The sequence below is a fragment of the Trichosurus vulpecula genome, chromosome 1, assembly GCF_011100635.1.
Source record: "Trichosurus vulpecula isolate mTriVul1 chromosome 1, mTriVul1.pri, whole genome shotgun sequence".
Lineage (NCBI taxonomy): Eukaryota > Metazoa > Chordata > Mammalia > Diprotodontia > Phalangeridae > Trichosurus > Trichosurus vulpecula.
The window spans coordinates 560,227,635-560,299,723 of record NC_050573.1 but is presented as its reverse complement, the minus strand read 5'-3'; positions in this window follow the sequence as shown (position 1 = coordinate 560,299,723).

Genomic DNA, 72,089 nt, shown 5'->3' with positions numbered 1-72,089 from the left:
CTACAAATTTGTCAATTGTAGTTCTAAAAGACTTGAGAACTTATGAAATAACCAAACACAATTTCAGAAATCTTATGATGAACCATGCTTCTCATCTCTTGGCAGAGAAGTGATAGACTGTAGTTAGAGAATGAAACGTACAATTTTAGCCAGAAATTTGAATGACTCTGCTTATTTATAGAAAGAAGTATTTTTATTGGGGGAAGTTTGTAGGATATGGTAGTAAGGAGATATGGTAGTAAGAGTGATACCAAAAAAAAAGACAGAAAGAAAAAGAAAAGAATGTAACACAATATTTTAACACACATAAGAGAATTGAAAGAAATTCATAAAGGGATGTGTGTATGTGTGTGTGGTGTGTGTATCTGTACATATATACATAAATATATATATATAATGTGTGTTTATGTGTGTGTGTGTATAGTTTATGTCTATATGTGTATACACACACACATTGTAATTTATTTTTTGTTTTAAACATTCTTTTTTTAAAAAAAATTGAGTTGAAATTCTTTCTATCCAAACACCTTCCCACAATAACTTAGAGGGAAAGCAATGTGATATCAATTACGCATGTGAAAGTATGTAAAACATTTTCATATTAGCCATATTTCTGGCAAAAAATAAAAAAAGAAATTATTCTCCAGAATGTTTAGGTTCATTCACTACTCCACCAGTAGTTCATTAGAATACCTATTTTTCCTGCTTCTCCAGAATTTGACATTTCTGATATGTGTAAGGTAGTACCTAAAAGACATTTTATTCAATAGTGATTTAGATAATTTCCTCATATGACTATTGTTAGCTTTGATATCTGCTTTTGAAAATTTCATGTTTATAACCTTTGACAATTTACCAATTGGAGAATTGCTGTTTTTTTTTTTTTATAAATTTGACTTAGTTCAATACTCAGTATGTATTTGAGCAATAGAATCATAATCGAAGAAACACAGCAAATTTTTCGATGCTACTTCATTTTCTATAGCACCTTTTATCACAATAAATTTTCCCTGATTGTATCTTTTAATTAGGTCTATTTTTGTTTTGCTTTCTCTAAGATCATTATTACTACCTCCTGCCTGTTGAACTTTAACTTAAGCATATTATATTCTGCTATAGTCCTTTATTTTAACTTTGTGTGTAGTCCAGGTGGAGCAAAAATGGCAGAGTAATGCAGAAATTCACCTGACTTTCCCAAATTCATCTCCAAATAACCATAAAAAAACACCTCAAAATTAATTCAGGCATGACAGAACTAAAAAAAGGATGGGGAAAAAACTTTTTTCCAGCCCCAAATTTGGCACAATCCTAGAGCAAAATCCATACCTCCACTGTAAGAAATGTGGGACAGTGTCCCCTTATTCCAGGAGCAGAAACCAAATTTAACTTAGATCAAATTATGAAATATACTTGGAAATGAACAAAATAAAAAGAACCTGATTATCCAAATTTTCTGTGGTGACAGGAAAGATCCAAACACATACATGGAAGAGAAAAACAATTTGAAAATGTCTTCATGCAAAGCAACAAAGAAAAGTGTGAATTGGTCTAAGGCGCAAAATACAGGAAGACCCCAAAAAGAATTTTGAAAAATCAAATAAGAGAAGTAGAAGACAAATTGAGAAAATAAATTAGATTGATTCAAGAGAATCATGAAAAAGGGTCAACAGCTTGGTAAAGGAAGCACAAAAATGGAGAAAGATGTACAAAAATTCTCAGAAGAAAAGAACTCCTTAAAAAACAGAATTAGGAAAACTAGAAGCTAGTGTCTACATGAGACATCAAGAAAAAATAAATCAAACAAATTAAAAAAATAGAAGAAAATGTGAAATATCTCATTGAAAAAAAACAACTAACCTGAACAACAGATTGAGGAAAGATAATTTTAAAATTATTCAATGACCTGAAAAACATTATCTCAAAAAAGGGCCTAGGCATCATATTTCATGAAATTATTAAGAAAAACTGCCCTGATATCCTAGAACCATATGGTAAAAATAGAAATTAAAAGAATCAACTGATCACCTCCTGAAAAAGAAGTCAAAATAAATATGTCACAGAAATATTATAACCAAATTCCAGGGCTCCCAGGTCAAAGAGAAAATACTGCAAGTAGCCACAAAGACACAATACAAATATTGTGGAGTCACATCCAGGATTACACAGGGTTTAGCACCTTTTATACTAAAGGATGTGAAGGCTTACAATATGATATTCTGGAAAGCAAAGGAGGTAGGATCAAGGTCATCACTTAGTGAAATAGTATGATCCTTCAAGGGAAAAAATGATATTGAATGGAATGGAGGATTTTCAAGCATTTCTTATTAAAAGACCAGAGCAACTTTTTGAGATGGCTATGAATTAGAAATCAAAGGGATGCCCATCAATTGGGGAATGGCTGAACAAGTTGTGGTATATGGCTGTGATGGAATATTATTGTGCTATGGATAGTTATAGAAAAATCTGAAAAGGTTTATATGAACCGATGCCAAGTGAAGTAAACAGAACCAGAAGAACATTGTACACAGCAACAGTAATATTGTTCAATAAAGAATGGTGAAAGATTTACTATTCTTGGCAGTACAATAATCTAAGAAAATCCCAAAGGACTAAAGATGATGCATGCTATCCAGCTCCAGAGAAAGAATTGATATTGTTTGAATAAATTAAAGCATGCTATTTTTCACTTTCTTCCTTTCATCATGTTTTTAGTCTTCTTGAACAAAATGACTATTGCAGAAATGTTTTACATGATCACACACGTATAACCCTATATCTGATTGTTTACCATCTCAGGGAGAAGGGAGCAGAAGGATAGAATTTGGAATTCTAAATATTTTTAATGTTAAAATTGTTTTACCATGTAATTGGGTGAAAATTACACCTCACACCTATCAGCTTGACTAAGGTGAAGAATATTAATGAAATCAATAAAAAATATGAAGGACTGTGGCCTAGTTGGAATAGACCTCAAACTGTAATATAATACAGTAATCATTAAAACAATCTTGTACTAGCTAAGAAATAATGTGGTGGATCAATGGAATTGATTAGGTTCAAAATACACAGTATTAAATGACCACAACAATCTAGTATTTGATATGCCCATAGCCTCAAGCCTTTGGGAGAAGAACTCACTATTTAACAAAAATGACTGATAGAACTGGAAAACAGTATGAAAGAAACTAAGTATCAACCAACATCTTTAACCTGTACCAGGATAAAGTAAAAATGAGTACATGATTTAAATATAAATGGTGATACCATAAACAAATTAGGAACACAGGGAATATTTAAACTGTCAGATCTATGGAAAAGGGAAGAATTTATGACCAGAAAATAGAGAGCATTACAGGAAATAGAATGGATAATTTTGATTGTATTAAATTTAAAAAGGTTTTGCAGGAAAAAATAGTATAGTCTACAAGGAAAACAGAAATATGGCAAACAATTTCATACCAATGTATATTATAAAGGCCTCATTTCTCAAAAAATATAGAGAAGTGAGGTAAATTGATAAAAATACAAGTAATTTTCCAATTGATAAATGGTCAAAAGATATGAATGGGCAGTTTTTTTTTGACAAAGTGAAGGGTGTCTATAGTCATATAAAAATATTCTAAATTAAAACAACTCACACCTATCAAATTAGAATAAAATGATAAATATTGGAGGGCATGTGGGAAAATTTGGACCCTAATGGACTGTTGTGGTAATTATGAACTGATCCAACGATTCTGGAGAACAATTTGGAACTATGCCCAAAATACAACCAAACTGAGCATACCATTTGATCTAGCAATATCTCTGCTATTCTAAGGAGATACAAAAGGAAAAAAAAGACCTATTTGTACAAAAATATTTATAACAGCTCTTTTTTGTGGTGTCAAAGAATTATAAGTCAAGGGGTGTTTGTTGAACAAGTTGTGGTATATAATTGTAATGGAACACCATTTTGACATAAGAATTGGGGAGTAGCATGATCTCAGAAAAACATAGACTTAAATGAACTGATGCAAAGTAGTGTGAGCAGAGCCAGGAGAACATTGGACACAGTAACAAAAATATTGTACTATGATCAACTATGAATGACAGCTATGATTGAAGAAATGACCCAAGACAGTTACTAAGGTCTCATGGTTAAAACTACTATCTGCCAGAGGGCAGAGCGAAGATGGCAGATGGAAAGCAGGGGCTAGCATGAGATCCCTGCCAAGTCCCTCCAAACCCATATGAAAAAAGGCTCTCAACCAATTCTAAAACTGCAGAACTCACAAAATAGCAGAGGGAAGCAGGGCTCCAGTCCAGGACAGCCTGGATGGTTGCTGGGTGAGGTCTTTAGCGCACGGAGCTGGGAGGAGAGCAGAGCCCAGTATGGGCTGTGTGGACCAACCAGACCAGGAGGCAAGCGGAGCAGTGAGCTGTGGCAGTTGCCAGACTTCTCAACCCACAAACAACAAAGACAACAGAGAAGAACTGCAGAACCCACAAAATAGTGGAGGGAAGCAGGGCTCTAGCCCAGGACAGTCTGGATGGTCTCTGGGTAAGGTGTATCCCGCATGGAGCTAGGAGAGGAGGGGAGAAGAGCAGAGCCAAGCATGGGCAGTGCAGACCAACCAGACCAGGAGCTGGGCGGAGTGTGCCCTAGCGCCTTGAGTCAGTGAGCTGTAGCAGTTACCAGACTTCTCAACCCACAAACACCAAAGACAACAGAGAAGGTTAGTGGGAAAAGCTGCTGGGGACAGGGGGACAGAGTTCCTGGTTCAGCCACCGCCCTGGGGGCAGCAGAGGGGGGGCAGCTACAGAACTACAGCTGCAGTTGCTTCTGGCCCCAGGCCCACCTTGTGGGAGGAATTAAGTGACAGATCAGAGCAGGAGTGCAGAGCCTGCTGAAGATCTAAGTCCAGTCCAGGTTGGGGGTTCTTGGGGAAGGAGGAGTGCTGGCGTGGCAGAGCTGGCTGTAATAGCTCTGAAATCAACAGCACATCCCCCCAAGCTTGGAACATAGTACTCTTTACTCTACAAGCAGTCATACCCTGCTGAAAAACTCAAGAGTCAATTAAGCTGGCTGGGAACATGGCCAAGCAGTGAAAAGGCACCCAGATTCAGTCTCAGACTTTGGAATCTTTCTCTGGTGACAAAGAAGACCAAAACATACAGCCAGAAGAAGTCAACAAAGTCAAAGAGCCTACAACAAAAGCCTCCAAGAAAAACATGAACTGGTCCCAGGCCATGGAAGAGCTCAAAAAGGATTTGGAAAAGCAAGTTAGAGAAGTAGAGAAACAATTGGGAAGAGAAATGAGAAGGATGAGAGAAAACCATGAAAAACAAGTCAATGACTTGCTAAAGGAGACCCAAAAAAGTACTGAAAAATACACTGAAGAAAACACCTTAAAAATAGACTAACTCAAATGGCAAAAGAGCTCCAAAAAGCCAATGAGGAGAAGAATGCCTTGAAAGGCAGAATTAGCCAAATGGAAAAGGAGGTCCAAAAGACCACTGAAGAAAATAGTACATTAAAAATTCGATTGGAGCAAGTGGAAGCTAGTGACTTGATGAGAAATCAAGATATTATAAAACAGAACCAAGAAATGAAAAAATGGAAGACCATGTGAAAGATCTCATTGCAAAAACCACTGACCTGGAAAATAGATCCAGGAGACATAATTTAAAAATTATTGGACTACCTGAAAGCCATGATCAAAATAAGAGCCTAAATATCATCTTTCAAGAAATTATCAAGGAGAACTGCCCTGATATTCTAGAGCCAGAGGGTAAAATTGAAATTGGAAGAATCCACCAATCATCTCCTCAAATAGATCCCAAAAAGAAAACTCCTAGGAACGCTGTTGAAAAAATTCCAGAGCTCCAAGATCAAGGAGAAAATGCTGCAAGCAGCCAGAAAGAAACAATTTGAATATTGTGGAAAAACAATCTGGATAACACAGTATCTAGCAGCTCCTACATTAAGGGATTGAAGGGCTTGGAATACGATATTCCAGAGGTCAATGGAGCTAGGATTAAAACCAAGAATCACCTGCCCAGCAAAACTCAGTATCATGCTGTAGCCAGAATGGACTTTGTTTTCTTTGAATGACTCAGCTCGCCTCGTTGAGCTTTCCTGGACGCTGGGGCTTGCTCTTCCGGGGCAGGACCAGAGCTTCCTGTGTGATGAGTCGTGGCGCTGGCTGAGGGGAGGTGTGTTAACGTGGTCTACGCTGGGGGAGGGGCCAAGTCAAGAACCAATCGGCCCTGGTCATTCAGGCGGCGCTTGATGATGTCAAAAACTCTATAAGAGGGGAGAGGACAGCTTGAAGATCCTCCTTTCCTTTTCTGGTTGGAGCCAGAGACACCTACAGCCGAAGCTGAGCTGCCGGTAGCAGAGCTGACTAGAGGCTAGTGGGTAATCTTCTTACCGTAGAGGGGAAGCATGTATACGATTTTGCCTTATACCATCTAGCTTCTCTGTGGCCTTCTGATTACCCTTGTAAGGCAGACTTATTGGGCCTGGAAGCTTTTGATGAAAATATCAAAATGGGGACGCTGGTTTGTGGGCTTGTTATTGTGGAGTGTAAATACATGCTTTAGTACTCCTGCCTTCTGCCTAGAGAATTCCTTATATCCTGCGGTTCCGGACCTTTTAGGCACATATGAGATTCTCTTTGAAATCATAAATTCTGCCTTCCTAATATACATGCTCCAAGACAAAATATAGATTTTTAATAAAATAGAGGACTTTCAAGGTTTCTCAGTGAAAAGACCAGAGCTGAATAGAAAATGTGACTTTCAAACACAAGAATCAAGAGAAGCATGAAAAGGTAAACAAGAAAGAGAAATCATAAGGGACTTACTAAAGTTGAAGTGTTTTGTTTACATTCCTACATGGAAAGATGACGTGTATTATTCATGAGACCTCAGTGTTAGGGTAGCTGAAGGGAATATGCATATATATATATATGTATATGTGTGTGTGTGTGTGTGTGTGTGTGTATGTGTGTGTGTGTGTATGTATGTATATATATATATATATGTATATGCATGTGTGTGTATATGTATGTGTACATATATATATATATATATATATATATATATATATAGAGAGAGAGAGAGAGAGAGAGAGAGAGAGAGAGAGAGAGAGAGAGAAAGAGAGAGAGAGAGGGCACAGGGTGAGTTGAAGATGAAGGGATGATATCTAAAAGAAATAAAATCAAATTAAAGGATGAAAGAGGAATATATTGAGAGAGAGAAAGGGAGAGATAGAATGCGGTAAATTATCTCGCATAAAAGTGGCAAGAAAAAGCAGTTCTGTAGGAAGAGAAGAGAAGGCAGGTGAGGGGGAATGAGTGAATCTTGCTCTCATTAGATTTGACCTGAGGAGGGAATACCATACACACTCAACTGGCTATTTTACTCCACAGGAAAGAGGGAGGAAGAAGATAAAAAGGGGGGATGATAGAAGGGAGGGCAGACAGGGGAAGAGGTAATCAACAACAAACACTTTCAAAAAGGAACAGGGTCAGGGGAGAAAATTATATAAAGGGGAACAGGTTAGGAAGGAGCAAAATATAGTTAGTCTTTCACAACATGAGTATTGTGGAAGGTTTTTACATAATGATACACATGTTGCCTATGTTGAATTGCTTGACTTCTTAGGGAGGGTCAGTGGGAAGGGAAGAGTGGAGAGAATTTGGAACTCAAAGTTTTAAAAACTGATGTTCGGAAACAAAAAAAAAGTTTTTGCATGCAACTAGGAAATAAGATGCACAGGCAATGGGGCATAGAAATTTATCTTTCACTACAAGAAAGGAAGGGAAAAGGGGATGGGAGGGGAGTGGTGTGAAAGAAGGAAGGGCTGACTGGGGAACAGGGCAACCAGAATACATGCCATCTTGAAGTGGGGGGCAGGGTAGAAATGGGGAGAAAATTTGTAATTCAAACTCTTGTGAAAATCAATGCTAAAATCTAAATATGTTAAATAAATTAAATTTTAAAAAAAACTGCTATCCACCTACAGAGAAAGAACTGGTAGAGTGTGAATGGATAGCAAAGCTTACTATTTCCCACTTTCTTCATTTTTGCATGATTTTTTCCTGTTTTCTTTCACAACATGACTGTTTGGTATGATCACACATGTATAACATATCAAATCACTTACTGTTTTCAGAAGTGAAGAAGAAATAGAAGGAGGAAGAGGATTTGGAACTCATTTTTTTAAGTATTGCTAAATGTTTTCTTCTGTGTAATAAGGAAAAAATAAAATACTATTTAAAAATACTCCTGTGTGTTTAAGCTTCATGTGTCTCTCTTGTAAACAATTTATAGTTGGATTCTGGTTTATAAAACCTTATGCTATCTGATTCTATTTTGTAGGTGTTTATCACATTCACATTCAGTTATAATCACTAACTATTTCCCTTCATCCTATTTTCTTGAGTATTTTTATGTCCTTTATATCCTGTTCCTCCTGAGAAGTTTACTTTTCTTCTAATCTCTCCCTCTATTGATTAGCCCAGTCTTTTATCCACTGCCCTTTCTATTGTAACCCTTTCTTTTCTTGTTTCTATATTAGCTAGGTTACATTTCTATATGGAACTGAGTGTGCATGTGTTCTTCCTCTCTGAACCAGTTCTGATGAGAGTAAGGTCCAAGCATTGCCTGCTACCACTACCACCATTTTCCTTACATTTTAAATGCTCTTCTTTCCACACTTTAAATGAGAAAATGTTCCCCCTTCTAACTTTCCCTTCCCTCTTCTTCCAGGGCATCTCTCTTTCTAACCCATTCATTATTTTTTGGAAACTATTTCAAAAAATTGACTCACACCTATGCCATCTATCTTTGTTAACTCCTTTAAACTTCCCTAATAACGACAAAACTCTAAGGAGTTACATGTATCATTTTCCCATATATGAATGCAAACAATTTAACTTTACTGAGTCACTGGAAATTATTTTTTCATGTTTTCCTTTTTTTGCTTTTTCTTGAATCTTGTATTTGAAAGTCAATTTTTATTAAGTTCTGTTTTTTTTTTTCATTAGGAATTCTTGACAGTCCTCTATTTCATTAATTACCAATTTTACCCCTAAAGGATTACACATAGTTTTGCTTGATAGGAGGTCCCATCCCTGACTGGTCAGATTTATTTTAAATAGTCATTAATGATGCCAAGTCATTATTAAACATAATGATTTAACAGAAAGCCTGGAACTGAAATGTTTTTCAATTATTTTCAATTACCCTGTGCATAACACTAATCTCCACCATAAAATGAAGCAAACAATAACCAAATGTAGTAAAATTTCATAAACACTTTACTTGCCTACCATAAGACATAAGAGACACACATCCTCTAGTCCCTTCATAGTAGCATGTCCATTGGGAAATGCCATTTTTTTGGAGGGGGAGAGATTAAAATTTCAAAATTTCTTTGGAATTTCAGTTGTATTTAGTTTTCTCAGCTACATGATCCCTGTCTATGTGAGCAGGTGATCCTTGGTTGTAATACTAGCTCCTTTGCCTTCTGGAATATCATATTTCAATTCTTCCTCTAACACAGAAGTCACTAAATCTCCTGTGATCCTGAGTGTGGCTCCATGATATTGATTTTTTTATTGCTGCTTGAAGCATTTTCTCTTTTATCTGTGAGTTCTGGAATTTGGCTATAAAATTCCCTGGAGTTTTCATTTTTGGATATCTTTTAGCAGTTGATCAATGGATTCTTACTATTTCTATTTTGCCCTCTGGATCTTACATATCATGACAGCTTTCCTACACAAGTTTTTGAAATATGATGTCTGGGTTCTAATTTTGATCAAGGCTTTCAGGTAGTCCATTCATTTTTAAATCATCTCCCTTTTATCTCTTTCTGGGTCATTTTTTCCATTGAGGTATTTTACATTTTCTTCTATTTCTTTTCATTCTTTTGATTGTTTTATTGTTCCTTCATATCTCATGGAATAATTTGCTTCCACTTGCACAATTCTGATTTTTAAGAAATTAGTTTCTTCAGTGAGCTTTTGTACTTTTTTGTCCATTTAGGCAATTCTACTTTTAAAGAAATTCTTCTCTTCAGTAAATTTTCAGTGTCTCCTTTACCATTACTCCAATTTTGTTTTTTTAAGTTATTTTTTCTTCAATAGTTTTTGTGCCCTTTTCACTAAGGTGTTAATTTTTTTTTCATAATTTTCTTCCAGAACTCTCATTTTCCAATTTTTTTTCTCTACCACTACTACTTCTTTAACTCTTCTAGGATTTTATATTCCATTTTGTTTAATAAGCATTTTTTCTTTGAGGGTTTTATTATAGGTCCTTACACAATGCTGTCATCTTCTGAATTTATTTCTTGATCTTCCCTATCACTGTAGTAATTTTTCATAGTCAATTCACTTTTTGTTGTTTGCTCATTTTCCCTCCCATTCCTTGAATTTTACTTTATGTTAAAGTTGGGCTCTGCTCACATTGGGGTCCGGGGACACTGTCCTAAGCTTCAGTTTTTTTTTTTTTTTTTTCCTGATGCTGTTTTCACAGATCTGGATCTCTGCAAGTTTTTGGTGCTTCCAAGGTGGTGTGATCCTTTGGAAAGGTATGGTTACTGCTCTCCTGGTCTGCACTTTGGTCTTTACCCAGGAAGGGCCTTTAGTTCCATACAGCCACAAGCAGTAGTTCTCTCTTGGCCTTGGAACAGTGACCAGGGCCCCTCTCCCCTTTTGACAGACCACGAGTTCTCCTCCCTGACTGAGAACTGCAACCCAGAAATGTTTATGGGCTATAGAGGTCAATCAGTGCCAAATGTACCTATTGCCAGAAAAGTTTATCCTGTAATCTCTTTCTGATCAGTTTTCATTTTTTTTATTTAAATTTATTTATTTAACATATTTGGTTTTCGGCATTGATTTTCACAACAGTTTGAATTACAATTTTTCTCCCCATTTCTACCCTCCCCCCCACTCCAAGATGGCATATATTCTGGTTGCCCTGTTCCCCAGTTAACCGTCCCCTGTATCACTACCCTCCCCTCTCATCCCCTTTTCCCTTCCTTTCTTGTAGGGCAAGATAAATTTCTACGCCCCATTGCCTGTGTATCTTATTTTTTAGTTGCATGCAAAAACTTTTTTTTTGTTGTTTTTGAACATCTGTTTTTAAAACTTTGAGTTCCAAATTCTCTTCCCTCTTCCCTTCCCACCCACCCTCCCTAAGAAGTCAAGCAATTAAACCTAGGCCACACATGTATCATTATGCATAACCCTTCCACAATACTCGTGTTGTGAAAGACTAACTACATTTTGCTCCATCCCAACCCATCCCGCTTTATTGAATTTTCTCCCTTGACCCTGTCCCCTTTCCAAAGTGTTTTTTTAATTACCTCCACCCCCATCTGTCCTCTCCTCCATCATCCCCCCCCCCTTTTATTTTATTTTTTTATCTTCCTCCCTCTTCTTTCCTGTGGGGTAAGATTCCCAACTGAGTATGTATGGTATTCCTTCCTCAGGCCAAATCTCATGAGAGCAAAGTTCACTCATTCCCCCCTCACCTGCCCTCTCCCCTCCTCCCACAGAACTTCTTCCTCTTGCCACCTTTATGCTAGGTAATCCACCCCATTCTATCTCTCCCTATCTCCCTCTCTCAGTATGTTGCTCTTTCATCCCTTAATTTCATTTTATTTTTTTAGATATCTTCCCTTCATCTTCAACTCACCCTGTGTCTGCTCTCTCTTTTACATATATGTACACACACACACACATATATATATATACATACATACACATACATACATATACACATAGATATATACATACATACACATTCACTTCTATATATACATATATATATATATATATATATATATATATATGCGCATATTCCCTTCATCTACCCTAATACTGAGGTCTCATGAATCATACACATCATCTTTCCATGTAGGAATGTAAACAAAACAGTTCAACTTTAGTAAGTCCCTTGCAATTTCTGTTTCTTGATTACCTTTTCAGGCTTCTCTTGATTCTTGTGTTTGAAAGTAAAATTTTCTATTCAGTTCTGGTCTTTTCATTGAGAAAGCTTGAAAGTCCTCTATTTTATTGAAAATCCATATTTTGCCTTGGAACATGATACTCAGTTTTGCTGGGTAGGTGATTCTAGGTTTTAATCCTAGCTCCATTGACCTCAGGAATATCGCATTCCAAGCCCTTTGATCTCTTAATGTAGAAGCTGCAAGATCTTGGGTTATTCTGATTGGGTTTTCACAATACTCACATTGTTTCTTTCTGGCTGCTTGCAGTATTTTCTCCTTGATCTGGGAGCTCTGGAATTTGGCGACAATATTCCTAGGAGATTTCTTTTTGGGATCTATTTCAGGAGGCGATCTGTGGATTCTTTCAATTTCTATTTTGTCCTGTGGCTCTGGAATATCAGGGCAGTTCTCCTTGATCATTTCTTGAAAGATGGTATCTAGACTATTTTTTTAATCATGGCTTTCAGGTAGTCCAATAATTTTTAAATTTTCTCTCCTGGATCTATTTTCCAGGTCAGTGGTTTTTCCAAGGAGATATTTGACATTGTCTTCCATTTTTTCATTCCTTTGGTTCTGTTTTATAATATCCTGATTTCTCATAAAGTCACTAGCTTCCACTTGCTCCAATCTAATTTTTAAAGTAATATTTTCTTCAGTGGTCTTTTGGACCTCCTTTTCCATTTGGCTAATTCTGCCTTTCAAGGCATTCTTCTCCTCATTGGCTTTTTGGAGCTCTTTTGCCATTTGAGTTAATCTATTTTTTAAGGTGTTGTTTTCTTCAGTGTATTTTTCAGTATTTTTTTGGGTCTCCTTTAGCAAGTCATTGACTTGTTTTTCATGGTTTTCTCGCATCCTTCTCATTTCTCTTCCCAATTTTTCCTCTACTTCTCTAACTTGCTTTTCCAAATCCTTTTTGAGCTCTTCCATGGCCTGGGACCAGTTCATGTTTTTCTTGGAGGCTTTTGTTGTAGGCTCTATGACTTTGTTGTCTTCTTTAGGCTGTATGTTTTGGTCTTCTTTGTCACCAAAGAAAGAATCCAAAGTCTGAGACTGAATCTGGGTGTGCTTTCACTGCCTGGCCATATTCCCAACCAACTAACTTGACCCTTGAGTTTTTCAGTGGGGTATGACTGCTTGTAGACTAACGAGTTCTAGGTTCCACGTTTGGGGGGGAGGTGCCAGCTCTGTCACCCTAGCACTCCTCCTTCCCCAAGAACCCCCAGCCCGAACTGGGCTTAGATCTTCAGCAGGCTCTTCACTCCTGCTCTGATCCACCACTTAATTCCTCCCACCAGGTGGGCCTGGAGCCAGAAGTAACAACAGTTGTAGCTGTCCCACCTCTGCTGCCCCCGGGGCTGGAAGCCAAACCACGAACTCCTTCCACTCCCGCAGCTTTGCCCACTAACCTTCTCCGCAGTCTTTGGTGTTTGTGGGTCGAGGGGTCTGGTAAGTGCCGCAGCTCACATATTCAGGACACTAGGCGTCCCATCCGCCCGACTCCAAGTTTGGTTGTTCCACACCGCTCAACCTGGGCTCTGCTCCACTCCGTTCCCAGCTCCCAGCTCCATGTGAAATAGACCTCACCCAGAGACTATCCAGGCTGTCCTGGGCTGGAGCGCTGCTTCGCTCTGCTGTTCTGTGGGTTCTGCCATTCTAGAATTGGTTCAGAGCTATTTTTTATAGGTTTTTGGAGGGGCTCGGTACGGAGCTCATTCTGGTCCCTGCTTACCAGCCGCCATCTTGGTTCGGCCCCTGACCAGTTTAATGACCCCCTTACTATCTCTGGATTTAGATTTCCTGAAGCTGCTTCTGCAGCTGCTGCTGTCTTTTATACCACTGCTGACATCACTATGTGTGGGCTCTAGACAGGTCTCCACATCAGTTTCACAGACTTCTCTTAAGCATTTTTTATGCTTTCTTAGACTAGGAAAAATGTCTCACTCTGCTCCTACATTCTTTCTTCTGCTTTAAAATTTGATTTCAGGCATTATTTTATAGTTATTTAGAGGGAAATTTTGAGAGACTTTAACTGGGTGGCTGCCTGTAATGCTCCATCTTGGCTATACTTCAAAATACACTTTTTAAAAAAAAATAGTATTTTATTTCCCCCCAGTTACATGTCAAGAAAAAAATTTCACATACATTTTTACAAGAATTTGAATTTCAAATTTTTCTACCTCTCTCTATCCTCTACCCTCTACCCTCTTCTAAAATGGTAGACAGTTTGATACAGGTTACATATGTGCTATCATGTAAAATGCATTTCCATATTGGTCACAGTTGCGAAAGAAGGCACAGATCAAAGGGAAAAAACACAAAAAAGAATAAAGTAAGTGAAAAATATGCTTTCATTTGCATTCATAGTCCAAAAGTTATTTATCTTGATGTGGATAACATTTTCCTTCATGAGTCCTTTGGACTTGTCTTTGATCATTGTGTTGCTGAGAAGACCTGAGTCATTCATATTTGGTCATCACACAATGTTGCTGATACTGTGTACATTGTTTTCTTGGTTCTGCTCATTTCACTCTGCATTGTACCTTTCCAGGTTTTTCTGAAATCTACTTGCTCATTATTCTTATTGCATAATATTATTCCATTACATTCATATACCACAGCTTGCTTGACCATTCCTCAATTGATGGGCATCCCCTCAGTTTCCAATATTTGACACCACCTGTAGGTCCTTTTCCATTTTTTATAACCTCCTTGGGATACAGACCTAGCAGTGGTATTACTGGATCAAAGGGTATGCACAATTTGGTTGTCCTTTTGGCATAGTTGCAAATTGCTCTCCCAAATTGTTGGATCTATTCACAACTACACCAACAGTGCATTTGTGTACCAATTTTCTCACATCTTCTCTGGAATTTATCACTTTCCTTCTCTCTTATATTTGCCAATCTGATATAAGGTAGTACCTCAGAGTTGTTTCAATTCTTCTCTTTTACAAATTCAGGTACTATACGACTTGTTTATTTCCTTCTTAAAGCTGGAATCCTGATCCAAAACACCTTGAAGCTCAAAGAAGACTTGAAGATTGAAGAGGCCCAAATAAGAATAATGAATCCTAAAGATCTCCCTCTCTTGACCCACTCCTCAGGGTAGGGTATTCATTTCCACTAAGAGTAAATAGTACCAACAATTGGCTTTGGGATAGTTACATAAAAAATAATAAAATTATTAAAAGAAAGAGTATGTCCTTCAGTAATGAGATAGAGTTTATTCAGCTATATGGCAAAGAACCCTTTCTAGTAAATAACCTTCTATTGCGTGTGGATCGCTATCAGAATACATGTGACCAAATACCTACTTTCTGAGTTTCAATTTACTCACTTCCCAATCCATCTTGCTTAGGCTTTGTAAATGAAAACATGGCTTGCTATGCCACAGCCAACATCAACATTTACGGAAATTTCTTTAGGGTAGTGGTACACATATAATATGGAATTGTATATACTCTAAGCTTCTGTTACTAGTACTTTCATGGTCCCTATTTGTTGCAATATTGCCTCTGTAGGCCAGGAAAATCTGTGAGACTAAGAGAATGGGGTTAGGATACTTCATCTCAAGAATATAAACCAATACTTTTGAAAAGTACTTAGGTTAGTGCCTGACATAGTACATCTTAATAAATTTTATAGACTTGATAAGATTAATACATTTATGCTTATGGAATATTGCGCAAATGAAATGGAGTTTTGCAATATAATTCATACAGCAGAATACATTTTAACTGTGGTAACCTGCTTGAGTTCAGCAAAGTTGCAGAGAATATATTGTTAATTTTCATCTTAATGCATAGTGAGTTGTTCTTTGTTTAAGATCTGGTAGACATCTTTCTTCATTCTTTCTGATATTACAATACTTGGACTCATTGACAGACACTATATTACATCAGAAAGTATGATACATGATATTCTCCCACCCCTATTTTCTGTTCCATCAAAGCCAAATTTCAGGTCAATTTCCAGAGATTATAGGGATCACCAGGTGCCACCAATAAACCCTGGATCATTCCATCTGTCCACCTTGCCTTTATTCCTCTGCTCTTTGGAGACAGTGATTGAAATAAATGTATCATTCCAGAAGCTTTTGCCATTAATGTCATTGCCATTGTGCACCATTCTGATTTGTGAGAGATATGGCAATCACTCAGATCAGCTTATACCTGTCTTTCTTCCTTTTTAGCAACACAACTCTAATGGGAGAGCGGGTAAAAGGATGCAGCTCTGTAGGTCTTCTATGCATGACTGTTCCTGCCAGCACATCTTCCTTGATTCTAAATAAAATATTTCAAGATGCTCTGTTATGATTGCATTGTACTTTCTTCAGGTGTTTTATAGGCAGAAGGGGGGATTACTTTCTCCCCCTCCCATTAGCTAAGGTAGTCAAAGAAATAGAAAATAAATAACTATAATGTCAACAAGATGCTTGCACTTCTTAAAGGTATCTTCAGGTATTAACAAAACACATTAACACCTCATTACTTCTGTTACCTATGTTTTGTATTCTGTAGCTACATCGTCTATGGTGTAAGAGTAGACTGAATTCCTTCTCTACATGGGTACTAACTGTTCTGCTTTAAAGTCCATTTGGACACTATAAGAAAACCAATACAACATTAATAGGCATTCAAACAATTAATTTGTTTGCCTTTAAAATTTTTTCAGGGTGTCAAAATAGTAGATATTTACTGGAGAACTGAATGATTTCTACCCTCCACAAGAAATCTATGAAAGGCCTTGGCATCAGAAAGACATAAGTCTAAGTCTTCCCTTTGGCACAACCCAGTTCTGTGGTTATGGGCAAATCACTCAGCATCTCACAGCCCCCAGGCAATGCTGTAAGACAATGACTTACAAAGGATCTGCATCCTTGGTGGGAATGTCCTCACTGGGAATTGCACAAACCAATGAAATCACAGGTATGGGGGCCTCCAGCCACCCCATTCCCAAAGAGTAATCTTTACATCTCTAATATGTAAATGAATGACTTATGCCAATGTCTCAAAATACTGAATCAGTAAGCTCTTTTATTTGCAAGTTTACACAGAGAAAGAGGTTTCAATCCATAGGTGCCTGCTCAGTTGCTGAAAATTTTGGTTTCAAGAACTTTATTTTCTAATCCTTCAATAGATGTGGCTGTAATACTTGCAGGAGTAGTTGCCAGTCTTTGTTTTCAAAGGGGTTGCTTCCTAAAATAATGGCTATGGATTTTGCACTGGAAACAGTGCTATTCTAAAGGACCTTGAGTTCAGGTTCATGAGATGACTAAAAGTGGAGTGGGGGGGGGTGGGAAATGATAGTCAAAGTAATTGTGGTTGTTTGACTTACCTGGCACATATTACCACCACCCCTCCAGGTGTCATGCTACTTCAGGTAGCCTACTTCCTATCCTTCATGATTGGCAGTTATTTGACAACTGGTAGACATGATTAGTCCAGACTCAATGAAAGTTACTTCCTTAAATGATGACAGCTGTGAAGATTGGGCTAGAAAATGAACTGGTGTTCTGAATTCTTCCCTTCCCAATGTTCTTGTGCCTATCTGCCTGTTGATGGCAACTGGTCATCAGACACCACTGGCAGTAATGAAAAGGTGGGCTCCTCCATTATTATTTATTATCTCAATGATGGCTACAGGAACTAGGCTGGAAAAATATTTGGTGGTTTTGGGGACACTGCTATTCTCAAGACTCTTGGCTTTAGGGGTGTGGACTTTCTCTATTAGAGTCCAAGGGGAGATGGCAACCAAGGGGGTGATAGTGCCTGGTACATGCTGCTTCTTGTTACTCCCTTAGGGTACCCAGCTATTTCAGCTAGAATAGATTGCCAAATGAACATTGTGATCAGGTACTTGGTCTTTTCCTGTGTATGTGGTCAGGCCACAATCCCTTGAGAGATTTCATATCTCTTCCAGGAAACATTTCAGAGCTTCGAGGTTTGATATAATCAATGCAGTGTCTTCCACAATTAGGATCATCTGGAGGACAAGAGAGAATACCTCTTGAACTTGGATTCCAAGCTAGATATCTTCCATCATGGTGTGAGCAAAACTGACAAGTATACTACTTGTTATCTTATGTCTCATCGATGTTTATGACTAGAGGGTATTTGAAAAGAGTAATTTTCCCTGTTACATATTTTGGGTAATTTTCAATGTTTTCATTTATGAATTGAATGTACCTTCTAAGAAAAATGCCTTAAGGAAATGTTTTGCTCTACCAAACCTTTTTTTTTTTGTTTCTTCATAACCAACAAACAAGTCCAATGGGATCTTACATTCTCTCTATTTTTCATTTAGTCATGGTAAAGATCTGATCTATTATTGTATATGACTTGTGAAAGCCTATTTATTTCCAAATAATAGACACATCAAGGATGATCTGTATTGATAACTGATATTATTTTATATATGTGTGAAAATTGGCATATAGGTGAATATTCATTAATCTGCTCTCAGATAGCTTTTTATTATGAACAAAGTCCAATTTCTGAACACTTTTGAAATCTTCCCTTTCTTCAGGTACCTTCTATACCATGCATTAATGATCTCACAATTCTGTCACTTCCAGCAAGAGTCTCCTCTATATACATTTAGACAACAGAAAGATATCAATATATGATTATAATAATTTTATATGAATGTTTAATCAATATGAATTAATTAGAAGACAACCACAGGAATTATCTTAGTCAATGTTTCAATTGCTTGCCAAATAGAGAGAAATGTCTGCCAAGGCTATATTACAATATTATCTCATTTGTAAAAATCTTATGAGGAAAGATGATGGACAATTATTATTAATATCTTTTAATAATACAAAGTGAAATAGAAAAACCTAAAATTAGTTTAAAAGAAACCTGGAAAGACATCCAACTAAGGAAAGTTATCCCAAGTCCAATTAAGGATGAATGTTTAAATATATAAACAAAGGGAAGAAAAATATGGAAAGGATTCATAATAGTCATTAAAACATTTTTTGTCCATCAAGAAATGTGGAAACATCTCACTTTTAACACAACATCACAGTCCTGGATTTCCACATGGGGAATGTAAAAATGATGCTAGAGAAAACAAAAGTAAAACAAGCAAATACATTGAACTTAAAATTACAAATTTAAAATCTAATATAATGAAATAATAAGCATACCAATTAAATCAGACTCACAATGTATTTTAAAGTGGTAAATTTTGGAGATTAAATGAGCAATTGATAATATTTAAGACATGAAGAAAAAAAGGATCTATTAACCACACTGGGATATTTAGCACCTAGACTTAGAGCAAAGGGGAATCTTAGGAATTCATTTAATCCAACTCCCACCTTTTATAGGTGAGAAAACTGGGACCTCAAGAGGTGAAGTGATTTGTCTAGCATCGCATAGGAAGTGAGTTCTATAGGCACAAACCGATTTTGGTTTCTTTGACTCTAAATCCATTACTTTGTTGCATGAAGCTGCATTCAAATGAAGATATCTAAGCTGGCTGTAGAGAATATTACACAGAAACTAAAATAAACATGAAACAAAATTTTTCTTAGAAAAGGAATTTTGGGGAAGAATATCAAGAATTATTAGGGCTATTTGAGACCCTTGGGAGAGCAAAATGTAAATTTCTCATGGACACAGATAGTAAATTTTATTATAGTTTAATGATAGAGTAAGTTACTAATAAACATAGTGCTTTAAGATTCACAAGAGCCTGCATGGCATAGTGAGACCTGGACTAGGAGCCAGAAAAAAGTGGCTTCAAGCACTGTTCCTGACATATTGGTGACAGTGGGCAAGTTATGCAACTTTTCTATGCCCTAAGAATTTTTTTTTCTCATCAGAGTAATGAAAACCTAACCTGGAAAATACATCAAACAAAGAAAATTTAAGAATATTGGACTACCTAAAATCATGTGCAAAATAAAAAGCCTAGATATCATATTTCAAGAAATTATTAAGGAAAATGGTCCCAAAATCTTAGTTACAGAAGGTAAAACAGAAATTGAAAGAATACATTGACAACTTCCTGAAAGAGATCCCCAAAAGAAATCTTCCTGGAATATTACATAGGCAAATTCCAGAGCTCCAGGTACAAGGAGAAAATATTGCAAGCAGCCAAAAAGAAACCAATTAAATATTGTGGAGCCACAGTCTGGATCACATGAGGTAGCATCTTCTACTCTAAATGATAAGGAATAGGGGGCTTGAAATATGATATTCCAGAAGGTGAAGGAGCTAGGATTATAACAAAGAATAATTCACCCAGGAAAACAGAGTATAATCCTTCAAGGGGAAAATTGATAGTTAATGAAACAGAGGATTTTCAAGCATTCTTAATGAAAAGAACAGAGCAGAATAGAAAATTTGATATTCGTTCAAAAATAAGACTCAGGAGAACTATAAAAAGTTAAATATGAAAGAGTATTCATAAGATATTCAAAAAGTTAAACTGTCTATATTCCTATATGTGAAGATGATATATGTAACTCCTAAGAACTTCATTACTAAGATTACTATCATTACTAAGGCAGTTAGAAGGAATATACATAGATAGAGGGCATGAATAAGTCATTTATGTTGAGATGACCTCCAAATAAAAATTAAAATGAGGCAGTGAGAAAGACAGATGCACTGGGAGAAGGGGGATGAGAAAAGGAAATTTTTTTTCATGTAAAAAAGTGGATAGGGGAGAGCTTTTTTAGTGGAGGAGGAAATGGTGGGATGGTGTCAATGCTTAAATTGCACTCTATATCATTAAGGCAAGATTCATGACCTCAAGGATGACTATGAACGTGCCTGAATGGTTTAGAATCACAAAGTATGGAAAACTCTCTATGTAGAAGGCAGAGGAAGTACAACATTTATTTAGACTACAGAGGAACAAATGTAAGAACCAATACACCTAATTCGATATAGTAGCAGTTATATTCCAAAACCAGTAAGCCTACCTCAATGTAGTTAACAAGGAAATTAAAACACAGTATTATAGCAAGGAGCCAAGTCATCCTGTAACCTTTCCCCCTGCTAGGGCTTTCTGGTAAATAATCACTCACAAGTCCTAACTCTCTGCTCAGCACTCTTCTGCAGCTCTGCCAACTCTTGTTCTCTCAATATCTGCTCTTCAATGTCCTCTTGATGTCTTCTGCCTCAGTGTCTTCCTCTCAGTTCTGCTGCTCTCAGTTCTGCTTCTCCTTCAATTCTTGTTCTCTTTAATTCTGCTCTTCTTTTTATACAGTCCTAGCTGGCCTCTGATTGGCTATAATTCAGGTCTCTGATTGGCTGAATTCATGATTGACTAGAACTCAGTGCACATACCATTGGCTCTGGACTTAGCAACTCCCCTCAGGGTCCTGAGGGCTTCACACCTACATCAGCTTTGCACCTACTAAGTAGGGGCTTTAGACCTACTTACAAAGATATAATCAAGCTTTTCCACCTAGGCCCACCTGAGGCCTGTTGAATGGGTAGGAAAGATCTTTGATCATATTAATACTACACACTCTTGTTGTATATATATCCACACTTAGTTGGGTATAGAAATCTAATAATGAATTTTTATTTGATTAATATTTTATTTGATATCTTGGATTGTGTGATGACTTCATTAGAATTTAGGTCTTTTATGTATGTGTGTATACATATAGATGTATACATACTTATATAGGATTTTTATATGTGTATAGATGTATAGATGTACATATATATATGTATATATATGTATATATATATATATATATATATATATATATATATATATATATATATATATAAAAGTCTTATGTATGTCTATCTTATTAATGCTGAGAAGGTAAGGGGAGAGTTCAGTGATGGAGACTTAGGGAGCATAGGGAAGGTTTGGAACAGCCTATCTAGTGAGAATGTTAAAGAAGTAATCAAGGATATTTAAAAGAATTGTCTCATACATAAGGTGCAGTTGAGATTAGATAATATAAAATTTATAGTCAACCAGGTTAGCACAGTGACTTCCCCCAATATTATTCTGCAGGATAGATAGATGGATAGATAGATAGATAGATAGATAGATAGATAGAGAAGAGGCAGGGGAAGGGGATAATGCAGGTTTGGGATTTGGCGAGACAAGCAGCAGTAGGACAAGGTGGCAAGGAATTCGAAATTATTAATTGAACTGATTAACGATAGGGGCAAGATTAAGAGAGGGAGGACAGTAAAGCTAGAGTGGTGCCAATGGCTCAATAAAATGCTGAGGAGTAGGGATAGGTAAAGTTATTGTGAGGAAGACTGGATTTAGGAGAAGTGAGGCATTGGAAAAGATACAATGAAAAAAGGCTATCAACTAAACCTATTCTTTGTGCTGGGGACAGGGATAATTTTGTGCCACTGGAAAATACTTAGGCACTCTAATAGTTTTGTAGCACTACAGTGTGAAAATGGGGTTCTTAATACTGCTATAAAGAACTCCTAAGATATAGGCAACTTTTAATTGAATACACTTTGCTTTAGAAAGCATACATTCTGAACTGACTATTTTTCTGGAAAAGGTTCTTACATTTGTGATATAAACACTGACTTTACAACTTGAGCTAGGGAAATCAAAATTGAGGAATCATCAAAAATATGGAGTAGTTGACACGTTCATTGATTACTCATCCAGACAACTTTTAGATTTTTTTCACTAAAATTTTGTGCAGAAACCAAAATAAAAAGGAAGAAAGAAAGAATCATAACGATTATTTGCTAAAAAAAATTTGGGTTAAATATGGTTATTACGTAAGCACTTTGGTCTTTATTATGCTTATTAATATTGTATGACCAGTTTAATAATAGTTTATCATTGGCCTACAATTAATAATCAACTGACTGATTATTTTAGCATTAACATCAAGTTCTGGGCTACTTAGTCTTCTAGCAAAGCCCTTTGGCAGTCTTCAAGTTTTTCGCTCATTACCACCGGTTAAGGAGGCTTTTTGTTTATTTTACTTAGAGAAACTGGAGAGAACTGACACCATATATTGCCATGGTAACTGCAAACAATAAGTATTATCATTTTGGCAAATGAAGTCCTAACAATGAAATTAACTCACCTGTTTGGTTCTCTACTCTTATTCAGTCTCTGTAGGAATCATAGAGATTTCCAATCATCAAAGCAGTGTTTATATTCCTTTATCATAACTATACAATATCTGCAGGATTTGAACTGCTGAGAATGTTTCAATCACTTTCAAGGGGTCAGAATTCGAAGCTCGCATTTTCTGAATAATATTTATTAAAAATAAAAAGATGGCTGTTAATAAACAGTATAAAGAAGACAAAACTATTTCAGTCATAATTTTGTGGCAGGCAAGTAAACGGGCTCCATTTATTCCAGTTTTCACATGTCATTTATGCTTACTATATGTTATTTAATTATTTATATGGGAAGCATCAGAAAGATAGTGCAACACAGTAGATATAGAGTCAACCTTGGAGCTAAGAAGACATGAGGTCTATTACTCCCTCTGTGCTAGCTTTGTGATCATGGGTATCTCATCACCTTTTAATGGCCCCAAGAAACTCTAAAAATATGTTACTTGTGTATATGCCTTACACAGGGAATTTTCACATCAGGATTTCCCTACACTGACATAACCACAGGCTAACCACAGGCAGGAGAAAGTCAGACAGACAGACTCAGAGACAAAGAGATAGAGGCAGAGAGAAATTGAGAGAGATAGCATCAGAAGACTTGGGTTCTAATCATGGCTCTAAGATTTAAGCTCTACACTACAGTTTGTTCAAGTATAAAGTAGGGTTAATCATAACTGACATTATTAGCTATCTCAGAGGATTTTTGTAAAGAAAGTACTTTATAATCCTGAAAGAGCTATAGAAATTATCATTATCCTAGGTACTGTGCTTTGATTACCACTGAAAATGATGAATGATTCACTTCTGTTTGCCAAACACAATATCATATGCGCAACTTTCCTTAAATTGATTGAAACTTTAAACTATTAAATTATGACTACCTTTTAAAGCTTGAAATTTGTTGAAAATGTGTTCACTGTTTAAGTTGTGACATGGGCAAAAGATGTTCCTTGTGATGTCACCATGATCCATAAAGACTGTAAGAATAAAAGGCTCTCCTAAGTAAAACTCTTCCTTGTTATGTCTGTTTCCTGGAGTGCTGGTCATCTTCTGAATCACAAACAGAGTGTCAGGCTAATAATCAGGATTAATCACAACACATTGATTCTACTGTTGCTTAGAGGAACAGCTGCTCTGATTGTGAGCAAGGCTTTGAATCACTGCAGATGTGAAGTGATGATAAACTTGTCACCATAACCAGTGTCTTTTGATGCATTGCAGGAGACTGATCCCAATGAACTGTATAAGTATTCACCTGGAAAGTTGAATGAATTCCAATATCCAGATTCACAATGAGGAAAATCCTAGAAATATTAGAAGCTAAAGACTTCATTTTTTGAAAGAGCCAGTGGTATCTCTAAGAAGAATTTTAACTCTTTCCCTACAATATCCACCTGCTTTTGGTATCATGCTGATAGAAGCCATTGCCTCTTTAGGAGAATAAGCTGTAACAGATAACATTTGTATTATCTAGTTAGATAAATTTAAAAAGGTAAGAGAGTAGTCTTCTCTGTACATTGATGCTCACATCCACTGGCTACGGATCTGATAATAGTCCAGAAAAGAGAACTTGAACCAGCTTACACACACACACACACACACACACACACACACACACACACACAGGCGCGCACACATGTGCACGTAGACATGCACAGACACACATGCACACACACAATTTTTGACTTCTTGATTATATGGTAAGCATTCACATTACATATGCATTTCTATAACTATCCTTTATTAGCTTCTTATCTCTTATAAACCAACCAATAAACTCAACTTCTTTTTCCTGCCATAATTCTCTGCTTCTATTCATCCTTTATACCACTGCCTTAATAACAGAACAGTATGCCCCAATCTGACCATGACACAAACTACTCTAGAGGCAAAGGGTGCCACAGGGCATACAGTGCTGGGCTTGCAGTCAAGAAGTTGTAAGATCAATTTAGCCTTAGACATTTACTAGCTACGTGTCTTTGGTCAAGATGTTTAACCTCAGTTTCCTCAGTTGTAAAATGGAGATGATAATAGCACCAGATATGCAGAGTTGTTGTGAGGATAAAATGAGATGATGCTTATAAAAGTGCTTAGCACAGTGGCTGGCACTATAAATGCCTATTCTATCTCTCTCCTCTACTAAAGACTTTTGAATGGTCTCCAATTCCTTTTGAAATAAAGTATACACTCCTAATGCTGGAATTTAAGATCTTCAATAAGCAGGTTCCAACCTACCTTTCCAGTCTTATCTTATCCTATTTCTTTTCACATACTCTGCATTTAACCAAATGGGTCCATGCTTTATTTGCCATTCTTGATCTGCCCTCTCCTCTCTCCATGGTTTGCTGACACTTTCGTATGTCTGAAATGGGAATGACTTCGAACTGGCTATCTGTTAAGGTATCTTCCTTCCTGAAAGATCCAGCTTAGGTGCCACTTCTTTCACGAAGATTTGCTTGAGTACTTCACCCCCAATGAACACTCAGAATTAATGTCTTTTTCCTTGTTTTTTTTTCATATAATTTTTTTTCCTGGGCTTTGTCTTTGCAATTACTTTTCTCCCCCTTTTATCATAGTTATTTATGTATAAGTGTCATGCATAGTGACTAAAACACATTGATAGAAAAACATATTTGCAAACAAGTAATAAAATCCATATATGTAGATGTAAATTGATTTCAATATTTATAGTAATTTATAGGAAATCTACAAGTGATTTCAGTGAAACTTTGCATATTAATTATAACAGCTAGCATTTAATACAGTATAATGCTGTAATGTTTACAAAGTTCTTCACATGTATTATTTCATTTAATCAATCAACCAATAAATCAACATTTATTAAGAATTTATTCTTTGCCAGCCACTGTGAAAAATTCTAGGGATACAAAGAAAAAGGAAATTTGTAAGCCTCTGACCTCACAGACTGTACATTCCAATGAAGAAGACAACATATATAAATCATCATATACATGATAAATGCAAAGAAAATGGATAATTGCCTTAGAAATGATGGCACTAGCAGCTAAGGGTCAAAAAAGGGAGCCATGAAGCAGTCCATGAAGGACATTAAGGAGATACCTAGGCCAAAAGCATCAAAAGCACAGATAAGAAATGGAATATCATGTGTAAATAACAGTAAGTAAGCTATTGTGGATCTTCCAAAGTATGCTGGGCTAAATGATAAGAAGAGGCCAGGTTTGAAGAGCCTTAAATGTCAAATGATGGCATTTATATTTGATGAGTATTAGGGAATCATTAGAGTTTATTGAGAATGTTAGTGAGATGGTTGGACGTGAGCCATAGGAGAAACACTTGGACAGTATTGTGGTAAACAGATTAGACAGTGGAGAGACTTGAGGCAAAGAATCCAATTAGAAGATTGTAGCAAATCTCTAGGTGAAGGGTGATGGGCCCATGAACTAGGGTGGGGACCAGGTGAATGGAGAGAAACAGGTAAATAGGAGAGGTTGTATAGAAAGAAATTATAAGATTTTACAACTGAATGGAAATGTGGGGCAAGTAAAAGGAAGGAGTATGGGATGATATTAATATTATGAACCTTAGTGACTGCACAAGCAGTAGTTCTCTTGACAGTAATAGGGAAGTTGGGTGAAATTTAATTTGTGGGGAGAGACAATTAGTTGTGTTTTGAATGTGGTGAGTTTGTTATGCCTATAGAACATTTTCTTGAAATGTCTAGTAGGCAGTGGGGATATAGATCAGGAGCTCAGGAAAGAGACTAAGGAAAATAGATCTGGGAATCATCTGCACAAAGATGATAATCAAACCCATGAGAACTGATAATGTGAACTATAATCTCTATGCAAGTGATTATTGCATACACGTGTTTAGTTCTCACATTTTATTATAAAAGATGAAAGCCTTTCACTTTGAAAATATTTATTTTACTGTTGCTTTATTCAGAAAATAAGCTGATGACATTGGTGGGGGTGGTATCTTCCTAAAACAGATATTCCCTCTTTTGGTCTTAGACAAGATGAATGCCTGACATCCACAATGACTCTGAGTCTTTTTCCCCTGCACTCTGCACACGGGGGACTCTTGTAGGAATGGCACAATACACTATTTTGTGAGGATTACACTTTTGAATTAGTCATTTGTTCTCAGCAGCAGGATCTAGGAAAATTTCAGAGCTATTAACGTGGGCTCCTAGAAAAGGGAGTATTAGCAGCTGCACAAACACCTCTGCCCTGGAGAGAATATGCTTTGAAAAGCTATGGGCTCTCTTCACAAGCCCCACTGAAAATGTAACCAACCACATTGTGGAAGAATAGGAGTATGAACAATGGTAACACCACACAACATATGATTAGAAAACCAAATAGCATGTTCTGTTTGGGCTGAGATCCTTTAATAGAATTTCATCAGGTTAATGCTTTCCCAATTTGATGTTGAATATTTTACTTGATGTTGCTTTAAATACCCAGTGTTTCTAATGGTCATTAGGCTAAACAACCATGGTATTTTGTGTTTGACACTTTCTTAAGCAAAATAAGCATTCACAATCTTTGGTAGTATAGTGTAGTAGAAACACTGATAGACTTAAAGTTGGTGATCCTGATTAAAATTCAAACTCCAGTACTTAATAGCTGATGGAAAACAAACAAACAACTGGTTCAATAAAATTAAAGAACAAATTATAAAAGTCTGAAATTATATGAAATGTTGTAAGCCCATAGCCCTTCACCTGCAAAGAAGTGGGGGATTGTGCCTTCTTATATCACTTCTTTTGGGGCCAAGTTTGGTCATTGTAACATTGTTGTTTAATTTACCTTGCAGTAGTTCTATATATTACTTTTGGGTTTCTGCTTACTTTCATGTCCAGACATTCATGTAAGATTTATTATGTTCTTGGATTCATTAAATCCATAATTTTGGATAGCATGGAAATACCCATTACATTCACATGCCAAATATGTTTAGTCATTTCCCAATGGATAGCATTTGCTAAAATAAGAAATGCTGCTATTAATATTTTGATGTTATTTATCTCCTAGATGTATTTATCAGCTGGCTCATGATTCCATGTGTGGATGATGTGGTGCTTGAAATAAGACTCAAGGATCAGGAGAAAAAGAAAGGCAAATGGATTTTAGTAATTTGATATATGACAATGTAGTACAGGGATGTCAAACTCAAATAGAAATAAGGGCCATTAAACCATGCATAAGGTTCCCTGTAGGAATATATTTACTTAGGATACCACATTATAATAATATTATCTATGTCATATTACATTTTTTATTTATTTAAATAATTTCTAATAATGTTTTAATCTGTTCAGTATGCACTCACAGGTGTTGCAGGTCACGTAGTTGACACTTTTGACATAGGGCTAATATTTACTCTTGTCTGAAATGGACATATATATGTACATAGACAAATAGTCTTGTATGGAAATCTATCATATTCAACAGGAGAATAAGTAAGGTTGGAAGGGCAGTACAGGTGAAAGAACAGGAACATGGAAAACAATCATTCTGATGCTGAATGGGGAACTTAAAGAAGTAGAATGTAAGGTAGAACTTACAAACTGGAAAATGCCTAAACAAAATATGGTGAATTAAGTTTATGAAATATTGTATTGTTAAAACACTATTTTAAAGAATCATGGATAATATAGATTGATGGAGAATGAAAGCAAAACCAGGAGAATAATTGACTAAAAGAAAATGACAACTCTGAAAGACTTAAAAATTCTGATCAATGCAGTCACTAATCATGTTAACAGAAAAACTCTGATGAAGTATACTATCTTCTTTGTGATAGAGTGATGATGAACTCAAGGAACAGAAAAGACAGACGTTTCTGGACAGGCCACTTTGGTTATTTTTCTTTGTTTGGCTTTGATTATTTGTTATGTTGTTTTTAATTAGGATTATGTTGGAGGGGGATGTTAATAATAAAGGACATTTAAAACATTTTTTTTTCAAAATGCACAGGAAGAACCAGAAGAAACTTCAGAATGAGACTCCAATAAGCTGCATAGTTTTGAAAGTAACATGTAGAAATACCATATGCTTTTTAAAAGTAAGTTTTATAAAATGGTTGTTTACAATTCCAGAGGAAGAGAGAGAGAGAGAGAGAGAGAGAGAGAGAGAGAGAGAGAGAGCGAGGGTGAGAGAAAGGGAGAGAGAGAGAGAGAAAGAGAGTCACACAGAGAGAAATAGAGAGACAGAGAGAGAGAGAGAAAGAGAGAGAGAGACTCTAATTTTTGAGATGTTTTCCCTAGCTGGACACTCAGGTTGTATAACGACAGTATGCCAGAAGCTTCTCTCCATCAGCCTCATCTCCTTCACGATACTGTCTCCAGTGCCCTGATACACATATAGATTATAGGAAGAGATATTGCAGACATAGCAGATGCAAACCAAAACATTATCTTATTCAGTGTGTTATTCATAGTCTGGCTGTCTTTAATATGTCATGTACAGCACCTTGTCAATTATTTTCTCAAAGTTTTCACGGTATGTAAATATACTGAGGTGTCTGTGAAGGCTAGAATTCTCTGACTTCTCTTCAGCAGGGAGGTGATACATTAAACAGAGATCTAGATTTGAAGATAGGAATAACTGTGTTCAAATTCTACCTGGGACACTTAGTAGCTGTGTGACCATGGGAAGTTACTGCCCTTTCACTTCTTCCACATATTCCCCCTACTGATTCATCTAAGATAGTAAACCTTTGTGATGTCTGATTTCTGATCAATGTCACACACACACACACACACACTCACACACACACAAACACAAACACAAACATCACTCCAATCAATAAACTCTCAGTGGCTCCAGAATCAAACATAAAACACTGTTTTGGCATTCAAAGACCTTTATTATCTAGTCCCCTCCTACCTTTCCAGTTTGCTTCCGCCTCATTCCCTACCATGTACTCTTTCACCCAGTGAAACTAGCCTCCTAGTACACCAAAAAAGACACTCTATCTCTTGACTTCAGATATTTTTTCTGGCACTCCAGAATGCCTGGAATATTCTCCCTCTTCATGTTTACCTATTGATTTCCCTGGCTTCCTTTAAGTCCCAAACTAAAGGTCCATCTTCTACAGGAACCCTTCCCCAACTTAAAAAAAAATGGCACTTTCCTCATCTTATTTCCTATTAATTCACATATAGTTTGCATGTATTTATTTGTTTGTTGTATCCCTCATTAGATGGTTAACTCCTGGAGATGAGGGACTGTCTTTTGCTTCTTTATATCCTCAGTGTTTAGCACAGTGTTTTGTACATAGTACGCATTTATTTAATAAATATTTGTTGATGGAATGATTGACAAATGAACTGGTGAACACCTGAATCAGGACATAAACTTAAGGAGCATTTCATTTTTTGTGCACCTGTCCTATCACTTTTTTGGCTACTGTTTAACCTGAAAATTTGGTTGAAGGAAACAACAGAGCTAGGTGATAGAAAAATTCATGTTGTTTATTATTTTCCCTTAAAGCATAGTGAAGCTAGCTTACTTGTACGTACAAGGAGTCAGAGTATAAACTCTGGCTGCCTGAACAAAGCAATGAGAAAACTTATATACGTTATTTTAGCAGAGCTAGCAAGCCTGTATTACCTCATTTTTTATGACCTCCATGTATGTTTAACCATGATACAAGAAGAGGATTTTCCTTAATGGAATAGATTTGTGAAGGATGTTGACAAAAGTCAGTTGAAACTACAGCCCAGTGTCTCTGTGTCTCATTACATTCCATAACATAGTATATACCTGTAGAATATTAAGCAAGGTAGTCTCTCTTGGGGTTAGGGTAATGTCCTTAATGATCTGGCCTTGTTGACAGAGGTAAGGGTATTGCCTGAGGAAACTTTTAGAGAGAACAAAGAAGCCCAGGTCCTGGATCTTCATCCAGTTACTCATTAATTCAGGCTCTGGGTCTGGTTGAAATTAGAAAATGATATAAAATAGGATAATATTTTTCACATTTCCTCCTTTTGGTCAAAGGTAAGCTGAAAGCTTCGCCTGAAGACCAATTAAGGTATGGAAAAACCTCTACCTTAAAAGTTCTAAAAATCCTTATCTAGGTGGATTCAGGTTTTTTTTTCTTTCTGTGTTTGGACATCCCCAGAGATGGACAGTAATTATAAACTACTTGTAAACAAGGAGGGGGAGTAAGTTGCAAGGAGGATCAGTAGGGAGCACAATGGGGAAACTAGAGCACCTAAGTAAAATAAGCTAAAGATACCAAAGGTACAAGTAAACAGTCTTGGGAATGCAAGGGACTCAGAAAGGGAAAGAACAGTTCTTGGTTCAGGTTCTGGTCCGGGCTCTTGGGAAGGTTGCCTGTGTCTGATGCTGTCCCCTTCAGGCTCTTTGAAACTGGAGGGCAAGGCATCCTATGGGCTCAGATATCCACTTGGGATCAGGGGCAGATGTGACAGAAGGATCAAGGAGTCCATATCTACAAGTTGGCAGTTGTAGAAGTAGTCAGATCTGACAGGAGCTCCCAGAACACATATAATTTGATAATTGAGAGAAAAACAGCACAACACAGGTCCCAGCCATGCAGGCCTAAGTTCAAACAGTACAAATACAAAGTAGCTTTAAATCCCGGTTATATATTTCCAATGTCCATTTAAAGCAACAAAATTTTTTTCAGATGCCTGATTGTAGTTATCTGGTTCCTAGATAGTAAAAGAGAGTACTGCTTCTCTGGTTCAGATCTAGAAATTCTCAAACAATTCTGACTTAATATAACTTAGTACAATCACTTAAATTTGGCTCTCCTTTTAACTTCAGAGTATTTCAGTTCATATATCATCTACTGTTTCTGTCCTTACCTAAATTTTGTACCTGGTATAAGAGTCCTTTAAAATATAAAGGTCCAACCATAAATTGAACTCATCTTCCTTTTAAAATCATCAGACAGATACCTTAATAAAGGAGATACAATTTCACTTGTAACAATATCTTATACAATTTCCTTGTGTAAAAATCCAAATTTAAGATCTTATTACCTAAACACACTTATTAGCTTGAATTTCCATGACTGATAAATTTTGGAGCCAATCATACACATCTGTATATAATTCTTAGAGGAATCAATTTGATCCTATTGCCTTTTCCTCAAAATTTGGTATCCTATTTAATTAGACATTTATCTCATTACATCTTTGCCTTATTACTTTGTCTAATCATTTCCTCATTTTGGAGGATGTTATCTCTATATCCTTCTGATCTTCATTTGGCTATGAACATAGGTTAAAATTGTAAGCTATTCATTCCTGTATCCTATTATAATAACTCAGAGATATTCCAATATCCATCTATTACCTAATAGATTTAGCATTGTGCTTACAAAACTTCTTGATAATATAAATTTGCTATGAAAGGAAAAAGGGACAATTTCATATATCTTAACAGAAGGAAAGAACTTCCTTAGCTCTGTTTGATTCCAGGCACGAGTCATATCTGATAGTCAATCTTATAGTCACCAGGTGCTGAAAGCAGGGCTTAGGAGTAACCAGGTGGGGATTTTCCTTTTCAGAAAGGAAATAGCAGAATTGGGAAATAGAGTCAGGAAGATCCTACCTAGGTTGTGTCCAAGGTCGTCTTCAAGACTTTTTCCCAGGCAAAGACATCCACCTTTAAGAATTCTCAGTCTGTAATGCCTGCCATTCCAGTACTGGTTTCATGTGACCTAATCCTATAATCAGAGCTTAAAACAATATTAAATTGTAGTCCCATAAAATCTTAAATAGCAAATAAATATCCTTCAGATAGGACTGTTCCAAATTTCATTGAGCTAATAATTATCAAATCAAGCTACACAACTTTTCTGTCTTCTAAAATACTTTCTCACACTCTCAACTTAACTTAAACCATTTGAAACTAGTATTCCTTTGGGACAGGAGAGGCTTAGCTAACTTCCATTTGTCCCTCAACTTTCTTATCTGACTTTTATATTTCCAATCAAACCTTTATTTACCTTTCCAAATTTTTCAAACACATTATTTAATATGTTTCAACCATAAGACAAGACAACTCATAAGTTAATACTTTTTACTGACATAACTGTCTGTACTGGAATCAATTCCAGCTTAAACAAAGCAAAGAGGTTAATGACCAACCTCACAGGCTGAGGAAAGGGACACCTCAGGAATCAAATCTTATACACATTGATAAGCTCTAACTTTTGCTTAAAATCACAAACACATTTTCCAAAAAAAAAAAATTCTAGAATTATTTGCCTTTCTTAAAAACAGTTTAAAATTTTTTTTTATCCTGATGTTAAAAGGCACGCTCGCTAAACTTTCCTGAAGACAATTATTTAGAAGGTTTTAAAATGATAGACATCTTCTTTTTCCTTAAAGCAAATTAATCCTAAAATGCTGGAATTCATTAACTAAGTTGGTGCCAAATGTCCTCATTCTCAAATACTGCCCAGAATTCCTAGATATTACAAAGTTCCTTAGTCAAAAACATGTTATAATGGGAGGACACATAGTTTATATAATTACATACCCAATTAATTAGTCTTATCACAATAATAAGGTTTACCAGGACTTTAAAAAGCTTCTTCCATAAGAATTCCTCTACACAGAAAACCACACAAGATTGATAATAATTCATGACTAGATGGTTTCAAAAGTTCTTGTTTCAGTTAAAAACCTCCATTTCTTAATTAACTACAATTCTTTTTTTTTAATTTAAATTTATTTATTTAACATATTTGGTTTTCAACATTGATTTTCACAACAGTTTGGATTACAAATTTTCTCTCCATTTCTACCCTCCCCCCCACTCCAAGATGGCTTATATTCTGGTTGCCCTGTTCCCCAGTCAGCCCTCCCCTGTATCACTACCCTCACCTCTCATCCCCTTTTCCCTTCCTTTCTTGTAGGGCAAGATAAATTTCTACGCCCCATTGCCTGTGTATCTTATTTTTTAGTTGCATGCAAAAACTTTTTTTTTAACATCTGTTTTTAAAACTTTGAGTTCCAAATTCTCTCCCCTCTTCCCTTCCCACCCACCCTCCTTAAGAAGTCGAGCAATTCAACCTAGGCCACATGTGTATCATTATGTATAACCCTTCCACAATACTCATGTTGTGAAAGGCTAACTACATTTTGCTCCTTCCCAACCCAACCCGCTTTATTGAATTTTCTCCCTTGACCCTGTCCACTTTCCAAAGTGTTTGTTTTGATTACCTCCACCCCCATCTTCCCTCTCCTCCATCATCGCCCCCCCTTTTATTTTTTTTTATCTTCCTCCTTCTTCTTTCCTGTGGGGTAAGATACTCAACTGAATATATATGGTATTCCCTCTTCAGGCCAAATCTGATGAGAGCAAGGTTCACTCATTCCCCCCTCGCCTGCCCTTTCCCTCCTCCCACAGAGTTGCTTCCTCTTGCCACCTTTATGCGAGATAATCCACCCCATTCTATCTTTCCCTATCTCCCTCTCTCAGTATGTTGCTCTCTCATCCCTTAATTTCATTTTATTTCTTTTAGATATCTTCCCTTCATCTTCAGCTGACCCTGTGTCTACTCTCTCTCTTTTACATATATATATATATATACACACACACACACATATATATATACACATACATACATATACACATAGATATATACATACATACACCTATATATATATAAACATATATATATATACATACATACATGCATATATATGCATATTCCCTTCAACTACCCTAATACTGAGGTCTCATGAATCATACACATCATCTTTCCATGTAGGAATGTAAACAAAACAGTTCAACTTTAGTAAGTCCCTTGCAATTTCTGTTTCTTGATTACCTTTTCATGCTTCTCTTGATTCTTGTGTTTGAAAGTCAAATTTTCTATTCAGCTCTGGTCTTTTCACTGAGAAAGCTTGAAAGTCCTCTATTTTATTGAAAATCCATATTTTGCCTTGGAACATGATACTCAGTTTTGCTGGGTAGGTGATTCTAGGTTTTAATCCTAGCACCATTGACCTCCGGAATATCGCATTCCAAGCCCTTCGATCTCTTAATGTAGAAGCTGCCAGATCCTGTGTTATCCTGATTGTTTTTCCATAATATTCAAATTGTTTCTTTCTGGCTGCTTGCATTATTTTCTCCTTGATCTGGGAGCTCTGGAATTTGGCAACAATATTCCTAGGAGATTTCTTTTTGGGATCTATTTAAGGAGGCGATCGATGGATTCTTTCAATTTCTATTTTGCCCTGTGGCTCTAGAATATCAGGGCAATTCTCCTTGATAATTTCTTGAAAGATGGTATCTAGGCTCTTTTTTTGATCATGGCTTTCAGGTAGTCCAATAATTTTTAAATTATCTCTCCTGGATCTATTTTCCAGGTCAGTGGTTTTCCCAAGGAGATATTTCACATTGTCTTCCATTTTTTCATTCCTTTGGTTCTGTTTTAGAATATCCTGATTTCTCATCAAGTCACTAGCTTCCACTTGCTCCAATCTAATTTTTAAAGTAGTATTTTCTTCAGTGGTCTTTTGGACCTCCTTTTCCATTTGGCTAATTCTGCCTTTCAAGGCATTCTTCTCCTCATTGGCTTTTTGGAGCTCTTTTGCCATTTGAGTTAGTCTGTTTTTTAAGGTGTTGTTTTCTTCAGTGTATTTTGCAGTATTTTTTTGGGTCTCCTTTAGCAAGTCATTGACTTGTTTTTCATGGTTTTCTCGCATCCTTCTCATTTCTCTTCCCAAGTTTTCCTCTACTTCTCTAACTTGCTTTTCCAAATCCTTTTTGAGCTCTTCCATGGCCTGAGACCATTCATGTTTTTCTTGGAGGCTTTTGTTGTAGGCTCTTGCACTTTATTGACTTCTTTAGGCTGTATGTTTTGATCTTCTTTGTCAGGAAAGAAAGAATGCGAAGTCTGAGACTGACTCTCGGTGTGTTTTCGCTGCCTGGCCATAGTCCCAGCCAACTAACTTGGCCTTTGAGTTTTTCAGTGAGGTATGACTGCTTGTAGACTACAGAGTTCTATGTTCCACGTTTGGGGGGGAGGTGCCAGCTCTGCCACACCAGCACTGCTCCTTCCCCAACCCCCAACCCGAACTGGGCTTAGATCTTAGGCAGACTGTGCACCCCTGCTCTGATCCGCCACTTAATTCCTCCCATCAGGTGGGCCTGGAGCCAGAAGTAACAACAGCTGTAGCTGCCCCACCTCCGCTGCCCCCGGGGCTGGAAGCCGAACCTCGAACTCCTTCTACTCCCGCAGCTTTTCCCACTAACCTTCTCCGCAGTCTTTGGTGTTTGTGGGTCGAGGGGTCTGGTAACGGCTGCAGCTCACTGATCCAGGGCGCTAGAGCCTCCTCCACCAGGCTTCTGGTCTGGATGTTCCACGCCGCTCAGGCTGGGCTCTGCTCCACTCCGTTCCCAGCTCCCAGCTCCGTGCGGGATAGACCTCACCCAGAGACCATCCAGGCTGTCCTGGGCTGGAGCCCTGCTTCCCTCTGCTGTTTTGTGGGTTCTGCCTTTCTCGAATTGGTTCAGAGCCATTTTTTATAGGTTTTTGGAGGGGCTCAGTACCGAGCTCACTCCAGTCCCTGCTTACCAGCCGCCATCTTGGCTCCGCCCCCTTAACTACAATTCTTAATTGAAGAACATCCAGATTATAAGAGGAATTATTTTACTCACTAGTGGTAACATTTTAATTTCTAAGGCCCAATACTTATAAAAGATTATTGCCTTTAAAACCATATTTTTTCAATTTTGCTGATATGTCTGTTTGTCAAATCACACAACTTGGAAATGTAACAGTCCCCTAAACATAATTATGCATTTTAAAACTTGAAACAACCCATTTATCAATTTAGGTGAACACATTTCTAAATCTCCATGCACAGAGAATCTTTCATCTCATCATTTGAAACTATAACTTTAAATCACCAGATATATTCTCATAATAGAAAACTTTTTCACACAGAAAGTCTGTTCTCATGGTTAAATATCAGTATTATTAATTATTTACTTGTTAGAACCACATATAACAGTTCCAAATTTCATCACATCCCTTTAAAAACCCAATTCACATATATCAAAATCAGATTTAAATTGCTATAGCATCATTTCTTACCACACAATGGTCTTCTCAAATTTCACAGTCTAAGAGAATTTTAGAAAGATAAAGCAATTTTAGAAATACAGAAACAATTTTCAGATGACATCAACTGAATTTCAAGATTACCACATATAGAAATTATTCAGCTTATTACTTTTGGTATTTAAAAACCACTTCAAATTAACATTTACATTAAATCAGAGAGGGATAATAATAATGTTGTATCTATCATATACCAGACTTTATGTTAAGCATTTTACAATCATTATCATTTTGATCCCATAACAACCATTATTATTATTTTCCCTTTACAAATCAGGAAATAGGTCAGAGATTAAAATACAGTTTTGCAATTGGAACAAGAAGTGTGAAATTACCTAGAGTAGAAGCTAGTATCCCAGTGGTGACAATTCTGGGAGGCAGAAAGTCCAAATCCATGTACCTCACCCTTCCCCCACAACTGCAGAATTTACTGAGCCTAAAGCGGTTTTGCAGCTGCTAGGACAGAGTGGGCAGAATGCATAGGACCTGGGTGACATTTCCAAGCTTTGCCAAAAAGAATGGGCTACAAAGGTACCCATGGGGCACAGGACTGTCAGAATACTGTCAGTCTGTGAATTTCTGTCCTTCTCCTCCTTTTGCCAGGTGGGGAAGGGTGATTTAAGTTTTCCCTAGAGTTCTCCTGCATTATCTTCTCCTAATCTGATCTGGGAGGAGAGAGGTTTGTTTTAGCTGCTCTTTTACTGCAGCTCTGGCTTGGTCAGAGACAAGACAATGGTGAAATATCTCAATGACTGTAACTCAAGTAAATTTCACCTAAGTGATCAGCATTGGGAGGGTGTTTTAGCAAGAGTGAGCTCCTGAAGGGATTTTACAGTCTCAGGACTTCTCTTCCAAAATCCAACTAACCAATTTCCAAACTTCTAATGAATAATCAATCCCAGAATATGCTAAAACGTTTCAGCTCTATTTTTTCTTCAAGTTCGGTTGGCCAAGCCAAACAAGGAGAAAAATAAGAGTCTCTGTTTCCCTAACTGCAGCCTTAGAATTCTCTGACTACCCGCGTTTCAGATTTTACCAAAGCATAGACATTTCACAGCACAGGCTCTCACACAGACAGTTAACAGACAATTAACAAAACAAATACAGAACAAATACAGACTGAGCTCAGAGTTTAAACAACAGAGAATTAGAAGCTTTCATGAGTTAGCTATTAGCACCCCTATCTTTGGGGAAGCCTTGGCGTTCCTGATTTTTCTGACTCTCCATATCCTATCCCTTAGGAAGGGGGAAAGGGAAGATGGAGGAAGCAGAACAGAGTTACCTCCCTCTGGATCAGAGCCTTTCCTGGGAGGCAGAGGGGGAGGGAAAAAGCAAAGTGCAGTTTTTGTCCCCAGGATCAGGGCCTCCAAGGGAAGGAAGGAAGGGAGTGGAGGAACAGTTGGACTTCTAATTCTAGTTTTTGACTGATCCATAGTTAATTTTCTAGATCAATCAGTGTTTCCAGGGGATCTATGTGTGTTTGCCTGCACATCTGTGTTTTACCACAGATTTGATCCCTGCCCCTAGAGCTAGCTTAAAGGGAATTTTCAGACTTCAACCAATTTTGTGGGAGTTCTTTTTGGAAGCTGGGAAGAGAGACAACTTACCCCTACGTTGTCAAGGCCAAAATTCCAGGAAAAATTAATCCTATGGTGCCCAAAAGCATTGGCAAGGTTGGGCTGTGTTGTCCCGTTTCCATCATTTCTATCCGAAAGTCACGGCACCATAACTGTTAAACCTGAAAATTTGGTTGAAGGAAACAACAGAGGTAGGTGATAGAAAAATTCATGTTGTTTATTATTTTCCCTTAAAGCATAGTGGAGCTAGCTTACTTGTACGTACAAGGAGTCAGAGTATAAACTCTGGCTGCCTGAACAAAGCAATGAGAAAACTTATATACGTTATTTTAGCAGAGCTAGCAAGCCTGTATTACCTCATTTTTTTATGACCCCCATGTATGTTTAACCATGATACAAGAAGAGGATTTTCCTTAATGGAATAGAGTTGTAAAGGATGTTGACAAAAGTCAGTTGAAACTACAACCCAGCATCTCTGTGTCTCATTACATTCCATAACATAGTATATACCTGTAGAATATTAAGCAAGGTAATCTCTCTTGGGGTTAGGGTAATGTCCTCAATGATCTGGCCTTGTTGACAGAGGTAAGGGTATTGCCTGAGGAAACTTTTAGAGAGAACAAAGAAGCCCAGGTCCTGGATCTTCATCCAGTTACTCATTAATTCAGGCTCTGGGTCTGGTTGAAATTAGAAAATGATATAAAATAGGATAATATTTTTCACACTACAAAGACCATTGATGGATCAATTTCATTAGCAGATTCATGAGTTTTATGAATGCAGCTTCTTTCTTTCTCCCTAGTGTGGTAGTTAGTTTGGCACAAATCACTCATAGAGAGGAAATTTGCCAGAAAAGGTAGGAACATCTAGCACAGGTTCTTTGATCTGCTTTTGTAAGGAAAGCAACTTTAAGGGGTTAACAATCTCAATTTTATCAAATATACATGTATTAATGTGGATGCAAACAGTGCCCTAATGACCAAATTGCCTTTTTCCTGAGGATGCCCTAATGTATCTTAATACATTAATACAGATTCAACCTACTGAACTAGATTGAATCTGAGTGCCTTCATGGAGGCAAGATGGAGATTATATACACAAAGATTGTGGGAGGGATTGAGGGATGGTCTGGGGTGACTAGAGGAGGGGTTTAGGGAGTGACTTGAGGAGGAGTCTAAGGAGAAGCTTGATGGGACTGAGTGGGAAATAGCTGAAGGCTACATGGAGACATACAGACAATAGAGGGCTGGGGTAACAGAGCTAGGGTATAGATATTTTGATCAGGATTAAGGGTGGGAAACAGCTGGACAATAGAGGGCTAGGCAGAGACTTGGGCCCAATTATAATGCAAGGCCCATGGCCTTAGAGGAAGGCCAGATCCAGTTGAAAGACTCAAGGAGAGTTCAAGGGGTCTCTCAGAGACCATGCTCCAGGTTCAAGGGGGTTCCCAGAGACTGTGCCCTCATCAGTGTCTGGGTCTGGACTCCCTTATTGTGTGTCCAGTCTCCCTTATTTTGTCCTTACCCTGCAAGGCTTATCCTATCCCTAAATTCCCAACACCCGTAAGAAACCCTAAAATCATCCTACAGGCTGTATAGCTTTTTGTCTGTATAAGTCTGGTCCCTTTCCTACATCAGTAACTTTGTTTAGCTGCTAGCTATATCTCAGGCCCGCTCCTTTTGAGTCAATAAAGCTCCCGATGGCTACAGAGGTCTAAGTGAATTCTTTCACTTTTGATGAACCAGCTCTCCCAACTCTGACCTCATCAATATCATTCACTTATTTCAGGGGGAAAATATCAGTCCCCTGAACTTCAAGGTAAAAACAAACAGAAATTACAAAAATCGACAGATAGACCTTGTCTGACTCAAATCACAATTCATAGTTACCAGAGAAGCACCAACATCTATCTGCCTGGGTTACAAAGCCGAGGGGTTCAGGTTCAATGGCTTGCCCAGATTCTCATCACTCACATCCCTTCAGTGAGTGTACCCCTGAAAGTCAAATGCCAACCTTGGATCTTATATACCCATCTCAGGGCCCTGGGACACTTGAGGCTCACCATTTAGAGTGTGAGAAATCAGTGTGGGGAAAGCCCCAACCACCAGCACCACATCATATACAATTCAATGACTCTCCATTGTCTTAATGCTGAGAAACACTCCAAGGCAAAAGATCTCATAGTACCTGCCTCATTCAAATAAAGAACAGTGAAAAGTGCCATTTTGCTTGCCATTACATTTGAAAGGCAGGAATCATTAAGGGCACTTAGGAGAAGAACAGCAAAAAGCACTGCCCTGATTCCCACTGCACTTATTCTGATACTTAGCTTGAGCAAGTCACTACTTTGTAAAAATGAGGGGGTTAGATTAGAGACTATAATCTCTAAATTTCCTTCACCTCTAAATTTGTGACCCTAGGATCCAAGATAATAATTGTCAAAGCTGCATGAGGGATGAAAATTTCTTACATGGAATCTTATCAACATCTTGTAGAAAAGGAAGGAGGTAGCAAGCATGGGAAGCTGACACAGGCCATCTCTTACAGAAAGACTGATGTGAAAAAGGACATTTTTCTAAATTATAACAGAGATTTTTCCAAGCTAGAGTATAATTGTTATAACTATTGTGGTGTAAAGACAACATATTGATATTGTAGCCAGCCTTTTCTCTCCCTGCTCCCCACCCCCCCACTTTGCCCTTTGATAATAGTCCAATGACAGACAACATTCTTTATGCATTAGTGTCTGGGCAGAAATTCTCGAACTGCTCTAAAAGTGATAACTTGAAAAAATATTGATTTTATACCTTGATTTGACCTCCTAGACAAACTCTTAAAGATTTTTATAGGTATGTCTCTTGGCTCACTTGACATATGATTTTATAATGAAAACTGAAGGTGGATTTCCTACATCCATACTAAAATGAAGTTTTTGAACTGTCTTCTCTAATGTTGTAAACCATACTGTGATATATATTCAACTGGAATCTCTTATATTAAAATTGATTTACATGGGGCGGAGCCAAGATGGCGGCTGGTAAACACGGACTAGAGTGAACTCCGTACCCGAGTCCCTCCAAAAACCTATAAAACATGGCTCTGAACCAATTCTAGAATGGCAGAACCCACAGAACAGCAGAGGGAGGCAGGGCTCCGGCCCAGGACAGCCTGGATGGTCTCTGGGTGAGGTCTATCCCGCACGGAGCTGGGAGCTGGGAACGGAGTGGAGCAGAGCCCAGCCTGAGCTGCGTGGACCATCCAGACCAGAAGCCGGGCGGAGGGGGCCCTAGCACCCTGAATATGTGAGCTGCAGCAGTTACCAGACCCCTCGACCCACAGACACCAAAGACTGCTGAGAAGGTTAGTGGGCAAAGCTGCGGGAGTGGAAGGAGTTCGCGGTTCGGCTTCCAGCCCCGGGGGCAGCGGAGGTGGGGCAGCTACAGCTGTTGTTACTTCTGGCTCCAGGCCCACGTGGTGGGACAAATTAAGTGGCGGATCAGAACAGGAGTGCAACAGCCTGCTGAAGATCTAAGCCCAGTCTAGACTGGGGGTTCTTGGGGAAGGAGTAGTGTGGATCTGACAGAGCTGGCACCTCCCCCCCAAACGTGGAACCTAGAACTCGTTAGTCTACAAGCAGTTATACCCCACTGAAAAACTCAAGGGTCAAGTTAGTTGGTTGGGAATATGGCCAGGCAGCGAAAACGCTCCCAGATTCAGTCTCAGACTTTGGATTCTTTCTTTGGTGACAAAGAAGATCAAAACATACAGCCTAAAGAAGACAACAAAGTCATAGAGCCTACAACAAAAGCCTCCAAGAAAAACATGAACTGGCCCCAGGCCATAGAAGAACTCAAAAAGGATTTGGAAAAGCAAGTTAGAGAAGTAGAGGAAAACTTGGGAAGAGAAATGAGAAGGATGTGAGAAAACCATGAAAAACAAGTCAATGACTTGCTAAAGGAGACCCAAAAAAATACTGAAAAATACACTGAAGAAAACAACACCACACCTTAAAAAACAGACTAACTCAAATGGCAAAAGAGCTCCAAAAAGCCAATGAGGAGAAGAATGCCTTGAAAGGCAGAATTAGCCAAATGGAAAAGGAGGTCCAAAAGACCACTGAAGAAAATACTACTTTAAAAATTAGATTGGAGCAAGTGGAAGCTAGTGACTTGATGAGAAATCAGGATATTCTAAAACAGAACCAAAGGAATGAAAAAATGGAAGACAATGTGAAATATCTCCTTGGGAAAACCACTGACCTGGAAAATAGATCCAGGAGAGATAATTTAAAAATTATTGGACTACCTGAAAGCCATGATCAAAAAAAGAGCCTAGATACCATCTTTCAAGAAATTATCAAGGAGAACTGCCCCAATATTCTAGAGCCACAGGGCAAAATAGAAATTGAAAGAATCCATCGATCGCCTCCTCAAATAGATCCCAAAAAGAAATTTCCTAGGAATATTGTCGCTAAATTCCAGAGCTCCCAGATCAAGGAGAAAATACTGCAAGCAGCCAGAAAGAAACAATTTGAATATTGTGGAAACCCAATCAGAATAACCCAAGATCTGGCAGCTTCTACATTAAGAGATCGAAGGGCTTGGAATGCGATATTCCGGAGGTCAATGGAGCTAGGATTAAAACCTAGAATCACCTACCCAGCAAAACTGAGTATCATGTTCCAAGGCAAAATATGGATTTTCAATAAAATAGAGGACTTTCAAGCTTTCTCAGTGAAAAGACCAGAGCTGAATAGAAAATTTGACTTTCAAACACAAGAATAAAGAGAAGCATGAAAAGGTAATCAAGAAACGGAAATTGCAAGGGAGTTACTAAAGTTGAACTGTTTTGTTTACATTCCTACATGGAAAGATGATGTGTATGATTCATGAGACCTCAGTATTAGGGTAGTTGAAGGGAATATGCATATATATATATATATATATATATATATATATATATATATATAATATATATATATATATATATATATATATATATATATATGTGTGTGTGAATGTGTATGTATGTATATATCTATGTGTATAAGTATGTATGTGTATGTATGTGTATATATAAATATATATATACATATGTTTATAGATATAGATATGTAAAAGAGAGAGAGCAGACACAGGGTGAGTTGAAGATGAAGGGAAGATATCTAAAAGAAATAAAATGAAATTAAGGGATGAGAGAGCAACATACTGAGAGAGGGAGATAGGGAGAGACAGAATGGGGTGGATTATCTCACATAAAGGTGGCAAGAGGAAGCAGTTCTGTGGGAGGAGGGGAGAGGGCAGATGAGGGGGGAATGAGTGAACCTTGCTCTCATCAGATTTGGCCTGATGGGGAATACCATACATACTCAGTTGGGTATCTTACCCCACAGGAAAGAAGAGGGAGGAAGATTAAAAAAAAGAATAAAAGAGGCAGGGATGATGGAGGGGAGGGCAGATGGGGGTAGAGGTAATCAAAACAAACACTTTGGAAAGGGGACAGGGTCAAGGGAGAAAATTCAATAAAGCGGGATGGGTTGGGATGGAGCAAAATGTAGTTAGCCTTTCACAACATGAGTATTGTGCAAGGGTTATACATAATGATACATGTGTGGCCTAGGTTGAATTGCTCGACTTCTTAGGGATGATGGGTGGGAAGGGAAGAGGGGAGAGAATTTGGAACTCAAAGTTTTAAAATCAGATGTTCAAAAACAAAAAAAGTTTTTGCATGCAACTAAAAAATAAGATACACAGGCAATGGGGCGTAGAAATTTATCTTGCCCTACAAGAAAGGAAGGGAAAAGGGGATGAGAGGGGAGGGGGGTGATAGAGGGGAGGGCTGACTGGGGAACAGGGCAATCAGAATATAAGCCATCTTGGAGTGGGGGGGAGGGTAGAAATGGGGAGAAAATTTGTAATTCAAACTGTTGTGAAAATCAATGCTGAAAACCAAATATGTTAAATAAATAAATTTAAATTAAATTAAAAAAATTGATTTACATGAGAGATTGTTTTGAATGCTTCTTATGTGTCAAGTTTCCCTGTAGTAGCAGCAAAGGTGAAGGGAAGTAAAAGTAATTGGCACCTTTAGTAAATATTCTGCTAGACACTTTGCAAAAACCTATCAACTAGTAATTACTCTTTCTGACTATTTGGGTTTTACTTGTACTATTCATCATAATTTCTGAGTGCAAAGGTGAGGAAATCATACATGTGATGCCAAAGTAAAAGAAATATTGTGTATGTATTTATAGTTGGAGGCATAAAGAAAAGAGGGAGAATGTATTGAGGATTCAAACTTCTTAGCTGATTAAACTTTCTTCTTATTCATGAGGAAAGTTTCAAAATCTTGAAAAAATAATAAAAGGCTAAATATAATTATATTATTCTGAAATAAGAGAATAGCATAATGGACAGTATTGGACTTGTGGTAAGGAAGATCTGGATTCAAATTTGCCTCTGAGATTTTCTACCTATGTGAACCTAGGTAAGTAATTTTATATCTTAGTATCTCAATCAACCCCTTAGAACTTATCTACTAAGTAACAAACATGTTGTCTTGGGGAGCAGGTAGGTGATGCAGTGGATAGAGCACTAGGCCTGGATTCAAGAAGACCTCAGTTCAAATCCCTCTTCAGATACTTAACCTGTATTTGCCTCAGTTTCCTCACATGACAAATGAGGATAATAATAGCACCTACCTCATGAGGTTGTGGTGAGGATCATTTAAATGAGTTTATAATTGCAAAGCGCGCAGCACAGTGCCTGGCAAATGAAAAGTTCTGTACACCTGTCAGTTACTATCATTGGTTTAATGAGTTCTCCTCTGAGGAATGCCCCCACACTTCACATATTTACCTAGCACTAGAATACTCTAGATCTCACTGGCGCCTCTCCTCTAAGGGGGTGGTAATTCTGGTCTCACAATGGACTGCAGTCAATCTTGAGGCAACTTGACTGGTAATGGGAGAAGTGAGACTCTTCACACACACATACACACACACACACATTCTAGCATTTTAAAATTCTGTGAAAAGTCCTATGGAAAATTGCTTAAAGCTTAGGTTTCCCTAGAAGGAGATGGAAAGATACTCAATGTATAATGTATTTTAGCTAGAGCACTCATATTTGTTTCTTCCACAATTAAAAAAAATTCTAAAAACATAAAAGACTTAAAAATGGACATCAAAAAAAATATTTATAAAGGTGACATAGGAACTAATCATTGTTATTCTGTCTTCAGGAGGTTGATGCTCAAAAAAATTAAAGCAGATTACTTAGTGGGACCTCCACATTAATTTTTCAGTGCCTAAACCCTCTTCTAGTCCAAGTCTTCTGGCCATCTAGGCCAAGGCCTAGTCTTATCATTACTTGTCATCATCTCAAAGAAGGGAGAAGGTACAGAAACCTTAGTCAGTTTTAACTGAGGGACCCAGGGGCTCCTGACTTCTTAAGCTTGTTAAGTTGCCTCCATGGTTAGAAAAAATTTATCCCAACAATTAGTTTAATCACGTATGCTTAGGGAATGAAACACGAACATAAAAAAGCAGCCATAAACCTAATGCTCCTAAAAAGCATGAACATGCATTGCTATAAATTCTGGCGGGCAGGGGAGGGGTGGGGAAGAGGGAGAGAAGAAAAGATTAGTCTTCTTCCACACTTCAAGGAAAGTTTCTGTAACAGTTTCACAATATACGTCCTGGCGAGAGGTAGGAATAATTTGAGACTAAACATTCTTTTTTTACTCTTTTTAATGAGCAGCTCAGTGGTCCACATGGTGATTGCCTAATGGTCCCAAAGTATCAAGCCTTCCAGTGATGAGTCCAAACACTTGTGACATAATAGAAATGGCCAAAGGAGCTCAACTTAACTCCTTGATTGATCCATGAGGAGTGGTTTCATGGTTGCCTTCATGACTTATATTTGTCAATATTTAAATGAATCTGTAACACTATTGTAAATATATATATATTTCCCTCCAACTATTTGTAGGTAACAGTTCTGTGTGGCTTTTGTCCATGTCCTCCTATAAGTGCACAACAAAGAGACCATTCAACTTGAAGGGAAATTTCCTTAAGCTTCTTTTTTTGGACATTTTGAGGATACCAAGATGTCAATGTCAATCAGTTGCCCTTCTCTATTACCACAAGACCAGCCTGTCACACACACACACACACACACACACACACACACACACACACACACCATGGAAAGAGAGAGAGAATTAGGCACAAACATAAGTCGTGAAAAGTACATTCCTTTCATTCCTTTCAACCAGATGCACACATGCAAACACACATAGAAAAGGTGATAAAAACCTCATTCTACTTAAAATATCACCTCCACTGTATGCTAGCAAGCTATTATGGAGCATAGATCAAACATGATTTAGAGAACTATGCTGATATATTATACATAGGAAGAATTCATGACAACTTTTAAACCATCATTAACCTACTCTGAAAACTTGGGTATATAACTTTTCTAATCCATAATGGAATGATACTGCTTGTCTTTTCCCAAACTCACTAGGATGCAGTGACCATCATGTAGTTAATAGAATGTGTTAAATATTTGAGCCTCCTCAGTGGGAGGACTAGTAATGTTATCAGTTCACCAGCCATGCCCAAATAATCTAGGAGTAACTAATTTTAATTTGCTTTTACTAGTTGTGTAATGGTTTCATCATTGGATTTCGATTCCTGTAAGGAGCCATTCAATTATGATAGGAAATTTTTTCCCAGAAGAATATGAGGAAAAAAAAACATGAGGCAATAGCATTATTTGGAAGAGAGAAAGGAAATCAGTCATCTTAAAGAAAATTTGTGGTTTCCAATCATACTGACAATTGAGGCCTTCCCTTCTTTATTTTCACCTGTTACTCTGGCTGCTCTTTCAGAATAGCAACTGCCAAAGAACATGGAAAGACACTGATCCTATCACTGCTGCTCCTATAAAAGATTCTAGTTTAAGGGGAATTGATCGGAAGAGGTTCTGATCAACATAATATGTCCCCCAATCAACCAGATAAGTGTACATTGTGTTGGTTATGGTTAATCCTTGAACACAGTGAGGAGATCCCCAATCAAATTCAGATCACAGAATGTGCCATGGTGAATAACCTAGGCAAACCATGATGACTGGCTAATATGATTAGCCAGATCTTCTTTGATTTATATAAACAAATTCATCATACCCTCTGGGCCTCTTAAAAATTTGCTCTTTTTTTCCCCTGTGCTTTCTTCCAGAGAGCAGCAATGTTGTGAAAGGGATAGATTTCTCTTTTCCTTCCCTCCCAAAGGGGCAAGTCTGGTGGCTCATTACAAAAGTGCTTGACAAAAATGTAACCAGGAGCAGAAGGAAAGCAGAAAAGTGGGAGGATTTATAGACAGTTTTTCATATAAAGGTTCCATATCTCAAATATGTAAAGAATATTTTCAAAACTATAAATTTATGAGTCATTCTCCAGGTGATAAATGGTCAAATAATATGAACAGGCAGTTTTCCAATGAAGAAAACAAAATAATTTATAGTCATATGAAAAAATGCTCTAGATCATTGTTTATTAGGGAAATTCACATTAAAACAACCTTAAAATATCATTTTAACCTACTAGATAGGCTAAAATGATTGATGGGGAAAGTCACAAATGTTCGAGGAGATGCGAAAAGAATTGAGATACTAATTCATTGTTGGAAGAATTGTGAACTGCTCCAACCATTTTGGGGAACAATCTGGACTTATGCCCAATTAACCTATGTATACTCTTTGACTCAGCAATACCACTACTAGGTGTATTTCAAAGATGACTAGGGAAAAATGAAAAGAACCTATTTGTTCTAAAATGTTTGTAACAGCTCTTTTTATGGTGGCAAAGAAATGGGAATTGCAGGAATGCCCCTTAATTCGGGAAAGGCAGAACAACTTGGGGTTTATGATTGTGATTGAATACTACTGTGCGGGATGAAAAACCCTCACCACCTAAAAAAAGTTAATTTTTAATAAGGCACCATCTCAGAACAGAAATAAAATTTTATTCAATTCTCGTGAGAATGGGGCTTCCTCTGCCAGAACAGATCTAGCAAGGAAGTTCCCGTACAAGCGGCAAAACATCAATAATTATACGTAACACAAGAGAATTTCCGCCCACCTCTGACCCTTCTCACCATTGGCTAGGAGGCAGGCTTACAATCTGAGTACAAAAAAAACAGACAAAAAACTGGGAAATCAAGGCACAGCAACTCCAGTTCCCATTCCCTTAGTTAATGATTACAACTGAGGTGACATCTATAAATCTGAAGAAAGAGAATAGGATAAGGGAAAGGGGAGGCCCTCTCCATTCTTCTACAGTACTATTACAGTAAAGGAAAGCAGGTCACGGTGACCCTATTCTTACTGAGCAAATCTTTAAACCAGAACCAGAAGAAAGAACAAAAAGTTTCAGGGTAAACTTTCCCAGAGGCTGAGCAATCAGACTCTCACAGCCTCAGCAGAATTTTCCACTTCCCTATTTCCCTATTTCTTGATTTTTAAACATTTCTCAGTATAGATATGAATAAATATAGATATATATGTATACATATATATTCCCTGTGAAGTCTTCATATTTTATTTTCTCACTACCTCACAGACTACTGTGCTATGAGAAATGACGAGCTCAATCATCTTAGAAAAATGTGGAAAGACTTGCACAAAATAATGAAGAGTGAAATGAGGAGAACCAAGAGAACATTATATATAGTAACTAATATTGTTTTAAGAATGACTTGGAGTGAATAAGTCATTTTGACTAGTGTAAGTACCCAAATTAACTATAAAAGCAATAAGGAGAAATACACTAGCTGCCTTCTGAGAAACAAATGATAATTAGAATTATGTATAAAATAATTTTACAAATATATACCTATTTATATCTAACAGGGTAGCCATCCCCAGGACAGAGGAAAAGAGCATAAAGGAAAAAAAAAGAAATTTACATAACTTTACTATGTATTTTAAAGGAATAGCAAATTGTACATGATAGATCTACAATTTCATGTATAATCATCTTTTTATTACATTATGTTATGGAAATGCTTATTTTATTCCATAAATTAAAAATAAAATTTTAAAAATGCATGGCAATATGAGATATGTATTTATACATGGCATGAGAGAATATGAAAATGTTTCAGAAACACAATTGTCTGTGCAGATAAATAGAAAAGATTTTGAATTTTCATCATAATCCTATGATTTAACCTTCTAAGACTTCTAGGAAATGAAATTTCCTGAGTACTACCAACTTTGTGAAATGATTTATGAATAACTACAAGTTAAAGAGTTTTAGGCTTGTTTGGTTTTATTGTTTTTGAGAGAAAAGTATTGGAATGTTCTAAAGAATGAATATTTCCCTTAAGAAAACAAAAAAACCGGAACACAAGCAAACAACAAAACAGGAAATTCTATATGGTTCCTGTGCATTTTCCAGCTTTGAAAACAAAACCAGTGAGTTACTCAGATGAGAAGAGATTTATTTGTTTATCAAGCTGCACAGGATGCTGACTTTTCTAAGGGAATCTAATCCACATGGTGGTACTTTGTGTCTTGAGTGAGTTTATAGTGGGTACAGTGGAGAGCATCAGGCTTGAAGTCAGGAAGACTCATCATCATGATTTCAAATCTGACCTCAGAAATTTACTAGCTGTGTGGCCCTGGGCATGTCACTTAACCCTGTTTGCTTTAGTTCCTCATCTGTAAAAAATGAGTGGAAGAAGGAAATGACAAACTACTCTAGCATGTTTGACAAGAAAACCACTAATGGGGTCATGAAAAGTCAGACATGACTGAAATAACTAAACAACAACATGTGGTACCTTGGGGAATTGTATGCTCCTTGGAAAGATTTTTAAAAAGTTTCTCTGACAATAATTTTAAAATCAATTCCTTTCTCAAGGGGATATGATACCTTATCTAAGGACTTTATATTTTGGTATATGTTCATGGGCTCCTGTGAGTAATTAGCATCCTAGGCATTTTCTGTGGCATATGTAATAGCCACACTGTTCATTGGACACCTTTGCCTTTATGGAGAGCCATCCACCCATATTGGGACAAGAGCTATAAAAATATTTTGTTTTAGACACTTTCCTTGCTTAATCTATGTTGGATCAATGAGTCAAAGGAAGAGAAATTAAAGAGTTCAGTTTCCAGTTTCTAGAATTCAATGGGAATCAAAACCAAAATCAAAATTCAGTATCTAAATGAAATCAATAAGTTATTAAAAATGGAAACACCAATTCCTAAATGTTAGTAGTAACTCTATCATTTTGTATGCTTAGTAGAATCTTTTCAACTTGGTGTGATTACTAAACCCAGCCTTCCATTAAATCAGTGCTACTGATAAGACAAGATCTATAATAACAATTTTGATGTATTTTTTTTAAGAATCAGAGTTTCTGTGGAGTTTTTTTTTTTTTATCTCTCAATGGAATGACACTAACTTGATAGCAAATGTGTAATGTTCTCATAGATAAATTCCTTTCTCCAAAGATCTCTGAGTTTTGCCAAAGATCAATTATGGGAAGTCTTTTCCTAGCATACCTGTGAAGGGGTCACTCGGTAACTTTTAGATGAAGGAGCTTACTAGTATTATAATAGTGTCCTTTCTGCTACTTGTGCTATCTTTCGTTGTTAAAGAAAACCCCCCAAATTCTAAAATGTTCTTTGGAATATATACTTGCAACTGGTTGTTTATATTCAGAAAGTTTTAAAAGCTTTACCTTTTAAGAAAGTAGTTATTGCTAAAGTTAATCAAACTTATTTAAAAGTCTTTAGTCTCCATTTTATTATTTTTCTTTCATTAAGAGCAGAGTTACTCATTTTACATGATGGATTGTAAGAGACATTTTGCAGGTTTTAAAATTCAACAATTGAAGAACATTGAACATCGATACTTAACAGAAACAGAAATATTTTAAGGTTATTGGAACATCTTCTTTTCCCCCAGCAATAGGAACTGATATTTAAAAAGAAAAGGTCGAAAGTAGAAGAAAGGGAACAAATCACTTTTTAGGAATTTTTTATCTATGAGAACAATATACATTTGCTATCAAATGATCTTGTATTATTGTACTAATCAACTTTCACAGTTGATCATTATTACAATATTGCTTTTAAAGTGTAAAATTATATCTCGGTTCTGCTCACTTTTCTCTGAATCAGTCTGTATAGGTATTTCCAGGTTTTTGGAGACTATCCCCCCTTATCATTGCTTACAGCAAATTAAGGTTTCCATTAAAATCATATACTAGAACTTGTTCACCCATCCCCCAATTAATCGATATCCCCTCAATTTCCAATGCTTTGCCACCAAAAAAAGAGCAGTGGTAAAATTTTTTACATATAGAGCCTTTTCATTTTTCTTTTATCTCTTTGGGATACAGATCCAATATTGGTATTGTTGAGTGAAAGGATATGCACCATTTAGTAGCCCTTTGGTCATAGTTCAAAATTGTTCTCCACAATGGCTGGATCAGTCTAAAGATCTACAAACAGTTCACTAGTGTACCTCTTTTTCCATATACCCTCCAGCATTTGTCATTTCTGATAGGTGTGAAACAATACCTCAGAGTTGTTTTAATTTGTATTTGTCTAATCAATAATGATTTAAAACAAATTTTTTTTCATATAACTAGAGAGAGTTTTGATTTCTTCTTTGAAAACTACTGTTCATATCACTCAACTATTTATCAATTGGGGAACAGATTTTTTTTTTTACAAATTTGATCAGTCCCTTACATATTGGAGAAATGAGGCCTTCATTAGAGAAACACTATAAAAATTTTTGATATTGCATCATCTGTGATACTTTTTAGGAAAATGTAGTTTCCCTAATTGTCTTCTTTAATTAGGTCTCTTTTTGCTTTTGCTTTGTCTAAAATCATGATTGCTGCCCCTGTCTTTTTTTTTTTACTTCAGCTGAAGCATAATAGATTTTGAGCAGACAATTATGTATCAAAACGTCATATAGATAATTATTTAAGGATATTCATGGCACAGCCGTAGGCTGATTCATATAAAAGTTTTTTTTTCCCTTTTTTTGAGGCAGTTGGGGTTAAGTGACTTGCCCAGGGTCACACAGCTAGTGTGACCAGCTGAGGCCAGATTTGAACTCAGGTCCTCCTGACTCCAAGGCTAGAGCTTTATCCATTGTGCACCTAGCTGCCTCTTATATAAAACTTTTTGTTTGTTTGTTTCATAGAGGAGGAAGAAAAAAAAATAAGGGAAATGATTTATAAGAATCCCTACATTACGAGGGGGGGCGGAGCCAAGATGGCCGCATGAAGGCAGCTTCTTACCGGAGCTCTCTCACAAGGTCTGTCAGATTCCCATAAGAAAGTGAATTTGAGCAGATTTGAGAGAGTCAGAAACCGCGAGCAGTCTGCGTGGGGCAAATTTCCGAGCCGGGAGAGTTTGAAAGGCCTGAGGAACGAACCTGCAGGGTCGGAGAGTGCTCGGTGCGGAGCTGCTCCAGACCAAGGCGGAAGCGGCTGGCCGGGAAATCCATGTGGGAGACGGGCTGGGAGAAAGCTGGGCGCCCGAAACCGGCAGAGATCCCCAGGCCTCCCAACACAGGACAGCAGTCTCTGGGAGTGACGAGAGGCAGCGCAATGCCACCAGCCGAGAAAACACCTAGCCCTGACGCTTGCAGACCCAGGAACTCGGCTTCTTGAACTTCCGGAAGACTCAATGGCCAGGTAACCGGCTCTAATCCCTCCCCCCCTCACCCAGAGAATTCCTCGGGAAAAAAAAAAGAGAACTGAAACAGAGGAGAGAGTAGCGGGCCTCACAGGACAAATACTAGAAGCTCATTAGTCCCAGAGGGGAAGAGTCGGCAGGGGGCCAAGCCAGGAGCCCAGACGTAATCTTGCTCCCCCAGGGGAAGCGCCAGTCATCAGCTCAAACAACAAACAGCTGAGACCATTGCTGGAAAGCAAGTGCTGGAGAGCACCCACAGGGAGTGAGACGCCAGGGAGCCAGACCCCTCCCCCACACCTCAGGAAACTGAAGGTTATAATTCTAGACTCACAACCCCCAGAATAAGAAAGCTGGGACAGAAAGCCCTGAGATCCACAGATAGAAATTCGTTGTAAAGCCAGCAAAAGGCAAACCAACATGAAGAAGAACACAAAAAAACCGAGGACAATAGATTCTTTTTATGGAGACAGGCAGGATCAAAATATCGACATAGAAGAAGATAGCAATGACACGGTAGATACATCAGATACCTCAAAAGCTAATATGATCTGGTCTCCAGCCCAAAAAGCACTGCTGGAAGAGCTAAAAGAGGATTTTAAAAACCAAATTAATGAGGTAAAAGAAAACATGGAAAAAATGGAAAAGTCCCCAAAGAATAAGATTGGCGAAATGGCTATGGAGATTCAGAATCTAGAGAGAGAAAAGGACACACTGAGAGGTGAAATCAACCAATTGAAAATGGAGACTCAAAAGCAAAATGTAAACACTAACTCATTTAAAATTAGACTTGAGCAAGTAGAAGCTAATGAATCTATGAGGCATCAAGAAGTAATGAAACAAAACGTAAAGAATGAAAAAATAGAAAAAAAATGTGAAATATCTGATTGGCAAAACTACTGACCTGGAAAATAGATCCAGGAGAGACAATTTGAGAGTTATTGGTCTACCGGAAATCCACGATGAAAAAAGGAGCCTTGACAGTATCTTCGAAGAAATTATCAAAGACAACTGCCCAAAGGTCCTAGAACCAGAGGGCAAAATAGTCATTGAAAGAATTCACCGATCACCCCCTGAAAGAGATCCCAAACTGAAAACACCAAGAAATATTATAGCCAAATTTCAGAGCTATAAACTCAAGGAGAAAATACTGCAAGCAGCCAAAAAGAAGCAATTCAAATATCGTGGAACTACAGTCAGGATCACGCAGGATCTCTCAGCTTCCACATTAAAAGACAGGAGAAATTGGAATATGATATTCCGAAGGGCAAAGGAGCTGGGACTACAACCAAGGATCAACTACCCAGCAAAACTAAGCATAATTTTCCAGGCAAGGCGATGGACATTCAATGAAATAGGGGAATTCCAGACCTTCCTGATGAAAAGGCCAGAACTCAATGGAAAATTTGATCTCCAAATACAAACCTCAAGAGAGACATAAAAAGGTAACCAGGGGGAAAAACCCCACAAACTCATTAACCAATAAGGTTAGGTTGTTTACATCTTTATGTGGGATTATATCATCTTATGTATGTTTTTATATATATATATATATATATATATATATATATATATATATATACATATACATATACATATATAAGTCATTCTTGTGAATGGTACAACTATTGTGACAAATGAAAGGGATATACATAGGTTGTGAATGCCTGTATAAATTAACTGATGTAAAGATATAAAATATAAATAACAGATATAAAGGGAGGGCTATGAGGGAAGTGGTAAGGAGGTTGTAGAAAAGGGTAAATTACACCAAAGGAAGTGGCAAAAAAACATATTATAGTAGAGGGAAAGAAGGGAGGGAGAAGAGCAGTATTTGAGCTTTACTGTCATCTGATCTAGTTCAAGAAGGGAATAACATACTCTGATAAGTTTAGAAATCTAACTTGTCCTACGGGAAGTGGGAGGGAAAGGGGGGAAAAAGGGAGGGGGGAGGGAAGAAGGAAGAGGAGAAGTAGCAAGTGGGTAACGGTAAGATAAGGGAGGGGAATAAAGAGGGAGGGTTTACTGAGGAAAGCGGCGGTCAAAAGCAAAACTTTGTTGGGGAGGAGAAGGGGAAAGGGAGAAATAAAAGCATAAACAGGGGGAATTAGGATGGAGAAAAAGACACAGATAGAAATCATAACCCTGAACGTGCAGGGGATGAACATTCTCACAAAACAGAAGCAGATAGCAGAATGGATTAAAAACCATAATCCTACAATATGCTGTTTACAAGAAACGCATCTGAAACAGGGGGATACACATAGGGTTAAGGTAAAAGGCTGGAGTAAAATATATTGTGCTTCAGCTAAAGTAAAAAAAGCAGGTGTAGCAATCCTAATCTCAGACAAAGCAAAAGTAAAGATAGATCTAATTAAAAGAGATAAGGAAGGACATTATATCCTGTTAAAAGGCACCATAAACAATGAAGCAATATCATTGCTTAACATATATGCACCAAGTGGTAAGGCATACAAATTCTTAGAGGAGAGGTTAAGGGAGTTACAGGAAGAAATAGACAGCAAAACTATAATATTGGGAGACCTCAATCTCCCCCTTTCTGAACTTGATAAATCTAACCTCAAAATAAATAAGAAAAAAGTTAAGGAGGTAAACAGAATTTTAGAAAAGGCACATATGATAGACCTCTGGAGAAAACTGAACGGGGATAAAAAGGAATATACTTTCTTTTCAAAAGTACATGCCACATACTCAAAAATTGACCATGTACTAGGGCATAAAAACCTCACAATCCAGTGCAGAAAAGCAGAAGTAGTCAATGCATCCTTTTCAGATCATGATGCAATAAGAATCATTTTTAATAAAGTACCATGGAAAAATAAGCTAAAAACTAATTGGAAACTAAATAATTTAATTCTAAAGAGTGAGTGGGCCAAAGATCAAATCAGAGAAACAATTAATAATTTCATTCAAGAGAATGACAATAATGAAACAACATACCAAAACTTATGGGATGCAGCAAAAGCAGTTCTTAGGGGAAGTTTTATATCTCTAAATGCCTACATGAATAAAATAGGGAAAGAGGAGATCAATGATCTGGGCATACAGCTGAAAAAGCTAGAAAAAGAGCAAATTGAAAACCCCCAATTAAATACCAAATTAGAAATACTGAAAATAAAAGGAGAGATTAATGAAATTGAAATCAAGAAAACTATTGAATTAATAAATAAAACAAAGAGCTGGTTTTATGAAAAAACCAATAAAATTGACAAACCTTTGGCCAATTTGATTAAAAAAAAAGAAAGAAGAAAATCAAATTACCAGTATCAAAAATGAAAAGGGTGAGGTCACCTCTAATGAAGAGGAAATCAAAAGAATAATTAGGAATTATTTTGCCCAACTGTATGCCCATAAATTTGACAACCTTAGAGATATGGATGAATATCTACAAAAACATAAAATGCCCAGACTAACAGAGAAGGAAGTGAAATTTCTTAATGACCCCATATCAGAAAAAGAAATTGAGCAGGCCATCAACGAACTCCCTAGGAAAAAATCTCCAGGGCCAGATGGTTTTACATGTGAATTCTATCAAACATTTAAAGAACAACTAATTCCAATACTTTGTAGACTATTTGGGAAAATAGGTGAAGAAGGAGTCCTACCAAATTCTTTTTATGACACAAATATGGTACTAATACCCAAACCAGGTAGAGTCAAAACAGAGAAAGAAAATTATAGACCAATTTCTCTAATGAATATTGATGCAAAAATTTTAAATAAAATATTAGCAAAAAGATTGCAGCAACTCCTCACGAGAATAATACACCATGACCAGGTAGGATTTATTCCAGGAATGCAAGGCTGGTTCAATATTAGGAAAAGTATTAGCATAATTGACCATATCAACAACAAAACTAGCAGAAACCATATGATCATCTCAATAGACGCAGAAAAAGCCTTTTACAAAGTACAACACCCATTCCTATTAAAAACACTAGAAAGCATAGGAATAAGGGGAACCTTCCTCAAAATTATAAATAGCATCTACCTAAAACCATCAACAAGCATTATTTGTAATGGGGATAAACTAGATGCATTCCCAATAAGATCAGGGGTGAAACAAGGATGTCCATTATCACCCCTATTATTCAATTTGGTTCTAGAAACATTAGCTGTAGCAATAAGAGAAGAAAAAGAAATTGAAGGAATTAGAATAGGAAAAGAAGAAACTAAATTATCACTTTTTGCAGATGATATGATGATTTATCTAGAGAATCCTAGAGAATCAAGTAAAAAACTACTTGAAATAATAAACAACTTTAGCAAAGTTGCAGGATATAAAATAAACCCACATAAATCCTCAGCATTCCTATACATTACTGACAAAGCCCAACAGCAAGAGATAGAAAGAGAAATTCCATTCAAAGTTACTGAAGGCACTATAAAATATTTGGGAGTCTATTTACCAAGACAAACCCAGGGCCTATATGAACATAACTATGAAACACTTTTCACGCGAATAAAATCAGATCTAAATAAATGGAGAAATATCACTTGCTCATGGTTAGGCCGAGCTAATATAATAAAAATGACAATTCTACCTAAATTAATCTATCTATTCAGTGCCATACCAATCGAACTACCAAAAAATTTTTTTACCGAGCTGGACAAAATAATAACAAAATTCATTTGGAAAATCAAGAGGTCTAGAGTATCTAGGATATTAATGAAAAGACATGCTAGAGATGGTGGTTTAGCCACACCAGATATTAAACTGTACTACACAGCAGCAGTCATCAAAACTGCCTGGTACTGGTTAAGAAACAGGGGTGTGGATCAGTGGTATAGGATAGGTACACAAGTAGGTGAAATCAACAAGTTTAGCAATCTACTCTTTGATAAACCCAAAGAAGCCATTTTCTGGGCTAATAATTCACTATTTCACAAAAACTGTTGGGAAAATTGGAAAATGGTAGGGAAAAAAACTGGGCATAGACCAATATCTTACACCATATACCAAAATAAACTCAAAATGGGTTCATGATTTAGGAGTAAAAGTTGATACTCTAAATAATTTGGGAAAGCAAGGAATAGTTTACTTATCAGATTTGTGGAAAAGTAAAGAATTCATGACCCAACAAGAGATAGAGAGCATTACAAAATGCAAAATGGATAATTTTGATTATGTCAAATTGAAATGTTTTTGTACAAAAAAAGCCAATGCAACAAGAATTAGGAGGGAAGCAGAAAATTGGGAGAAAATCTTTGCAAGTAGTATCTCTGATAAAGGCCTCATCTCTAAAATATACAGGGAGCTAAGCCAAATATATAGGAATACAAGCCATTCCTCAATTGAGAAATGGTCAAAGGATATGAACAGGCAGTTTTCAGAGGAAGAAATTAAAGCTATCTACAGGCATATGAAAAAATGCTCTGGATCGCTGCTGATTAGAGAAATGCAAATCAAAACAACTCTTAGATACCACATCTCTCCTGTCAGATTGGCTAAAATAACAAATCAGGAGAATGATAAATGCTGGAAAGGATGTGGGGAAATTGGAACATTGTTGCATTGCTGGTGGAGTTGTGAGCTGATCCAGCCATTTTGGAGGGCGGTGTGGGACTATGCCCAAAGGGCTATAGAAATGTTCATACCCTTTGACCCAGTAATACCACTTCTAGGGTTGTATCCCAAAGAAATCATGCAAGCGGGAAAAGGACCCATATGTACAAGAATATTTATAGCAGCTCTCTTTGTGGTAGCCAAGAATTGGAAATCAAAGGGATGCCCATCAATTGGGGAATGGCTGAACAAGCTGTGGTATATGAAGGTGATGGAATACTATTGTGCCATAAGAAATGGGGATGATGCAGACTTCATAACAACCTGGAAAAACCTACATGACATAATGCTGAGTGAGCGGAGCAGAGCCAGAAGAACGTTGTGCACAGCCACAGATATGTGGATTCCGTGAGGACCAACCCTGACATACTGCGCTTCTTTCAGCAACCTAAAGGGGCAAGGACAACTCTAGCGGACTCACGATGGAGAATGCTATCTTCATCGAGACAAAGAACTGCGAAGTTTGAATACAGACTGAGGCACACTACATGCTCGCCTTTTCTGCTTCTCTTTTGTTTTTGGGTTTTTTTTTTTTTTTTGTTTTTTGGTTCTGTTCCTTCTTTCTCATGATTCATTCCATTGGTCAAAATTCTTCTCCACGACTTGACTAGAGCATAAATTAATTCAATGCGAAGTTATACATGACAGTTATATGAGATTTCATGCCATCTTGGGGAGGGAGGGGGGAGGGAGGGGAGAAAAACTGGAACTCAAAACTATGTAGAACCATGTGTGGTAAACTAAAAATAAATAAAACACCTTTAAAAAAAAAAAGAATCCCTACATTACTTTCATAGGGCTGCCTCTCCTTCCTTCCCGCCCATTTACATTCAAATGGAGCTGAATTAAATGATGTGTGAATCCTTGTAATACCTGCTCAGTGAACATGTAGCATAATGAGGTGGTTATCCACCAGAATCAAGACTTTTACCTAGCTCAAAGAAATATATAGATAATTAACAAGTTAAATTCATAGTCTAAAAGGATAGCACATTGTATATCAATTTCCACTACTGACTGGTTAAAGAGGGATATATTTATTAGGGAGTTTACAATAGTAACACAAGGCATTTGAAATGGTTACTACTATAGCACACTACAAAATATATTAAAACCACATATCTTTAGTGTCCACTGCACAAGATGGTTTTAAACACTTTAAACTCATTTCCTTACATCCTAATGCCTTTACCTTGCATGCACGTATTACAGTTCATTCGTAATATATTTTAATGCAAATATAGGCAGTGGAAATTTACAAACAAAAAAGGTTTAGCCTTCTTTGATATTATAAGAATTTACATAGATGGGAAAGGAACTCTCCCAGGACAGCAACGGTACTTATTAAGATTAGACAAAGTGCTTAATATCTCTGAGGTTGTCTGCTCTGCATTGTGTTCTTACCTTCTTGAAGAGGGCAGAGACTGATAGCAAAATCATCTGACCTTCTCTTTCAGTACCAAACAGAAGGCAAGAGTTTTTTAAAAGTGGCATCTGTATATCAAAGATTGAAGACTTACATAGAGCCTGGTGAGATCTCTTTCAGCAAGCTTATTTAATGAGCTTGAGGTAAATATTCTAGGCCCTGGTAATGGAAGGCCTCATATTATATTGTTAATCTATAACATCAGTATCTTGTAACAATTGAAAAACTTATCATACACAAAGATATAACAGTAATTATTTTATAGCTTTGATTTATTTTGTAACATAATATGATTGGTAGGTAGGCAACTAGTAAATATGACAATATTGAGCATGTTGTTGGGTTTGTGAAAGAGAATTTAGAACTCATCCCTTGGTTTACAATCTGTGCCTAAGTGCAAGGAAAATAATTATCTGTAAGGCAAAATAAATATTTAATAATTATTCAATTATCTAATGATTCAACACTAATACAAAATAAGTGAGGAAAATGATGAATAATTAATGATAACCATTTGGTTAAGTGTGTGTAGAGCAGGGGAGCAAGTAAGGACGTGTTAGATCACAAAGCAGTTACTTAGAATCTCTCAGTGAGTGCTTGATGTCATAAACATCATACACACTAAAGTGTAAATAGTTTTTCAAATTTTAACATACCTATGGGCCATAATTTCCATGTCATTACATTCATTAGGTTAATAATTGTATGATTTGTTATGTATTTTTTCCCTATACTATGGAGTGAAAGATCTTGATACTTGGTTTATTGTACAAGTCAAGCAGGTCATTGGTATTCAAAGGCAATAAATATACAAATTATAAAGACTATATATAGCAAATGGCATAATTAATCTGTGTGCAATAGAGAAACCAAGAATCTCAAAAATAAACTCCAAAGATCTCAAAATAAAAATAAACCACTCTCTCAAATCCCATTGTATACCTTTATCGAGTTAGACCACCTCCTCCCCAGACCAATAATACACAATTTAATGCACAATTTATTCCAGTAATTAAGGTCTGATTTATCTGCAATTCCTTGCTTGATGTTTAAAAAATAATACCAAATGCAAACTGAACATATAGTGACTTCAATTTAGGCTTTTAACTACCTAAAATTCAAAAATGCAGGCACAATTTACACTATATGTTTCAGTAGCATTAAATATATTAAGGAGAACACTTTTAGTTTTATTTTATGAATTCATTTAGTCTCATAGGACAATTTGGGTTTTATAGGTTTATTTTCACATTGAGATAAGAGATTGGTCCCCTTTTAGCAATCTCAATGTATACTAAATTTGAGCTCTATTCCCATAGATATTTTAGCCAACATTTCACAATGCCTTGTATTTTACAGTTCAAACAAATTGGTTCCAAAACTTCAAATGGTTAAGACAATAGGTAAAAGAGAGGGGTCATATAATTGACTTCTATTTTTTATTATTTCTGAAAGCTATGTCTTTTGTGGCTAAATAAAACTCTCTAAATTTGTTTTATTTTTTATTTATAGTTTACAACACTCAGTTCCACAAGTTTTTGAGTTCCAAATTTTCTCCCCCTCCCTCTCCACTCCTTCCCTCCCCAAGATGACATTTAATACAATATAGGTTCTACATATACCTTCACATTAAATTTATTTACACAACACTCAAGTTGTAAAGAAGAATTATAACTGATGGAATGAACCATAAGAAAAAAGAAATGAAACTTAAAAAAAAGGGGAAAAAGAGAACAAATAGTTTGCCTCAATTTGCATTCAGATTCTGTAACTCTTTCTCTGGATGTGGATAGCTTTTTCCATCATGAATATTTTAGAACTATCTTAGAACCTTGAATTTTTGAGAAGAGCTAAGTCTATCAAAGTGAGTCATCACAGATATCATGTTTCTGTAATCATGTATAATGTTCTCTTGCTTCTGCTCCCCTTTCTCAGCATCAGATCACGTAAGCCTTTCCAGGTTATTATGAAGTCTCTCTGCTCCTCATTTCTTATAGCAAAAGAGTATTCCATCACATTGATTCACCACAACTTGTTTAGTCATTCCCCAATTGGTGGGCATCCCCTTGATTTCCAATTCTTTGCTACCACAAAAAGAGCTGCAATAAATATTTTTGTACGTACAAGTCCATTTCCTGCTTGTGTTATCTCTTTGAGATACAGCCCTAGAAGTGGTATTGCTGGGTCAAAGGCTATGCACATATTTATAGCCCTTTGGGCATAGTTCCAAATTGCTCTCCAAAATGGCTGGATCAGTTCACAACTTCACCAAAAATGTAACAGTATTCCTGTTTTCCCATATCCTCTCCAGCATTTATCATTTCCCAATTTTTTCAGGTTAGCCAATCTGACAGGAGAGATGTGGTTCTTCAGAGTTGTTTTGATTTGAATTTCTCTACTCAATAGTGATTTAGAACACATTTTTTTTTCATATGCCTATAGATATCTTTAATTTCTTCCTCTGAAAACTGCCTGTTCATATCCTTTGACCACTTCTCAATAGGGGAATGACTTGCATTCCTATAAGTTTGACTCAGATTCCAATTTTCTGCTTCTCTCCTAATCTTGATTGCATTGGCTTTGCTTGTACAAAAACTTTTCAATTTAAAATAATAAAAATTATCCATTTTGCATTTTGTAATGTTCTCTATTTCTTGTTTTGTGACAAATTCTTCCCTTCTACATCAATCTGACAGGTAAACTATGCCTTGATATCACAAATTGCTTATAGTATCAGCCTTTATATCTAAATCATGAACCCATTTTGCATTTCTTTTGGTATATAGTGTAAGATATTGATCTATGTCCAGTTTCTGCCATGGTATTTTCCAGTTTTCCCAGCAGTTATTGTGAAATAGTGAATTCTTAGCCTAGAAGCTGGGCTCTTTCAGTTTATCAGAGGAGATGGCTATAGTCATTGACTACTATGTCTTCTGTACAAAACCTATTCCACTGATCCACCACTCTATTTCTTAGCCAGTACCAAGTAGTTTTGATGATGGCTGCTTTATTAAATAGCTTAATATATGGTTTGGCTAGGCCACCTTCCCTAGCATTTCTTTGCATTAATTCTCTTGATGTCCTGGACCTCTTGTTCTTCAAGATGAATTTTGTTAATATATTAGCCAGCTCTATAAAATAAATTTTTGGTAGTTTGATTGGTATAGCACTGAATAAATAAATCAATTTAGGTAAAATTGTCATTGTTATTATATAAGCTGTGGCAAACCACAAGCAACTGATTTTTTTTCCCCATATATTTGGGTCTGACTTTATTTGTGTGAAAAGTGCTTTGTAATTGTGTTCACATTAGGTCCTGGGTTTGTCTTGATAGGAAGACTTCTAAATATTTTATAGTGTCTACCATAACTTTAAATGGAATTTCTCTTTCTATCTCTTGCTGTTGGGTTTTGTTAATATACAGGATTGCTGAGGATTTATGTGAGTTCATTTTATATCATGCAGCTTTACTAAAGTTATTTATTATTTTAAGTAGTTTTTTACATGATTCTCTAGCATTCTGTAAATAAATCATCATATCATCTGCAGAGTGATAACTTAGTCTCTTCTTTGCTTATTCTAATTCCTTCTATTTCTTTTTCTTCTCTTCTTGCTAAAGTTAACATTTCTAGTACCAAATGATAGGGGTGATAATGGACATTCTTGTTTCACACCCAATCTTATGAGAAATACATCTAGCTTATCCTCATTACACGTAATGTTTGTTGATGGTTTTAGGTACATGTTACTTCTCACTTTAATGAAGACTCCGTTTATTCCTATGCTTTCAAGTGTTTTTAATAGGAATGGGTGTTGCATTTTGTCAAAAGCTTTTTCTGCATCTATGGACATAATCATATGGTTTCTGCTAGTTTTGTTGTTGATATCATCAATTATGCTGATAGTTTTCCTGATGTTGGACCAGCCCTGAATTTCTGGAATAAATACTATATGGTCACTTTTTGCATATGATATGATGATTTACTAAAAGAATCCCAGAGAATCAAGTAAAAAACTACTTGAAATAATAAATAACTTTAGGAAAGCTGCATGATATAAAATAAACCCACATAAATCCTCGGCATTCCTATACATTACTAACAAAGCCCAACAGCAAGAGACAGAAAGAGAAATTCCATTCAAAGTTACTGTAGACACTATAAAATATTTGGAAGTCTCTCTGCCAAGACAAACCCAGGGCTTATAAACATAATTATGAAACACTTTTCACGTGAATAAAGTCAGGTCTAAATAAACAGAAAAATGTCAGATGATCATGGTTAGATCAAAGTAATATAATGAAAATGAAAATTTTACCTAAATTAATTTATTTATTCAGTGCCATGCCAATCGAACTACCAAAAAATTATATTGCAGAGCTGGATAAAATAATAACAAAATTCATCTGGAACAACAAGAGGTCTAGAATACTTAGGGTATTAATGAAAAGAAATGCTAGGGAAGGTGGCCTAGCCATGCCAGATATTAAACTGTACTATAAAGCAGCAGTCATGAAAACTACCTGGTAGTGGCTAAGAAACAGAGCCGTGGATCAGTGGAATAGGATAGGTACACAAGATGCAATAGTCCATGCCTATAACAATCTACTCTTTGATAAACCCAAAGAATCCAGCTTCTGGGCTAAGAATTCACTATTTCACAAAAACTGTTGGGAAAATTGGAAAATGGTAGGGCAGAAACTGGGCATAGACCAATACCTTACACCATATACCAAAATAAAGTCAAAATGCGTTCATGATTTAGGAATAAAGGCTAATACTATAAGCAGTCTGGGAGAGCAAGGAATAGTTTACCCATCAGACTTATGGGAAAGCAAAGAATTCATGACACGACAAGAGATAGATAGCATTACAAAATGCAAAATGGATAATTTTGATTATGTTAAATTGAAATGTTTTTGTGTAAAAAAAAAGCCAATGCAACAAAGATTAGGAGGGAAGCAGAAAATTGGGAGAAAATGTTTATAACCACTGCCTCTGATAAAGGCCTCATCTCTAAAATATACATGGAACTGAGTCAAATTTATAGGAATTCAAGTAATTCCCCAATTGAGAAATGGTCAAAGGATATGAACAGACAGTTTTCAGAGGAAGAAATTAAAGATATCTATAGTCATATGAAAAAATTCTCTAAATCGCTACTGATTAGAGAAATTCAAATCAAAACAACTCTTAGGTACCACATCTCTCCTGTCAGATTGGCTAAAATGACAAAAGAGGAAAATGATGAATGCTGGAGAGGATGTGGGTAAATTAGAACATTGTTACATTGCTGGTGGTGTTTTGAACTGATCCATTCTAGAGAGCAATTTTAAACTATGCCCAAAGGGCTATAAAAATGTTTATACACTTTGACCCAGCGATACCACTTCTAGGGTTGTATCACAAAGAGATCACACAAGTGGGAAAAGGACTCATATGTACAAAAATATTTATAGCAGCTCTTTTTGTAGTAGCTAAGAATTGGAAATCAAGGGGATGCCCATCAATTGGGGAGTGGCTGAACAAGCTGCGGTATATGAGGGTAATGGAATACTATTGTGTGATAAGAAATGGGGATGATACAGGCTTCATAATAACACGGAACAACCTACTGTTGTTCACTCACTCAACTATGCTGAGTGAGTGAAGCAGAATCAGGAGAACAATATACACAACCACAGATATATGGATTCTGTGATGACTAACTGATACACTTTGCTTTTCTCAGCAATACAAGATGCAAAGACAACTACAAAGGACTCATGATAGAGAGAGCTATCTACATCCAGAAAAAGAACTATGAAGTATGAATGCAGATTGAGGCACACTGTTTGCTCTCCTTTTGTTTCCCCTTTGTTTTGTTTTTCTCTTTTGTTTATTTTTGGGTTTTTTGGTTTTGTTTCTTCTTTCTCCTGATTCATTCATTGGTCATAATTCTTCTTTACAACTTGACTATTGTGTAAATAATTTCAATGTGAAATTACATGTAGAAGATATATTAGATTCCATGCAATCTTGGGGAGAGAGGGGAATGGGGGAGGGAAAGAAAATCTGGAACTCAAAATTATGTGGAACTGAGTGTTATAAACTAAAAATAAAAAATCTTAATTATAAAAAATAATTAAAGTACCAGTAAAACCTCTTGCCAGAATTATAATAAACAAACAAAAAAAACAGGTAGGAAACTTTTTCATCATCAGTTTTCTGGAATTATGCTTATTTATGCCTCTGATCAGAATTCTTATCACTTCCATAGCTATTTTATTTTATAGTATCATAGTCATTATACAAATCGTCCTGTTTTTCCCTTTTTTATTTTGCATCCGTTCATGTAACTCTTCCCATGTTTCTCTGCTCTGAACCTTTTATATTTCTTAGAAATAATAGTTCACAATTTGTTCCAAGGCCATGAAGGCAGATGAAGCAGACACTATGGAGCACTTAGAGCTTGGTCAGACATCACAGACACCAAAGTCATCCATTGCATCCTGGGACATCACCAGTCATCCTCACTTTGTATTGCCACTGGACTTTGATGACATTGGAAGAGAGAGTGAGGCTGAAGACTCATTTAAATCCAATTCATGCACTAGTTACAATATCACCCTGTGAGTCATTGGTCCTCTTAGAAAACAAAGGACAAACAACAGTCTGTTCCCACCTGTAGCCAGAATGGCCTTTGTTTTCTTTGAATGACTCAGCTTACCTCATTGAGCCTCTGGACACTGTGGCTTGCTCTTCCGGGGCAGGAAGCCCAAAGAGCATTCCAGGAAGCAGACAACTTCCTGTGTGATGAGTCATGGGGCTGGCTGAGGGGAGGTGTTAACGGCTACGCTAGGGGGAGGGGCCAAGTCAAGAACCAATCGGCCCTGGTCGTTCAGGCGGTGCTTGATGATGTCAAAAACTCTATAAGAGGGGAGAGGACAGCTTGAAGATCCTCTTTTCCTTTTCCGGTTGGAGCCAGAGACAGTTACAGCGACAGTTACAGCGACAGTTACAGCGACAGTTACAGCGACAGTTACAGCGACAGTTACAGCTACAGTTACAGCCACAGCCACAGCTGAAGCAGGAACTGCCAGTAGCAGAGCTGACCTACGGGAGAAAGCTGAACAAAGACTTCAGGCCAGTGGGTAATCTTATTACCATAGAGGGGGAAACATGATTTTGCTTTACGCAATCATGCTTCTCTGTAGCCTCCTGGTTACTCTTTCAAGGCGTACTTATTGGGCCTGGAAGCTTTTGATCAATATATCAAAATGGGGTTGCTGGTTCATGGGTTGGTTACTGTGGAGCCTAAATAAATGTTTTGATTCTTCTGCCTTCTACTTTGAGAGTTTCTTATATCCGGCGGTTCCGAACGTTTCAGACATGTTTATGATCCTCTTTGAGATTATAAACTCTGCCCTCCTAATACATTTGGCGACGAGGATGGGATCGCTAGGTATAAGATCTCTATTTAGAAGCAGAACAATTCCAGAGGAAGAGATGAATATCCCAGGATGGGAGGATCCATTTTATTCCTCCCTAGCAAAAGAATTGGCTAAAAAAGCTGGACCCTGTGAAAACTGGGAACCAAGGCTACGGAGAGGAGATCCTAGGGATTTGGAAAAGTGTTTACGAGAAGTTGGGATTCAGTCAGGGGCATCACTATCTAGGCAAAGCTGGATAGTGTTATCAGCCTACCGGCTAGTATACGAAAGATTGAGATTAAGTGAAAGACATGGGGGCACTCCTACCCCACAGGAAGAAGGGGAATCTCAGATAGCAGGAGACCAAACTGACTCAAATGAGAACTTTTCTATTAATGTGGCTAAGAGCAACAGGAGACCAAAAAAGCCCAGAGTGCATTTCAACCCAGCCCAGAAAGAGCCTGACTGCCTGCTTCGTCCTAGCCATGGTGGCAGAGGAAGTGAGTGGGGAGAGAATGAGACAATGTTAGGGGCTGAGGCACAAAACACTACTGGGGTTCAGGATGTGCCTCACACAGAGAATAGGAGATGGTTAAATGATCAGACAAGGGCTCGACCCATACAAAGGAGGAAGACAGAAACCCGAGGTGAAGATTCAGTTACAAGGGAAATTCAGGAAGATTTCTCACCGCAAGAGGTCACAGATATTTTGAGTAGATTCAGCCAAAGAATAGGAGAACCATTGATATCTTGGATGGTAAGACTCAGTGATCAAGGGGCCAGTGGAATATCAGTGGATAGGACAGACTGCATGAGATTCATAGGTATCAGCCATGATCCTCTAGTTCAACAAGCTTTTAGGGAACATCATCAGCAAGGAGATGGTGATAGCAGGACTACTCTGTTGGCATTAGCCGCTGTGGGATGCAATAAGAGATATGCTACTGATTCTATGTGGCCCACTGAGCACAGACCCTGGTATTCACTTAGAGATTGTATCATGAGACTAAAGGAGGAGGTAATGAAGACTGCCATTATGATAGGAACTGCAGACAAATATTACAATGATCCAATGGGACTGCCTCATAGGAATTTAATAATTAGGACAGCTCCCCCTGCTTATAAACAACTAATTTTGAATTTATTACTTGGAGAAGTAGGGAGCCGTCTTACAACAGTGATAAATAAGATTTTACAGTTACATGACTTAGGTGACTGGGGAAGGGATAGATCTCCTTGAGAGAGAAGGGTGAATAACCAGCAAACTTGGCGCCAAAGGAGAGTAACAAGGAAAGAAATGTTTACTGCTTTATTGAGAGCAGGGGTAGGTTTTGAAATGATAGATGGAATTCCAACCAATGAATTATATAGAATGTACAGAGATAAAGGCCTTGATAACAGGAGAGATAGGGAAATAAGAACTGCTCCTGCAAATACTACAGATGTTGAACCTTCAAACCCAAGTGAATCACATGAAAGGGAATACTAGGGAACAGGCCGAGCCCCAGTCCAAATTAAGGAAATACACAGGCTGGATTGCAGACCTCACATTAACTTGACCATATATTGGAAAAATGGGTCAAGTACGGTAACTGAGGCATTAATAGATACTGGGGCCGAGGCCACCCTTATTTATGGAAATCCAGACAAGTTCAGCCATGGAACTCCTATTACCATTACAGGACTAGGAGGGACTGAAATATCAGCCAGGCAAGTTAAATTAATGATGAAAATTGGACAGTTGCCCAAGAAAGAATATAGTGTGGTTATTGTGCCTATTCCCGAATACATCATTGGAATAGACATATTGAAGGGTATGACCTTAAATTTACCCGAAGGGAAATACCAATTTGCTGTGAGGAAAATGGGCATTAATGCAGTCTTAGTGGGGAAAATCAAGATGGATCCAATCACTTTGCCCGAACCTTCTAAAATAATTACTTTGAGGCAATATCGTGTGCCAGGTGGGCAAGATGAAATTGCCAACACTATAAGAGAATGTGTTGAGGCAGGAGTGTTAGTCCCTACAACTACTCAATGGAACAACCCTGTCTGGCCAGTCCGAAAGTCAGATGGAACATGGAGGATGACAGTAGATTATAGACAGCTGAACAAAGTGACTCCTCCCTTGTATGCTGCTGTCCCAGACACGGTTACTTTAATAGAGAGAATACAAAAACGTGAAGGGACTTGGTATGCAGTTATTGATTTGGCCAATGCCTTCTTTACAATCCCAATAGACCCCAAGCAATGGAATCAGTTTGCTTTTACTTGGCAAGGCCGACAGTATACATTTACACGCCTGCCGCAAGGATATATTCATAGCCCAACTATTTGCCACAGGATTGTAGCTGAACATTTGGATGAATTAAAGTTACCTGGTGTACAGCTTACACATTACATAGATGACATCATGATACAGGGAAAGAATATAAAGGAGGTGGAGGAGAGTTTAGCATTATTAATTGACCATATGAAAAGCAAAGGATGGGAAATCAACCCCGCAAAGGTTCAAGGGCCAGCTCAAACTGTAAAATTCTTGGGGATACAGTGGAATAGAGGACTGCGAGAAATTCTCCCACAAGCTCGACAAAAAATCCAGGATTTTCCCACCCCTACCAATAAGAAAGAGGCCCAAAAGTTCATAGGGCTGTTTGGTTATTGGAGACACCACATCCCACATTTGGGACAGATTTTAAAACCCTTGTATAAAGTCACCAGAAAGAAATATGAATTTGACTGGGGACTTGAACAAAGTAGAGCTTTTGAGGAAGCAAAGGCTGCTATTCAATTAGCTCTAGACTTATGGCCTATGCAAAATGGGCCAGTGGAGTTACAAGTGACTGTACAAGATGACTATGCAAATTGGAGTCTGTGGCAAAAACAACAAAGCCGAAGTGTACCTTTAGGCTTTTGGTCAAGGAAACTGCCCTCATCTGGAGTGCAATATACACCTTTTGAGAAGCAGCTGTTGGCTGCATATTGGGCTTTAGTAGAAACTGAGCAACTAACTCTGGGTCATGAAGTGGTATTAAGGCCTGGAATTCCAATTATGACTTGGGTAATGAGTACCCCAGCTTCTCACAGAATTGGACATGCACAAGAGGCAAGCATAATCAAATGGAAGTGGTATATTCAGAATAGGTCCAGAGCAGGCAAAAATGGAGTTTCTGCTCTACATGAATCTGTGGCGAACATTGATACTGAGAGCAATGAAAAGCCCCTTGAATCTAAGCAACAGATGGTACCATCCTTAGTGAAATGGAATAATGGATATGACGGACTAAATGAAGAACAGAAGAAACATGCTTGGTTTACTGATGGGACAGCAAAATATTTAGGACAGAAGAGACATTGGAAAGCAGTAGCCTATAACCCCTGTACAAGGAGAACTCTGGAAAGTTCTGGGATAGGTGGAAGTAGCCAATATGCTGAACTGATGGCAGTGCATCAGGCCATCAGAGCAGAGAAAGGAGGACAATGTCATATATTTACTGACTCGTGGGCGGTAGCTAATGGATTAGCTACATGGATGCCTATATGGAGGAATCAGAATTGGGAGATTCATGGCAAACAAGTTTGGGGTAAAGAGTTATGGGAAAATATATGGGACATGTCTTTGGTTACAGATCTGTCAGTTTTTCATGTTGATGCTCATGCAACCCTGACCACACCAGAACGTGAGTACAATGCACATGCGGATCGACTAGCAAAGATTGCTACTGAATGTATTGTCCCTACTCCGACTCCAACTGATGACCCAGCCTTAGCAAGATGGGTCCACCAGACTGCTGGCCATTTAGGGGTCCAGGCCACCCATCGATGGGCACAGGATCGAGGTATCAGTATTTCTCATGCGTTGTTAAAACAAATAACAGAGGAGTGTTGTATATGCCAATTAGAAAAAGAACGAACTCTTCCTAGAATAGTTACTGGAGAAATAGCAAGGGGAAAAGTTCCAGCCCAAATTTGGCAGATAGATTATATTGGCCCACTACCCCAGGATAAAGGATGTAAATATGTATGTACGTGTGTTGACACCTATTCAGGTGTACTAGTGGCTTGTCCTTATAAAGACGCAACTCAGAAAAACACCTGTAAAACTCTAGATATTGTAAGTTTATATTATGGAACCC